This window comes from Primulina eburnea, chromosome 2 (genome assembly GCF_022965805.1).
Source record: "Primulina eburnea isolate SZY01 chromosome 2, ASM2296580v1, whole genome shotgun sequence".
NCBI classification, from domain to species: domain Eukaryota; kingdom Viridiplantae; phylum Streptophyta; class Magnoliopsida; order Lamiales; family Gesneriaceae; genus Primulina; species Primulina eburnea.
Window position 1 is genome coordinate 35,146,304 of NC_133102.1, and position 72,089 is coordinate 35,218,392.

Below are 72,089 nucleotides of genomic sequence, written 5' to 3' on the forward strand. Positions count from 1 at the left end.
GCACGCTTGGAACCAAGCCAACCCCCTGAAATCGCAAAACAATACCAAACGTGAAGCATGAAGGTAGCTGAAAAATCTGTGCAGAATTTTGTGAAATATTGCTGTCATAATTTCGGTTTTCACCTTTAAATCATGTACATGTGATGTTTAAAAATCAGTATATGACTTGATTGAAGATAAAGGAATAACATATACATGCCTTGAATTTGTTTTGAAAGAAAACAAACGATTACGACGAACACGGTGCGGCGGAGACGGGGTTCTCTTTTCTTTCTAGTTTTCTCTCTTATTTCTTCTTGGTGGCTCATGATTTTTCCTACTGGTTTTCTTCTGAATTTCGGTGGAATGGTGAGGGATAGACGGCTAGGAAATGAATGGGAAGGTTGCAAGATAATTGGAGATTTGAATGGCAAGATACAAACTTTTCTATCCTTAAGTTTGAGAGATAAGGAAATGATTTGATATTATTTGGTTTGATGGGTGAGATGGCCGAAAATTGCTTATCAAATGAGGGTAGAAATATTTCTTAATTATTAATTAGCGGGGAATTAAATTGATGGGATTATTCTACCTTGAAGGGTTAAGGAAAGAAATTAAAAATGGAGAGTTGCCAATCATTTTAAATTTCTAAAGGAGGTGGCCGAAATCTGGCTATTAAATTGATGGAAAAATTGCTTAATTATTGAATTTTATCTCTTTAAAGTTTTAAACACTAATTATGTATTTTAGTGAATTAATAAATTAATTTGAGATATTAATTTTCTTGCATGCATGGCTAACTCTTAAAATAAATTACTAACATGTTAAGTTACAATTTCTTAAATAAAATAAGCCTAAATTAACTTATCTCAATTGGTCACACATTTTAATTTAGACTTTTAATTAAATTATCGGGCATAAAGGAACTTATTTTCTACTTATCTCTAATTAATTAAATAAATCCTTAAACATTCTTTTACATTAAAATAATTTATTCTTTATCTTAAATTGAGTCTAGGAATATTTTCTTATTATTAAATTTTCTCAATACTCCGACTTCAGTCCGGCCTCGCTTATTTAACTGAAAAGACAAAACTAAACTTCTGCGATTTAAAATAAATAACCATGACTAAACAACTTTAAAATGCCTTAAATATAAAAGAAGTCATTTTCAATTTAAATACTAGTAATTATGCCTGGCTTATACGTAATCTGATTTATCGGGTTCTACATGTATCAATCGCACAATACTATAAATTTAGATAACCATGCGACTGTGCTTCATATCGCATCCTCGCGAAACTGCATTTCATCATTTGGTCGAATTAGATCCACTTTCTCCAACAAGACCTTATCAACCCAAACTTTCTAACAAGATCTACCAAGAACAACGTGATGCACTTTTGTGTTTGGATCTATGGATGCAATTCGACCTTCTGCAACAACTAATTCATCAGCACACCAATGAAGCAGCTTACATTAGGTATTAACACGAATATCTCCAGAACTCACATTCCTCAAATTTGACTGTAGATAAACAATGAAAAGTTGTTGATTCAACCGTGTCTATTTTTGTAACAATTTTGCGGTTTAAAATTACATAATTTAAAGTTAATTACCTGAGAAACATGATCAAAATCACCATTTTTCTTGGCACCAATATCGATATCACCATTTCTACAAACTTCATTCCCGATACCACTACCAATACCACCACTGGAAACCTAATTTTACAATCAAATCGTGTCAAGCGATGTAATCATGATAATTCAGAAGCATTTAAGTGTGTATATATACCAAATACATTTTTTATATGTTTTTACTAACCTTTTCTTCCTCATTTTGTTTATTCATATTTTGTAAAAACATGGACCTCATTTCTTGCATTTCTAGTTGATTTTGTTGCATTTGTTGTTGAAGGCTTTATACCATAGTTTGAAGTTGTTGAACAGTTCCATTTTGTTTCACAGAAGCTCTAACTTTCGATGGTGTAACTCCGAAGCCCATTCTGCGCGCTCTACCTTGAGTTTCCTTGCCAAACACAAGGCTAATTGCATCATCAACAATGTTAGTTGCGTTTTGAGAATCAGCTGGACATTCTTGTATTTATTTCTGTAAAAAAAAAAGGTTAAAAAAATTATGAGAATGGAAACCAATAACCAAATATGTAAATCTACTTTTAGAACAAAAAATGCACATGTTAATTCCATTTTCCCAATTACACATTACCTTATACAAGAAAAATGATGCAAAGTTAATGTAATTATTACCATTTTCTCTCCAACAGCTTGAGTACTAGGCTCTCCATTTTTTTTCTTGTGACCTTCAATCCAAACTTGCGATCTCGTAATTTTTGTATCTGTCGGGCTTCTCTTTTCTTTTAATATAGAAATATATACAAAATCGTTAGAACATAATTCAAAAGATGTATGTATCACTAATTACATAAATTATAAAAAATAAAAAAAATTATCATAATGTAAGTCAAACGAGCATAACCTCTCCGGCTCATTGTGTGAATGTGATCTTGTTTCTTTCTATCGCTCTAAATCTTTCACTCTTTTCCTGAGATTAGTTAAAATCGCACAATCAAACTGTTCAAAAGATTAAAACTTAGCAGTCACTTGCCCAACCAAAGCAACACACCAAAATGTAGCACAACCATCAACATAACTTAATTTTGAAAACATGGAGAATAAAAAATCAAGCAATAGATCTTTTAATATCACTTATACTAAATTATTTTTCCCTCCAAATTGAAGCAAAGAAGTTTTGAGATAATGTCATCCAAACTCAAACATTGATAAAAATCAGCACGGCAATAAACTAATGGTGCATCTCAAGTAACCAACCGTCAGCAAAAAGAAAATCCAAAATCCAGTGGCATGTCAAATTAAAAGGTTTCTGACAAAGATTTCTCATTTTTTACCAGTTTAGAGCAAAATTATTCATAAATTAAGATTAAAAAAAAACAGAAAATTATCTTGGTCTAAATATTGGAAAATATTTGTGCATAATTCATAAAAGACATAATTCCCTCAGGACTACTTCCAATTACAAGATTAATTGGAAAATTATTATAAAAATATTTCCAGGCAGGAACACCGTCCATTATGGTGAACCCAACTCTTAAATCATTGTATGGCAAATTCATTCCTGCTACGAGAAGTTGAACCCAACTCTTAAGGTGAGACCAAATGATATCTGTTCAGGGCTGAGGAGAACTATCAGGAAGTAAAAGTACAATACATTAACACATGCCTCCAAATTCTCGAAGTTCATAACAAAACAATGCAGAAAATCATGGTATGGCAAATTCATTCATGTCGTACCCCAGTTGATCCACAACAAAGGGAAATTATACGTATATAAATGAGAAAATCTATGTCCTAAATGGACCAAGTCTAGTTGATCAACCCTTAACAACCATTCAGTACCCCGAAAGATCCTCTATTCAACACTGTAGAAACACATTTATACTCGGTTTCAATTTACATTCCCATATTTGGAAGTAAATGGAGAAGAAAAGATTTGGAAACTTTTTATCAATATGACTCTAATCCCAGTGCTTTCAGACCAGCTGGTCTCTGTCCTTTTTAATTAAGACTCTGGCTTTAGCACGCTTCATGTTATGATAACAAATTGGAACTTTCCACCATCAGATAGGGAATTCTCAAAAACCTCATTTTCCACAATCTAAGATGCCAAAGACAAAATCTGAGAACTAAGATACTTATCTAAGCTCCATGGTCCATAATGTCCAGTAAATATCTTAAGATTTGGATAACAACTGAAACCTAAATTACATATTTAAATAGCAAATAACAAGGTTTGTTTTAGCCCTAGTATCAAATGAGACAGGATGAACATTAAAATAATAGTCAACGAAACACGAACAAAAACGTTGGAAAAACTTTCTTAATAAATGTGCCGTCTCAGGACACAAAGATTCCTGTTTTGATTTGGTATCTGAAGAATATCAAGAAGAAACAATATTTAATGCCGATCCAATCGTAAAAATGATGCTAACAAGAAACAAATGAAAATATATAATGCAAATTTTTTCAGGGCGTTACTGATCCAACTCGTACAAATTACCAGGATGCAAAATTAGGTAATTTCCAAAAATAAAAACCAATCTTCGAACAACTACATACAAGGAGCACTATACAAACTATAGAACCGCAAGAATAACAATTATTTAAGATCATAAACAGCATTTTCATGAAGTAAACCTCAACACATGGTACACACATAAATACACATATATATGTTTATCCATATTCCATACTGGGTTTGAACTATACTTCTTAAAGCCAATCAATTCAGAGTAAAAATACTTTTGAAAGAGCACAATAGTTGTCAACAATATAAACTAGCATACACGGCACGTTACAACAACCTAAACTTTTGACAAGGGATAACAACACAATACATTAACCACAAAGATCTAAATAGCACAACAAATTGAAAGGTAAAGCAAATGTATTAAGTGACCATAAAAGAGTCCAGAAAATTTCTCACTTGAAAGTTAGGTGATAATGTACTGTACAAACAATTCCCACTGATTTTGGTCCATAAATTCAGGCTTCAAAGATTGAGATCTCGTGAAGTCAGTCGACTTGTATTAGTTTCTCGTACAAGTATTTGCAATTTGGATTTCCTATAACGCCACAATTTAGCCAACTTTCGAAAAATTGATTTCTTTTCACAATCCTCAACTTTGTAAGTCAGATGTACATTAAATAACAAGAAAATATGTCTACATTTTGTTATGAAAATGGAAATGAAAATTTTAGTAACTAAATAAATTACCTGAAGATAGCTCCACATCCTATCCTTCATTTCTTCGCTTATGTAATCACATCCATCTAATGTGTAAGGCACAAATTCTTTTATCATGCACCCTAGGAAAGAAGCGTACTTCACTGAATTATCTCCAACCGGCTGTCCAAACTCATTACGCTCCAACTCTTTACACTTGTCTTGGCCACTAACCATTTTCAACTTTGATGCACCACGTCCTTTTTTCTTATCTGTTTTCTCATCATCAATTGGTTTTACCATGCAAATCATTACATGAATTAGCTGAATTGTTAGAATCCATTCTCGATAACCTATTAGATATATTTTCCTGTAAAATGGAAAAAAGATACATTGAAATGTACTAGTGTGCTTTAGTAAAATAAAACAAGATTTAAAATAGAAACAATATCACCTAAATTTCATCTACAGATCCTTTGCTATGTTTTTTGACCATTTTGCTCATCTTTTGAATGTTATTTAATAACCTGATAAACATGTAATATGACATGATGTATCACTGAAAATAAACAAGCAAACAAATATATTAAACACTAAATAAATAGTTACGTAACTTTATAAAAAATGTATCAATCAAAATAAACAATTATAAATCTATCCCTGAAAATTTCCGTCATGTCTCAATCACATCGATTCCCTCACACTCATTCCTTGAGTATGGTTCTTTCTCAGTAATGTTAATATCAAGTAGGCACACATCAAGAGGTGTTGATGACGTATAAGCATCTTCTTCAAGCACATTCATGTTATTAATACCCCGAAGCAGCGCTTTTAGCAACACATACCAATTTGTTTCATCATTGTCCCTGGAATAGAATACTTGCTTTGCTTGTGATGCTAAAATGAAAGGATCACTTTCAAAAGTTTTTAGTCCTTGGTGTAAGTTGACCAGTGTAAAACCATCTTCAATTTTGATACCAGTTCCAGGATTGGCCCAATCACACCTAAAAACAGGCACTTTGAAAAAATAGTAGTCTAGCAAAAAAATATCCCGTATAACCCCATTGTATGATAGTCTTCCTACTGTATGTGAATTGTCATTAGCATTAGATTGACAAACATTATTGGCTTCAATTGAAACACCACTATCTTGTGTCGACCTTTCAACATCAATTGTGTGGAACCGATGTCCATTTACAATATATCCCATATAAGATGTAACGTGCTTTCTTGGACCATGTGCTAGCCATTGAATTCGGTCTGAAGAGTTAACATTATCCTGTTTTGATAACCATTCAGCAAATGTTTCCATATGCTGCTTTTGTAACAATGTTTCGTTACTTAAGAAAAGATGATCTATTTGTTTAAGCTCGTCAATGTTCATCCTAATTAAAAAAATTGAATGGAGATGTTAGAATACACAAGATATGTAATAGATCAAGACTAACAGTATGAAACTAAATACACTCACTGTAAGTAAGGTTCAACTTCTGCAGTATTGAACAACACATATTGATGTGCATCTTGTAACACATGATCCTCTAAAATCTTTTCTTTCCTCATAGAAATTGGACAACCTTCTGATAATCCATATTCCAAATCATCATTCCACTACAATTTAACTGGTTTTTTGCGGCATGACGTTAACGGCGTGCATTAAAAGCACGCCGTTAATATAATTTTTAAAGGCGTGCTTTAAAATGCACGCCGTTAATTTGGTTGCACCTTACACCAACCACGACGTGCAGGACAAAAACGCTGTAAATATATTTATCAACGACGTACCGGAAAGTGTGTTGTTAAAGTATTTTGTTTCCCCGGCGTGCATTTAGCAAGCTGTTAAAAATTATATTCACAGCGCACAATGCATGCTGTGAATATTGACAATAAAATTAATACTTTACAATTGAGGAGCCAAATCCCCAAATAATCGCGGTTTTCTTTTTTCCCCCGATCAAAACCCTCCAATCTCCTTCTCTTTTTCCCATCGTTCATCGCCAAGATTAATTATGTGTTTCTCTTTTGTTAAAATTCTAATTTCATCTTCAGAATTTTAACAAATTTCTTCGTAAATTTTCATCGCTCCTCTACCTAGCTTCAGTCATCGTCGGCTCCTTCTACCACCGCCGTCTCACCGTCCGCCTACGGCCAGCCTCTTTGCCTTCTGTTTGGAACCCATCCAAACTCCGTCGCTGCTCCATCTGCTATCCCATCAGACGCCTCCCAAGCTGCAACCGCGAGCCACTCGCCGCGACCCTCCACGGACGTGTGTTTGCCCTGGTTACGCCTTTCCAAGCACTTTGCTTCTTACAATCATTCAGCTGTGTGGCGTTTCTGTTTATTTTTTTTCACAATTAATCATATCGATTTCACTCAGAATCTCGCTCAGAATCTCGCTTTCTCTCAGGTTCTTTAGCCGTTTCCCAGAAAATATTTATTTTTCTCTTGAATCCTTGTTTGCAAGATTGTTGTCTTTGGTTTAGAAGATTTTATTTTCAGATGTGGTCGAAAATCATAGATCCTTCAGTTTTATGTTCAAACATGGTTGAACATGCTAAGTGGATTAGTTTTTACGTTTAAGTTCTGTTAGTTAGTAATGCTAAGTGGATTAGTTTTTAGGTTTAAGTTCTGTTAGTTAGTAATGCTAGAAGCCATTGCCCGTGGCGATTGTTCAGTGGATATGAATTCATCCGTTTGTGTTGTGATGAATCACACTAAAAGTTTAATGCTACATTAGATGACAGCGCTGCGCTAGTACTTTGACGTTCATCTTACAAACTTTTATACTCCTTAAAAAAATATTTTGCACTGTAATCCCTTTAGTTGTAGATTGTGATCATATTTTAGTAGAATGGCTCTAATTTCAGCAAGTGTGCTTTCAATTCTCGAGAGAATACAAGTTTTCTAATGCATATTGCCCCCATTAAAATGTTGAGCTGACTGTAGTTTGTTATATTTTCACCTAATCAATCCCAATAACTCGACTGTGTTGAAATCTTTTTCCTGTTAGTCTGTACATGAAGGGCGAATATACCAGTTGAAGCTCTTTTGCGACAAGGAATATCCAGGATTGGCCAGTGATCTTTACCTGGGGCTCTATTGTTATTTGCATCGCTTGTGTGTCACGTAGATAATTTCATATCATTATATGTTTTTGTCCCCTCCCATTTTAATGTAATCCTCATAAAAATCTTTGCCAGCCAATCTAGTCTCCTTTCCACTGCCACATATTTGCAGCACTTGTGTGTCAAGTAGATATTTTACATGATAATAATTGGGAAAATTTTTAAATTTCATCTTTAAAAGTGGTTGTTGGGGTTGTTGAATAGGGGTGAAATATAACTATGAAAAATGATTAATTATTGCCTAGATTCATTGATGTAGTTACATTAGTATGAGTTGTTAGTTCATTCGATCAAGAAAATTCTTAATTCTTGATCATAATAGTATCCTCCCACGATAATATTTAACATTACTTTTTACATCAAAGATGTATTTTATGAAATTTATTATAGTAAAAGAGAAAAAATGTTTCGGGCAACACTAAATTCCTAGATTTGGTTTTACTGTTAAAATTGGATGCATTCTTTTCACGTAAGTTAATGAAGTTGAAAAAAATAGACTTCCTAATCATAAAAAAATGCACTTCCCATCCCCTGCCTCCACAACCTATAGACCAATTAATGATGCATGTTATTGAAAGAATTTATTTTTCTTATCATAAAAAAAATAAAAATAAAGACAAATAAAAAATAAGCATTCCTTTCATTTTTTTGATTCGCAATATTAATTGTCCTTTTGAAAAATCATATTTCTTGGTGTTGGTGCTATTCCTTTTTCCATATATTAAGTGTATTGCTTGATGAATCTTTAGGTTCTAAATTTTGCATTATTGGTCTTGAAGTTATGTGGCTAATATTAGAGCTAGATGACAAGTAAATTTTTTTTGGATTTGAATTAAATCTACTTTAACAATTTTATGGCTAGTTTTTAATATTTATGGCAAAAGTTGAGGTTCTATTTTTATTCATTTTCTCATTTTATTTATGAAGTAATGAAAATTATTTGAACTCATATATTAATTTGAATGTTAAGGTTTGGGTCAATTACGAAATGGATAAAGAATGGATTCATTTGCCTTCAAGACTTCTACCCGAGTATGAAGAAGGGGTTCAAAAATTTCTTGCACAAGCCAAGGACTACGCCAAAACACGTGACGTAATATTATGTCCTTGTATACGTTGTAAAAATAAGAAGTATATGACATTTGCCAAAGTGTATGAGCACTTAATATTCAAGGGGTTCGATCCTTCTTACACGATTTGGTTCTTCCATGGTGAAACTGATACCTCACCATTTGAAGGTGGAGGTAGTTTAGGAGGAGTTCAAGAAGCGGATGACGAAAGTAAAGAGGCATTTCACTTATATAGGGATGCATTTGTCTCAGGTGAAGAGGTTGGACACACTACGTTTGACGCAAGAGATTATGAGTTTACTGATTTATTAGAAGATGCAGAAACTCCTCTCTTCCCCGGATGTACGACTTATACAAAGTTGTCAGCATCTGTCACATTATACAATTACAAGTCTACCAATGGTCACACTGACAGTAGTTTCAATGAGCTCCTTAAGATCTTAGGTTACATGCTTCCAGAAAAAACCACACTTCCACAAAGTGTTTACTCGATGAAAAGTTGTTGAAACCATTTGATTTAAGATATGACAAGATTCATGCTTGCCCAAACGATTGTTGTCTATTTAGAAAGGAGCTCAAAGAATTAGACTCATGTCCAAAGTGTGGTTCCTCAAGATGGAAGGTGGACAAAGTTACCTTCAAAGTTCGTAAAAGAGTTCCGGAAAAGGTGCTAAGGTATTTTCCTCAGTGTTTTAAATGGCGGTCGAGGCGGCCGCCTAGGCACCGCCTAGGCGGTAGGCGGCCCTCGACCGCACCGCCTACGCTTGAGGCGGGTGTTTTAGGCGGCCAAAGCTATACGGCGTTGCTTTAGTATTCGATAACAGGGCTTGCGTATTCAATAGTGGGGAGGCGGGTCGAAGCGGTGAGCAGACGGGCGACGCGGCCAAGACAGGCGGTCAAGATTTTTAAGTTGTAGTCAACAATTTCAAAAACCTAATCAAAGCCAACTAGTTTTAACTTTCAAAACTCTAGCACACCCAACTTTTTTTTTTTTACTTTTGGTTTTCACTCTCAAGTCTCAACCACTAAGCCCACCACACACTGTCTGTCACCCGCCGCCCGCATATGTAGATGTAGTAGATGGTGCATATGTAGATGATTTGGAAGATTATTTATGTTTAGTCTAGTATATGTTCTAATAATGTATATTTATTTGCACATTATGTAGAAGATATTATATTGTATAAAACTTCTTTGTACTAAAAAATTATTTAATTACACATCTTACATAAAAAATGATGACTATTTGTGATTATATATGTTTATCGATAAAAATTATTTAAAAAAATTCAACCGTCTAGGCACCGCCTAGGCACCGCTTAGGCGGTCGAGGCGGTAGGCGGTCACCGACCGCCCCGCCACCGCCTCCCGCCATTTACAACCTTGATTTTCCTGTGATACCAAGATTTAAAAGGATGTTTAAATCAGAAGAAATGGTTGAAGATTTGATTTGGCACTCCAATCACAAAAGTCAAGATCATATGATGCGTCATCCAGTTGATTCAGTAGCTTGGGATACAATAAATCACAAGTGGCCTGCTTTTGCATCAGATCCTAGAAATCTGCGTCTTGGTCTTGCAACAGATGGATTCAACCCTTTTGGTGGCCTTAGTTCCAGATATAGTTGTTGGCCGGTTATCTTGGTCAATTACAATCTTCCTCCATTGAAGTGCATGTCGAAGGAAAATCTTATGTTAACATTACTAATACCAGGTCCAAAGCAACTGGGAAATGATATAGATGTGTACTTGGAACCTCTTGTGGAAGATTTGAAGGAGTTGTGGGACATAGGTGTGGAGGCATTTGATGCATTTAGCAAGTCAATGTTCAATCTGAAGGCTATCTTGATGTGGACAATCAATGATTTTCCAGCTTATGGAAACCTAGTTGGATGTGCCATAAAAAAAATTTGGTTGCCCAGTATGTGATGAAGATGTATGTTCTATGTGGCTTAAGTACAGTAGAAAGTTTTCATACTTAGGCCACCGAAGATTTCTTGCTCCCGATCATCCATTTCGTGATAAAAAGAAGTGGTTTAATGGGAAAAAAGAGAGAAAAAGAAAACCAAGGACTGGTTTAGAAATTCTCAATGTGGTAAAAGTCATTGAAAATAACTGGGGAAAAAAAAGAGTCAGAATATCAATAATGCAAAGAGAAAGAGAAAGACGCATGATAGTTTAAAAAATGCACAAAAATCAGATCAAATGTGGAAGAAGAAGTCAATTTTTTTCAGTTTGCCATACTGGAGTGTGAGTTATTTTGCACTATATTCATCAAGTTTTATAAATTTGTTTTTTTGTTCATAAATTTTTATGAATCATGAACTAGTACTATGAAATGTGTTGATTGTTACGTGCAGGGAATGCTGCTACGTCATAACTTAGATGTGATGCATGTTGAAAAGAATATCTGCAAAAATATCATAGGCACATTGTTAAACGTGAAGAAAAAATCCAAAGATGGTGTGAATGCTCGCAAAGATTTGATGCACTTAAACATTAGAAAAGAATTACATCCTCAAGAGAAAGGGGAAACTATGTATCACTTTCCTGCTGCACCTTACACATTGTCTAAAAAAGAGATGAATGTATTTTACTCTAGATTGAAGAAAATAAAGTTACCCGATGGCTATAGCTCAAATATTGGTAACTGTGTTTCTTTACAAGATCATAAGCTTATTGGGCTGAAATCTCATGATTGCCATGTTCTAATGCAACAATTGCTATCAGTAGCATTGAGAAGTCTTTTACCTAAAGGTCCACGTAGTGCTCTATTTCTATTGTGTGCATTTTAAAATGAATTATGTCAAAGAGTGTTAGACAGGAACCGTTTAGAACAACTCGAGGAGAATATTGCTGAAACTCTATGCATGTTGGAAAGATACTTTCCACCCGCTTTCTTCACTATCTCGGTTCATTTGACAATTCATTTAGCAAGAGAGGCTCGCTTGTGAGGGCCTGTCAAATTCCGTTAAATGTATCCATTTGAAAGGTAATAGATATTAATTTATTTTTAGACCAATATTATGTTATACAAATAATTTAAATTTGCTACAAACACTAGTTTCATGTGAAATTTGTTTTTTTCTTTAGATTTATGAAAACACTTAAAGAGTATGTGAAGAACCGAGCAAGGCCACCTTGCAGAAGAACGAATGCGATTTTGTAGTACCTATATAGAAAAAGCGGCTGGTATTGGTATCCGTTCTAATCGGAATCAGGATTTGGAGAATGGATTAGTGGAAGGTCGCCCAATTTCTCAAGGAAAAGAAAAAATTTTAAAGGACCATGTGTTGCAAGCTGCACATCGATATGTGTTGTTCAATACTGCTGAAGTTGAGCCATACTTACAGTGAGTATAGTTAATTACATATCATATTAGCCTTTGTCTATTACGTAATTCATATATTCAAATAATCACCCTTTAATGATTTAAATAGGATGCACATTGAGGAGCTGAAACAAACAGATCGTCGTTTCTTAATTAATGAAACATTGTTACAGAAGCGACATATGGAAACATTCTCAATGGTCATCAAAACATGTTTGTGATAACTCATCAGAAAGAATTCAATGGCTAGCACATGGTCCAAGAAAACATGTCATATCTTATATGGGTTATATTATAAATGGATATCGATTCCACACAATTGATGTTGAAAGGTCGACACAAGATAGTGGTGTTTCGATTGAAGCAGATATTGTTTGTCAGTCTAGTGCGAATGATTATTCACATACTGTTGGAAGAGTATTATACTATGGAATTATACGAGATATTATTTTACTAGACTACTATTCTTTCAAAGTTCCTGTTTTTAAGTGTGATTGGGCAAATCATGAAAATGGAATCAAAATGGAAGATGCTTTTACACTGGTCAACTTACACCAAGGTCTAAGAACTTTTGAAGGTGATCCTTTCATTTTAGAATCACAAGCAAAATAAGTATTTTATTCTAGAGACACTGACGAATCAAACTGGTATGTGTTGCTATAAGCGCCGCCTCGGGGTATGCATAACATGAATTTCCTTGAAGAGGAAGCCTATACATCATCCACACCTCTTGATGTGTCCACACTTGAGATTAACATCACTGAGAAAGAACCGTATGCGAGAAATTAGTATGAGGGCATTGATGTGACTGACCCGTGATTGAAATTTTCGGTTGTAGATTTTATAGTTAATTTAAAAGGTTCCATTACACTTTATTTACTGTTGCAATATATTTGTCTGTTTTTTTTATTTTCACTGAATTATCATGTTATATTACATGTTTGACTCTATCTTCATATACAGCATTAAAAAATGAGCAGATTGGGCCAAAAACGCAGCAAGGTATCTGTAGATGAAGTTCAGGTGATATTTTGTTAATTTTGGTTTATTTTAATATTAACGAAGTCTCAATTTTACATGATAATATCTCTTTATTCTATTTTGTAGGAAAATATAGCTAATAAGCTATCGAGAGTGGACTCCAACACTCCACCTAATTCATCAGAATATTTGCGTGATAAAGAGCTAGTTGATGACGCCAAAACTAATAAGAAAAAAGGACGAGGTCCATCAAAGTTTCATTTGGTTAGTGGCCAACAACAGCCCAAAGATCTGGAACGTAATGAGTTTGGACAGGCAATTGGAGATAATTCGGTCACGTACGCCACTTTTCTAGGTTGCATGGTAAAAGAATTTGTGCCACACACATTAGCTCGATGGGATGACTTAGACGAGGAAATGAAGAATAATATGTGGTGTTGTCTTCAGGTAATACTTATCACTGTTTTTTTATTCCTATATTATGACAAAATGTATAAATATTTTTATGCTTGTTAATGTGTAGTTGAACTATAAAGTTGAGGAGTGGGAGAAACATTCAATTTTTCAAAAGTTAGGTAAATTGTGGCGTGATAGAAAGTCCAAACTCCAAATACTTGTACGAGAAGTTGATGATGGTCGAGTGACTTCACGAGATCTCTGTCTTTTGAAGCCCGAATTTATGGATCAAAACCAATGGGTCTTGTTTGTAAAGAAGACACGATCATCACCATTTCAAATAAGTATCAATTCATTGTTATGGATTTTTTGACTATTTATGGATCAAACCCAGTGGGACTTGTTTATAAAAATAAGGGCCTTCATTTTTCATTTATACCCATTATGTGGCATTCGTGCATTAGATCAATTCTTTAATTTTTAGCGATCATGTGACTAATAAATTATATATGAATATGTTATATGTTTTTTTATTTTTAGGAGAAGAGTGAAAAATTTAAGGCAATGAGGGGAAAGCAAATACACAACCACACAATGAGCAGGAGAGGTTATGCCCATTTGGCTAACATTATGGTAATTATTATTATTTGAAATACATTATGAAAGTTCTTCTCAAAGTTTTTTTATTTTTAATTGTAATGATACATTTTTTGAATTATGTTCCTAATGAATTTTTCATATATTTCTCTATGCCTCTTACTCAAGGAAAAAACAAGTTCTGCTGATATACCAATTACAAGAACAAAAGTATGGGTGGAAGGCCATAAGAAGAAAAATGGACAACCTCGTGGTGAAGCTGTAGGAGAAAAAATGGTAATAAAATTATTTCTGTAAAAAAAAATGGTCAACTTAAATTCATTATTTTCTCAAAAATTATTTGTTTGTTATTTGCAGAAAGAAATAGAAGAATGTGCACCTGAAACTCAAAACACTACTAACATTGCTGAGGATGCGATTAGCCTTGTATTTGAGAAGGAAATTCGAGGTAGAGTGCGTGGACTGGGCTTCGGAGTTACACCTTCAAAAGTTGGAGCATCTTTGCAACAAAATGGAACTATTAAAAAACTTCAAAGTATGATGCACAACCTTCAACAAGAAGTGCAACAAATGAGGTCCATTGTTTTCCAAAATATGAGGCAACAAAATGAGCAAGAACAGGTTAGTAATTAAACAACAACAGATAAAATAATTTGTATTGATGCTGTTGAGAATTTTGGTTTAGTGACCTATGATTTTGTTTTATTAATTTTTTTTGTTGGGAAGAAAAATGGTATAAGTTTCACTAGTCTTATTTAGTTTACTTTGTAGCTTTAATGTATTTTTATTTTGCACTTGAATTTTTATGTTTAATTTGGTTGATGTGGTCATAATAATTTGTATATTGGCTTCCTTACTAAATAATGAAATTATAATGTATCCATATCAAGGTAAACCTAGAAGTAATCTAATGAAGCTTCTTACATTGGAGATTTGTCGTTTGACATATTTTCATTATAATAGGACTCATGGATGTGGATATGCGAATTGAAACAATTTCCCCATTTTTTTCCAGCCTTCATTGCTTGGAATTTAATCTGAAGTCCTGTTTTGAATTATAATTAATCATCAGCAAGTGAAACTAAAGTAATATATGCTTAAACTTGAATTGGCTGAACCATGTACATATTTGAGTCTTGCTTCTCTTCAATTTTTCTTTTTTGGAAAGCCTCTTTTTCAAGCTTACCATCATTCTGTTGTAAGTTGGTGTTTATTAGCAACTGCATGGAGGGTTACCATAGATTTTGGCTGCCAGTCCGTGCCTTTTCCCACCCATAACTTACTGTTAAGAATATCTGAAATGAGTTCAATGTTAGTCCAGATTTGTAATATCTGCAGTTGAGAATGCTGTCATTTTCGAATGGAAAAAATAACTTTGAATTGATGTGTGATTATTTCAAAGTACAAGTTTTCATATTCAATAGATGTGTGATTATTTTAAAGTACTAGTTTTCATATTTTCACATACCAGCGGTTGACTGATCCTTGATGTGCTCAATGTCAAAATTCCCTCTAGAGGCTGCATCAGGTTGCTTGTTTATGTAGGTTGTTTGACATATTTTTTGTTGTTTGACATATTTTTTGCTTTATCTCAATATGTAGGTTGGTAGTGGTGGTAGCATTCGGATTGAGAATGATATTGGTAGTGGCTGTGATATCAATCGTCTCAAAAAAAGTGGTACTGTTGATAATGTCAACCAACATCTCGGGTAACTATCTTAAAAGTTTGTGTTATCTAAACCACATTTGTTATAAAAATAGATATGGCATAATTAACACTTTGTATTGTTTATATGCAGTCAAATGTAAAGAATGTGAGTCATGGAGATATCCCTGAAAATACTAAATATAAGTTGCTTCATTGGTGTGGTGATGGAGTTGTTGCTGAAGGTCGAATTGCATCCACAGATCCAGCGGTAAAAGTGCATCACGTTCCTCTTGGTGCATCTTGTTGGAAAGTTTGGGTTGATAGAGTTCTTGTAGAGCAGGTAGACTTAATTCGACCGAATTCTGAAATGATTTTTCTGGATGATGCACTTGAAAGCACAATAGCATGGTTTTCTAAATTTATCGTTTTGTGTGACTGATACAGATCCTATTGGTTTAGGGTTAGAGACACTGTTGCATCAAACCATTATATTACTGAGTATTTTGTTTAGTTTATAAAATATTTTGTCTTATTGGATAAAGGAGAATTGACTTTAATTACTTAGTTTTTATGTTATCTTATTATTTTGCTTTAATTCCGGTGATTGGTTGGATGTGATGTGATAAATCATTTGAGTTTAGATATTATTGTTTAAATTTTGGTTCATAATGATATAAATAACGTTAGTGTGCTGCACGTTGCTGATAAACCAAATCGACAGCGTACAATATATCAATTACAGCTTGCATTGCACCCTACAAACATATCACTAATTTTAATTGCAGCGTGTTGCTCGCTGTCAATAGCTCACCTTATCAACAGCATATTGCGCATGCCATGGTTACTTTTAACCGTAGCGTGCAGTACACGCGGCCAATGAATCATCAACAGCATATTTCGCACGCCATGGATACTTTTAACCGCAGCGTGCATTGTTTAACATATCAACAGCATGTTTTGTGCACGCCATGGATACTTTTAACCACAGCGTGCAATGCACGCTGCCAATTGTTCAACATATCAACATCATATTTTGCGCACGCCATGGATACTTTTAACCACAGCGTGAACATATCAACAACATGTTTTGCACGACATTGAAACTTTTAACCATAGCGTGCGGGTCACGCTGCCGAAAGATAACTTCAATAGCACACTCCGCACGCCGTTATTAGAGTAAACCGCAGCGTAAACCACACGCTGCCAATAGTTTCAAACTTAACACGGCTTTCAACTTTACAGCTTGCGTTGCCGCATGCCATGCACGCCGCAGATATCTTTCCGCGGCGCATATTGCACGCCGCGGAAACCCACTTTTCTTGTAGTGTTCGTATTAGAACGAACACCAATACTAGAAGCATATTTTATATAAGCACTACAAAATGCCATTCGTTCTTCTGCGAGGTAACACTCAGCTATGCAACCTTCTGGTCTCGCCGGTTCTTCACATACCCTTTTAGTATTTTCATAAATCTAAATCACAAAGTAAAATTCACATTAAAGAAGTGTTGATAGCATACTCTAAATATTTATATAATATAAAATTTGTCAAAAAGATTAATGATTATTTTATACCTTTCAAATGGATACATCCAACGAAATTGGACTGGCCCACACAAGCGAGCCTCTCTTGCTAAATGAATTGTCAAGTGAACCGAGATGGTAAAGAAAGCGAGTGGAAAATACCTTTCCAACATGCATAGAATTTCAGCAATATTCTCCTCAAGTTGTTCTAAACAGTTTCTGTCTAATACTCTTTGACATAATTCATTGTAAAATACACACAACAGAAGTATAGCATTGCGTGGACCTTTCGGTAGAAGATTTCTCAATGCTACTGATAGCAATTGTTGCATCAGAACATGGCAATCATGAGATTTCAGCCCAATAAGCTTGCGCTCTTCTACAGAAACACAGTTACCAATATTTGAGCCATATCCATCGGGTAACTTTAATTTCTTCGACCTAGAGCAAAATACATTCATTTCTTTTTTGGACAGTGTGTACGGGACAGCAGGCAAATGATATTTATTTTCTCTTTTTTCTTGAGGATGTAATTCGTGTCTAATTTTTAAGTGTACCAAATCTTTGCGAGCATTCACACCATCTTTAAATTTTGTCTTCAGGTTTAATAATATGCCTATGATATTCTCGCATACATTCTTTTCAACATGCATCACATCTAAGTTATGACGTAGCAGGAGCACCTAAAGGTAACCATCAACAAGCTTCATAGTGTTAGTTCAGAATATTTCTAACGTTTTAGGAACAAAAAATAAAAAAAATTGCCAAATCTAATGAATAGAGTGCACAATAATTTACACTCCAATATGGAAACTCGAAAAAAATTGACTTTTTCTTCCACCTTTGAACTGGTTTTTGTACCTCTTTTGAACTATCCTGCTTCTTCCTCTTTTTCCTCAAAGTGTTGATAGTCTCACCCTTTTGCTTTTTACCCTGTCATTTTCAATACCTTTCAATGCATCGGCAATTTCTAACCCATTCAAAGGTCTAGGTTTTCCTTTACTCTCTTTTTTTCCCATTAAACCACTTTTTTTTCTGACGAAATAGATGATTAGGAGCAAGAAATCTCTTGTGGCCTAAGTATGCAAACTTTCTACTATACTTAAGCCACATAGAAAATATGTCTTCACCACATATTGGGCAACCGGGTTTCCCTTTTGTGACACATCCAGCTAGGTTTCCATAAGCTGGAAAATCATTCATTGTCCACATTCAAATAGTCTTTAAATTGAACATTTACTTGCTAAATGCATCATATGCCTCCACACCGGTGTCCCACAACTCCTTCAAATCCTCCACAAAGGGTTCCAAGTATACATCTATATCATTTCCCAGTTGCTTCGGACCTGGAATCAGTAATGTCAACATAAGATTTTCCTTTGTCATGCACAACAATGGAGGAAGGTTATAATTTACCAAAATAACTGGCCAGCAACTATATCTGGAACTAAGGTCACCAAAAGGGTTGAATCCATCTGTTGCAAGACCAAGGCGGAGATTTCTAGGATCTCATGCAAAATCAGGCCATTTATGATCTATCGTATCCCAAGCTACTGAATCAACTGGATGACGCATCATATGATCTTGACTTTTGTGTTTGGAGTGCCAAATCAACTCTTTAGCATTTTGTTTTGATTTAAACATCCTTTTCAGTCTTGGTATCTGTAATGCCCGAGAATTTATAACATGCTAATCTGCGATTATTGATTTTGAATTGATATAATCATGAAGGATCGTTTTGAGGCTTGAAATGTGATTGCATGTGTTATCGAATGTGCGAGGACAGTACCTCTCGCGCACATGCGCGATGTGATGCGCGCACATGCGCGAGGTGGGCAGAAGACCTCGTACATATGCGCGGCGTGAAGGCGCGCATATGCGCGAGATGTGCAAGGAGCCAAGTCCATGTCCAGAGAACCTCGTGCATATACGCGGAAGTGGTGCGCGCATATGCGCGAGTCATGCAAGATGTTAAACTGAATTCGAGTGGACCTCGCGCATATGCGCGAGCTGCCGAGAGGCTTATCGCGGAGACCAGTAGGTCTCGTGCATATGCGCCAGTTGAGGTCGCGCATATGCGCGAGACGTGTTTTGCAAAGAAGCGAGCTACCTAGCTTTGGGCATGCTATATATATACATAAACAAGCTTTTATTCTCAGATAACAAGGAAAAAAGAAACGGGAGCTTCCGGGAGAAAGTTTAGCTTCTTGTGCTTCAAGTTTAAATCGTGCAAAAAATCCGTCCGTTTGAATTGTAATTTGACTTCAATACTGTGATCCTATCGTTGACAGCTACTACAGGCCGTAAGTTTGATTAATTTCTGATATCATTTGAAATTATGCTATTGTCAGAATTGAATAGGATTCATATATGATGTTCTTGACATTTTAGACATCGTAGAATCGAAGTCAGATTGAGAAACAGATCGATTATGGAATTGTTATGATTTTTCAGAATATATCGATTGATATTGGACTGATTTGGATTGTGGATTGATTACCGATTGCATTGGATATTAGTTATGGATTGTAATTAATATCTGTTGAGATTGTAATGACCGGGATATCAGGATTGTGCAATTATGCCGTTGGTTTTGAGTTGAATCCAGATTGATCAGATTTGGTATTAATTTGAGCAGTATATTGATATGATATTATTGATATTGCCATTGCCAGATTGAGGATTGACAGACTTTGAATTCCACACGGGAACGGCGTCAGAATTGCAATAAAAGAAAGGTATAAGTCAATGTGGTATTGGGAGATCGACTCGAGTAGGATATACTCGAGGTTCCCTAAATCACATACTTATTATTATTATTGTATTCATTGATTTGATTTGATATGCTTGTTCTATTGATTTATAGGAAGCATGCATTAGATGAGTATTAGACGAGTGATCTTGTGACATAAGTGCCGATAGTGATGGAATCGTCACGGGCACATTGCACATTGTCACAAGATAGTGAATTGGCGATAGTGCCACAGTCTGTGACGGATAGGTCAAGACACCGGATGTTTGGTTATATCGAAGTGGATAGAATTGGATTTTCTTTTATTACTGATGTTCGATATAGGAATACCAACATCTGAAAACCGGGATCCCTTGACTAGGATTGAGTCTAGTCTGAGATGTGGAGTCACGAGTCTGATTGACAGTTTTATATTGATTATGCTTTCAGATTTGATATATATTACAGATATGTGTTACATGTTTTTACATTGTTTATATGATTGCATGTTTCATTGATTTATACTGGGATTTTATTCTCACCGGAGTTATCCGGCTATTGTTGTGTTTGTATGTGAGCATGACAACAGGTGGGACAGGTTCAGGGTCGAGGAGAAGAAGATGGATCGTGATTAGAGTGGAGACTACGGACTTGGATTAGAGATAGGGTTGACCACTTGACATTTAGTTGTTAAACCTTAGATGAATGATTGTATATATAGTACAAGACTTGTACTTTAATACTGTTATGTATATAAGATTGAATCCCATTACATTCCGCATTTTTTAAAAAAAAATTAGACCCTGTTTATTATAATTGATTAAATTGTCCTAATGATGATTAAGAATATGATTAGTGTCCGGGTCCCCACAACAGGTGGTATCATAGCGATAGATTTTTTAGATTGAGATAGGAGCTAGTGAGCGGGGTAGAATGTGTTTTCTTTCCTACTTTTGATTGCTAGAATGATTTACTGCTTTATAATGCATGTTTATCTGTTTATCTGATTTGATTTGAAAACATGTGTTATTGAGAATGAATCAGAGTCGATTCTGGATCAGCAGTAAGATGATCGGAGGAGGACTGAAACAGATTTGTTATATTTGGTTGCTAACCCTTTTGATAATCAGGTATGCATCCACGAAGAGTACCGGAACAGGGCAATACTTCGAATCCTCCAATGGATGTGACAGCAACACCAATGGAGACATTGCTGAAGAGATTTCAGTCGTTCCATCCACCTACATTGAAGGCTACTGAGACAGCAGTGAATTGTGAGAGTTGGCTGGACGATATTGAGATGTTGTTCGAGTCTTTAGATTACACAGATGAGCGGAGAGTAAAGCTGATAGGGCATCAGTTGCATGATGTTGCAAAGAACTGGTGGATTACAACCAAGCGGGCATTGGAGCATCGAGGTACTGTTATTACCTGGAATGTGTTTAGAACTGAATTTTATCAGAGGTTCTTTCCAGTGTCGTACAGGAAGGATAAGGGAACAGAGTTTGCGAACTTGAGACAAGGTCAACTAAACATTGAAGAATATGTGGCCAAGTTCTCTACATTGCTACGATTTGGTCCACATGTGGCCGAAATTGACGAAGCCGTTGCTGATCAGTTCATTAATGGCCTGAATCCGGAAATCTTTACCTTGGTGAATACCGGGAGACCGAACAACTTTACTGATGCTTTGAATAGAGCCAAGGGCGCCGAAGCCGGTCTGATGAGACAGAGAGGAGCTTCGTTTGTGCCTCCAGCACCGAGACCACAGCAACCACCTCCCCGGTTTGAGAGTGGCAGCAGCAGTGGCGGAAAGAAGGACTTCTTCAAGGCTAGAGGGAAGCAGTTCTTCTAGCTTTGGGAGTACTCGACAGAGCCAGAGCTATACAGGACCTTATTGTAGCACTTGTGGAGGGAAGCATTCCACTGAGCAGTGCCGAGGAGTGTTCGGCAGTTGCCATATCTGTAGGTAGCAGGGACACTATGCTAGAATTTGTCCCCAGAGAGATACTCAGAGGTCACAGGGTTCTGAATCATCTGGATCAGTAGCTCAGACTGGTAGACGACCACCAGCTGCATTTCATTCATTTCAGCCAGCACCATCTCAGTCACAGCAGAGGCCAGGAGGTAGCCAGACGGTGAGCCAACCTCCTAGACAGCAGGCCAGAGTGTTCGCTTTGACTGAGGAGCAGGCTCAGGAAGCACTAGATGACGTTGTTGCAGGTAACTTTTTTTTATGTGGTTACCCTGCATATGTATTGATTGATACCGGTGCTTCACATACTTTTATTTCTGAACGATTTGCATTGAGTCATGCTTTGCCTGTTGAGTCATTGTCTGCGGTAGTGTCTGTCTCTTCTCCGTTAGGGACAGGTTTGATATCAATGAAGTCTATTAGATCTTGTATACTGCAGTATGATGGATATGAAATTGAATTAGACTGTATTGTGCTTGGGTTGTCCGATTTTGATTGTATTATTGGTATTGATACGTTAACCAAGTACAGAGCTACTGTAGATTGTTTCCACAAGATTGTAAGATTCAGACCTGAAATGGCTGAGGAGTGGAAATTTTATGGTAAGGGTTCTCGAGCCAGAATTCCTTTGATATCTGCTATAAATATGACTCGATTATTGCAGAAAAGAGCGGATGGATTCCTTGTCTATTCAGTTGATATACTGAAATCGAGTCCATCATTGGCGGATTTGCCAGTGGTGTGTGAGTTTGCTGCTGTCTTTCCAGATGAGATTCCTAGTTTGCCTCCGATTCAAGAGATAGACTTCAGCATTGAGTTAATACCAGGTACAGTTCCGATTTCGAGAGCTCCGTACAGAATGGCACCGATAGAATTGAAAGAGCTAAAAGAATAGTTGGAGGATTTACTGGCCAAGGGGTATATCAGACCGAGTGTGTCTTCTTGGGTGCTCTTGTACTGTTTGTGAGGAAAAAGGACGGTTCAATGAGACTCTGTATCGACTACCGGCAACTGAATAAAGCAACGGTAAAGAATAAATATCCCTTGCCTCGCATTGATGATTTGTTTGATCAGTTGCAGGGTTCATCTGTATATTCCAATATCGATATGAGATCTGGATACCATCAGCTCAGAGTCAGGGATTCTGATATCTCGAAGACAGCATTCCAAACCAGGTATGGACACTATGATTTTATTGTCATGCCATTTGGTTTGACGAATGCACCGGCTGTATTTATGGGGTTGATGAACCGTGTCTTTCAGAGATATTTGGATGATTTTGTTATCATATTCATTGATGATATATTGATTTATTCAAAGAATATGATTGAGCACGCAGAGCATTTAAGAACTGTGTTAGAGAATTCTGAGGGCTGAGAAATTATATGCTAAACTGTCGAAGTGCGAATTTTGGTTGAGACAGGTTGTATTTCTGGGGCATATTATATCCGGAGATGGTATATCAGTTGATCCCAGTAAGGTGAGGCATTGATTTCTTGGCCGAGACCGACATCAGTGCCCGAAATTCGCAGTTTTATAGGTTTGACCGGATATTATCGTCGATTTATTAAAGATTTCTCGAGTATTTCCAAGCCTATTACCTAGTTGACTCAGAAAAATGCTCCATTTGTCTGGTCTGAAGACTGTGAGACCAGCTTTCTTGAATTGAAGAAAAGACTGACCAGTGCCCCGATCTTGACGATTCCGTCAGGTACAGGTGATTTTGTGGTTTATTGTGATGCATCTCACCGAGGATTGGGTTGTGTTTTGATGCAGCGAGGACATGTTATTGCTTATGCCTCAAGACAGCTGAAGCCCCATGAGACTCGTTATCCAATTCATGATCTTGAATTGGCGGCCATTGTCTTTGCTTTGAAGATATGGCGACATTATCTGTATGGTGAAAAGTTTGAAATCTATTCTGATCACAAAAGCCTGAAGTACCTGTTTTCGCAATCCGAGCTGAATATGAGGCAACGAAGATGGCTTCATTTACTAAAGGATTTCGATTGTGAAATCAAGTACCATCCAGGGAAATTCAATGCAGTAGCAGATGCACTAAGTCGAAAGGTATGTTCTTTATCCTTGTCGACAATTGGTGTTTCCAATTTGGTAGAAAATTGTTGTTTGTCTGGATTAGCCTTTGAAACAGATCGTCAGCATCTGAGATTGTGTGCTATTCGAGCTGAACCAGAACTGATATTCAGAATCAAAGAGGCACAGAAAGTTGATCAGAATGTACAGAATTCGATTGCCATGGTCAGAGCTGGACATCAATCGGAATATAAAGTTCGTGACAATGTTTTGTATGTGAATAATCGCATTGTTGTGCCGAATGTTTCAGAATTGAGACAAAGGATACTAGCTGAAGCGCACAACAGTCGTTTTAGCATTCATCATGGTGGCAGAAAAATGTATAATGATTTGAAGACACAGTATTGGTGGAAACAGATGAAATCTGATGTTACTAAATTTGTATCCAAGTGTCTGAATTGCCAACAGGTGAAAGCAGAAAGAAAGAAACCAGGAGGTCTACTGCACAGTTTATCTATTCCTGAATGGAAATGGGATCACATTTCCATGGATTTTGTGACGCAATTATCACGTTCCTCCAAAGGTTGTGATGCGATTTGGGTTGTGATTGATCGATTGACCAAATCTGCATGTTTTATTCCATACAAAATGACGTACAGATATGACCAGATGGTCGATATTTATGTCAGAGAGGTGGTCAGATTGCACGGAGTGCCGAAGTCAATTGTTTCAGACCGTGATCCTCGGTTTACTTCGCACTTCTGGCAGAGTTTGCAGCAGGCTCTCGGTACGAAGTTACATCTGAGTACCGCATATCATCCCCAGACTGACGGACAGTCAGAACGGACGATTCAGACATTGGAGGATATGCTGAGAGCTGTAGTGCTCGACTTTAGCACTAATTGGCAGGATGCCATGCCTCTTTGCGAGTTTTCGTACAACAATAGCTATCAGACGAGTATTGAGATGGCTCCATTCGAAGCGTTGTACGGAAAGAAATGCAGATCCCCTCTGTATTGGGATGATATCTCTGAAGTTCCTGAAACTGGACCTGACATGATAAGAGATATGACTGAGAAAGTGAAGCTGATTCAGAAGAAAATGAAGGCAGCTCAGGACCGACAGACCAAATATGCCAACATCAGACGACGACCGTTGGTATTTGAGACTGGAGATCGAGTATTTTTGAAGATTTCACCTTTCCGAGGAGTTGTCAGATTTGGCAAGAAAGGAAAGTTGTCTCCACGATACGTTGGTCCATATGAAATTCTCGAGAAGATAGGAGACCGTGCCTGTCAACTAGCATTACCGCCTTTATTATTGGGGATACATGATGTCTTTCATGTATCTATGCTGCGGAAATATCCTCCTGATGATTCTCACATTATTCAGCCAAACGAGGCAGAACTTGATGAAAGTCTAAGTTATGTCGAAAAACCGATCCAGATTATCGATCGCAAGGAAAAGCAACTTAGAACAAAGACTATTCCTCTTGTGAAAGTTCAATGGACTCGTCATGACATTGAAAAAGCCACCTGGGAGACTGAATCAGATATGAGACAGGAGTTCCCAAGACTTATTTCGATGATGTGTCTTTTATTGCAGCTTCGCTATTTTAGTTGCTATTGTTCCGTTTATTGCATCTGTTTACTGTCTATGATATGATTGTCTGAGATTTCGGGGACGAACTCATATCTTAGGAGGGGAGAAATGTAATGCCCGAAAATTTAAAACATGCTAATCTGCGATTATTGATTTTGAATTGATATAATTATGAAGGATCGTTTCGAGGCTTGAAATGTGATTGCATGTGTTATCGAATGTGCGAGGACAGTACCTCTCGCGCACATGCGCGATGTGATGCGCGCACATGCGCGAGGTGGGTAGAAGACCTCGCGCATATGGGCGGCGTGAAGGCGCGCATATGCGCGAGATGTGCGAGGAGCCAAGTCCATGTCCAGAGAACCTCGCGCATATGCGCGAGTCATGCGAGAAGTTAAACTGAATTCCAGTGGACCTCGAGCATATGCGCGAGTCGTGCGCTTCAAGTTTCAATCGTGCAAAAAATCCGTCCGTCCGAATCGTAATCTGACTTCAAAACTGTGATCCTATCGTTGACAGTACTACAGGCCGTAAGTTTGATTGACTTCTGATATCATTTGAAATTATGCTATTGTCAGAATTGAATAGGATTCATATATGATGTTCTTGACATGTTAGACATCGTAGAATCGAAGTCAGATTGAGAAACAGATCGATTACGGAATTGTTATGATTTTTCAGAATATATCGATTGATATTGGACAGATTTGGATTGTGGATTGATTACCGATTGCATTGGATATTAGTTATGGATTGTAATTAATATCTGTTGAGATTGTAATGACCGGGATATCAGGATTGTGCAATTATGCCGTTGGTTTTGAGTTGAATCCAGATTGATCAGATTTGGTATTAATTTGAGCAGTATATTAATATGATATTATTGATATTGTCATTGCCAGATTGAGGATTGACAGAATTTGAATTCCACACGGGAACGGCGTCAGAACTGCAATAAAAGAAAGGTATAAGTCAATGTGGTATTGGGAGATCGATTTGAGTAGGATATACTTGAGGTTCCCTAAATCACATACTTATTATTATTATTGTGTTCATTAATTTGATTTGATATGTTTGTTCTATTGATTTATAGGAATCATGCATTAGATGAGTATTAGACGAGTGATCTTGTGACATAAGTGCCGATAGTGATGGAATCGTCACGGGCACATTGCACATTGTCACAAGATAGTGAATTGGCGATAGTGCCACAGTCTGTGACGGATAGGTCAAGACACCGGATGTTTGGTTATATCGAAGTGGTTAGAATTGCATTTTCTTCTATTTCTGATGTTCGATATAGAAATACCAACATCTGGAAACCGGGATCCCTAGACTAGGATTGAGTCTAGTCTGAGATGTGGAGTCACGAGTCTGATTGACAGTTTTATATTGATTATGCTTTCAGATTTGATATATATTACCGATATGTGTTACATGTTTTTACATTGTTTATATGATTGCATGTTTCATTGATTTATACTGGGATTTTATTCTCACCGGAGTTATCCGGCTGTTGCCGTGTTTGTATGTGTGCATGACAACAGATGGGACAAGTTCAGGGTCGAGGAGATGAAGATGGATCGTGATTAGAGTGGAGACTACGGACTTGGATTAGAGATAAGGTTGGACACTTGACATTTAGTTGTTAAACCTTAGTTGAATGATTATATATACAGTACAAGACTTGTACTTTAATACTAATATGTATATTAGATTGAATCCCATTACATTCCGCATTTTTAAAAAAAAAAAATTAGACCCTATTTATTATAATTGATTAAATTGTCCTAATGATGATTAAGAGTATGATTAGTGTCCGGGTCCCCACAGTATCAATTGAAAATACCGTAGGACCTTTTCAGGAACTCCTTTACAAACTTTGGTGGTAACTTTGTCTATCTTCCATCTTGAGGATCCACACTTTGGACACGAGTCCAGATCTTGAAGCTCCTTTCTAAATAGACAACAATCATTTGGGCAAGCATGAATCTTCTCATATTATAAATCAAATGGTTTCAACAACTTTCTCATCGTGTAAACAGTTTCTGGAAGTGTGTTGTTTTCTGAAAGCATGTCACATAAAATCTTAAGGAGGTCATTGAAACTATTGTATGTGTGACCATTAGTAGACTTGTAATTGAATAGTGTGACGACTGCTGACAACTTTGTGTAATATGTACAACCAGGGAAGAGAGGAGTTTCCGCATCTTTTAATAAATCATCAAACTCATAATCTTTTGCCTCAGACATAGTGTGTCCAATCTCTTCTTCAGGAAAAAAAAAACATCCTTATATAAGTGATATGCCTCTCTACTTTCATCCTGTTTCTGAACTCCTCCTGAACTACCTTCAGCTTGAGATTGTGAGTTATAAGTTTCACCATGGAAGACCCAAATAGTGTAAGAAGGATCGAACCCCTTAATAATTAAGTGGTCGTACACTTGGTCAAATTTCATATACTTCTTATTTTTACAACGCTTGCAAGGACATAAGATTACTTCACGTGTTTCTGCATAGTTCCGAGCTTGTTCTATAAATTATTTTACCCCTTCTTCATACTCGGGTACAAGCCTAGAGAGCAGATACATCTATTCATTATCCATCTCGTAAACAAACCTTTTTCATTTATATAAATCATCAAACTCATAATTTTTTGCCTCAGACATAGCAGCTTGAGATTGTGAGTTATAAGTTTCACCATGGAAGACCCAAATAGTGTAAGAAGGATCGAACCCCTTAATAATTAAGTGGTCATACACTTGGTCAAATTTCATATACTTCTTATTTTTACAACGCTTGCAAGGACATAAGATTACTTCACGTGTTTATGCATAGTTCCGAGCTTGTTCTATAAATTATTTTACCCCTTCTTCATACTCGGGTACAAGCCTAGAGAGCAGATACATCCATTCCTTATCCATCTCGTAAACAAACCTTTTTCATTTATATGAAATAATTATGAGATTTTATCAATACACACACGCACATATATACACAATGATAATTTAATTTATATGATATAATTACTTAGGTGTCAGATCTTATCCCAAATTTTCTTTCCCAAAATATTCCAAACATTTTTATAAGAGAACACCACATAATAAATAAAAAAAAAATTTAAATATAAAAAAACTTATTCATACATCATTGTATTTTAAAAAAATAAAAATCATGTGTCAAAGTAGTATTTACCAGCTGTCAAAATAATACACACAATTAATATTTATACCTGCACACAGATTGAGCACACTTCAGAACTCCAGCAGTGTTAGCTAATCCAAGCAATATCCCCTGTATAAGTAAGTGTTCATAGTATTACAAGAATGGCAACTCACTGACTATGAATAGTATTGTTCAAGTTAGATCTAGGAATATATTAAAGAAAGATAAAGACAATGAAAACTACTTAAACATATAATATCAAGTTCACTATTTGCACAATAAAAATTGGTGGATTCACACGTCATTGCCACATAAAATTGGCCGAAAAACAGCTTGTATTTTCCTAAAATCCATTTAAATTAATGTTCAAGAAACATGACAGAAAGAGGAAACAGTTGAGAATTTGATTAATCGAAATAGAACAAGAAATCAATATTCACCAACTTTACAAATACATTGCAGAAACTTGAAGGTGTGAGAAGGATCATTTGGCTTACCCAATAGGTACAAGTAAACAAGGTGCCATTAATAAAACTTGTGACATAATAGGTGTAAAGTAAAAAAGACTGCATTCTAAAAATGTTTGCAGAGACTCTAAATAGAACAGCACAATATAAAATGTTCTCTTTAAAAAACACTTCTTTTAATACAGAATTCGGCACATTAACATTCTCGCCCCATTTTATAAATTATTCTATGTTGGTTACCTAGATATGTATATTAGGAAATAAGGTGAACAAAAAGCTCAACTCTGATGTTCACATTAGCATTTAGCACAACAATACCTTCCACTTCTCTGTTCTCTCACAGTAGTCTACTACATCACCAGAAGGGAAATTAAAAAAAGCTTGGTTCTTTTTGTAGAATCAAAATCTTTTTTCTACTTGATAAAAAAAAAGTCAACATAATTTGAGGCGTAAGTAGACTACTGTGAGAGGCAAACACAACCATCAAACCCTGATGCTTATAATTAGAAGCACACACAAATGAAGTGTTTTTAGTCTGTTGGCTTCTCCAACCAATCGCATAAATATCAGATGAAAATTTCATTAAAATTCATATGATCCATACTTCACAGCAATTGAATCATAAAAAAATTCACCTCAAATTCACCATCAATACATATTTGAGGCGTGCTAAAAATGAGTAATGAGCATTCAAAAACACAATGAGGCCCTAATCAGAAACAACTAAAATAATCTCTTTAATTCATTTTATTTCCTTGAAATCCGCTAAGAGATCATATTTCAACCTACTCTCTAACAGAATGGATATGCCAACAACCGATTTGTTAAGTAACATACACTACTGTTTGTACTACTCGCAGTGCTTATTCTGGATAAATACATTAACTCGATATAAAGCCAAACTTTGGTCAAGGAATTAATAAATGGACTTGTCCGGATTATGTTGACAACTTTAGGCATTTCATTCTAGAAAATTGCATTATTTCCACGTCTTAGAATAAGAGCAGTGCCAATAAGCAACTAATAGATGCACAAGTCATATAGAAAAGCATTTCATAAACTTGTTCGATCCAATGGAAGTTACCACTATGTACTGACCATACTACAGATTATGGTAATCAAGTTTTACATTAATAAAGATTAAAATTATAGCAAAAGAGAAGCAGGAATACAGAAACCAAAAAAACCTTTGTCGTACTTTCATGTTCTGCACCAATCTTGTAATGTCTGATCCGACAAAGAAAACAATGATAAATGTTAAAAAAATGCTATTGAATTAAGAAGAGCAAATAGAAAGAAACATTTGCACTTAACCACGACACTTGAACGAGGTAGTGTCATATTCCTATCACACGCTAAATCAAATGCAGCAAAAAGTAACGTATTCAACCCATCCAATAACAAAAAAAAAAACAAGAACTCAAGCACATGATAGAGGGACGAGGAAAGGAATGCAATGAAACAATTCCCGAAATACACTCACTGAATGAAAAGAAATCCACAGTTGAATTGAAACCATAAAAATATAGAGGAAAAAATCACGAGTAAGCAATTCGCAGAAATACGCATAAGCAATTCGCAGAAATACAATCCGATTAACTGCCCAAATAGATGAGCACCTACTTCAATGAGTAATTTCAATGAAACCAAAAATACATCAAAATCAAGACCTACATTTACAGAGCAACCATAACTCAATTACCGGATTATTTATCAAAACCAGTGATTGTTCCTAAATATTACAGAATCGTGCGAAGCTCCCTTACCTTTCAGATTAGGGAATCTGATGATTGAAATCAACAATAACGACACAGGCGGCGCGGGTAAGGAGCACGTGGCGGCGAAGATGGCGGATATGTAGAGGCGGCGACAAGGATTCTGCAAAGAAGAAATCATCGCACAAGAAAGAAAGAAAAGAAATTGGGGCTTCCACGAATGAAAATTAAGCGCGCTTAGAAAATAACGTGCGCACTTTTTTATTCCACAGCGTGTTAAACACGATTTTTTTAAAAAAAAAAAAATTTAATATTATTAACAGCGTGCATTTTAATGCGTGCTGTTAACATATAGACATGATTTTTTTAAAAAAAATTTAATACTATTAACAGCGTGCTTTTTACGTGCGCTTTTAATAGTGCACATGAATTTTTTTAAAAAAAATTAATATTATTAACAACGCACATTAACATGCACGCTGTTAATAATAATATTAACGACGTGATTTTAATGTGCGCTGTTAATAGTGTGCCGCAAAAAACCATTTTTGTTGTAGTGATCTCAGGCCCACCCCCTCTCATAATCATACAGGGACTCTCTCTCCCCCTCACCACACACACACACACGAAATTTTGATCAAGGGAAGCCACAGTTTTGAAGGGAATTCAACATAAGGTTTCTACGTCGTCGTTTTTCGCATCGCCGACTCATTTTTGTGCGGTATATATGCAAAGGCATGCCTTAAATTTCTTTCGAACATCTTTCACACCATATTATGTATTTTTGTTTAACTTTTCATGAAAAATATGTTGCACAAGTTGTATTTTCGTTTTATTGAGTATACATGCATATAACTTGTGTTTTGGTGACATGGAACTCTTCCTAATGTTGCATAAAGGGCTGTCATGGTAGGGTAACATGGAGGGACGTTCTTCCAACACAATAAATGTAATGCCAGAAATTTTGATTATTGTAATCTGAAATGATTTATTGATAATCGATGTGATTATAGGCGGAAAGGATCAGACCGGGAAAGATGAGAGAAGACACGAGATATATGTGAGGACAGAACCCCTTGCGCATATGCGCGACCAGGACGCGCATATGCACGAGATGGGCAGAGAACCTCGCTCATATGCGCGAAGGGTGTGCGCACATATGCACGAGCATGTGCAGCCTAGACAGTAGGTCTCGCGCAGATGCGCGGCAATGGTGCGCGCATATGCGCGAGCTGCCGAGACTACACGCGCCGAGACAGAATGTCTCGCACATATGCGCCGAGGACGGTCGCGCATATGCATGAGACGTGCTGCACAAGGACTTAGCCACATGGCTTGGACATGCACGAGATATATATATATAACCTCTTCATTCCCTTCATTTCCTTAGCAAGAAACCGAAAGTGCCTCAAAAAGAATTTCTCAAAACCATCGTCGCTTGAAATTGTTATTTTGAAGAATCCGACCTTCCGATTTTGAATCTGAGTTCAGTACCGGACTCCTCTCGACACATGCTTCGACAAGACGTAAGTTTTATTGATTTTCTTTACGATTTGAAAATATGATATTGAAGGAATTGGATATGATTCATATATGGTGTTCTTGATATAGTAGACATCATATAATCGAAACCAGATTGAAGAACAGATACCGTATGAAATTATTATGAATTTTTAGAATTGATTTGATTGAGATTATACAGATTTGATATCAGATTATGTTCGTCGATCGATTATGAGTTGAGATTGATATTGGTTGAGATTTGTATTGTAGGATATATTGTGATTGCGCAGTTATGCCGTTGAAAAACAGAATTATATTGAGTTCTGATTATTTCCAGTATTGATTTGAGTGGTATATTGATATTTTACTACTCGATATTGTCATTGCCAGATTGACAGGCTTTGAATTCGAGACTTCGACTTCATCACATGGACAAGAGAAAGGTATAAATCAATATTAACCTGGAGATTGACTCGAGTTAGATTTGACTTGAGTTTCCCTAAATCACATACTTGTTTGTTTTTGTTTTAATACTGTTGTATTATTTGAATGTATATGTCTATTCTATTGACTTGTAGCATAGCAGAGAATAAAAGATAGATTACGAAAACGAGTCATTGGCTGAGGTGCCAAGTCTTGGGCGGAGGTGCCTAGACATTGGATGTTTGGTTATATCGATGTTGCTTAGGAGTAGATCGACTTCTATTGCTGAGATTCGATATATTATACCAACGTCCGGGAACCAGGATCCCTAGACTAGACTAGATCAGAGTCGAGTCAGAGATATGAGTTTGAGTTACAGATTTGTGTCATTTCATGTTTCTATTTGATACATGTTATTGATGATTGTTATGGTTTCTTATATGCTTTTATATGATTGTATGTATACATTGTTTATACTGGAATATTATTCTCACTGGAGTTATCTGGCTGTTTTTGTGTTTGTATGTGTGCATAACAACAGGTGGGACAGGATCATGGTCAAGACGAGGATGAGATATTGTACTTTAGCGTGAAGATTCGGACCCAGAAGTAGAATAGGTTTCAGCACTTGATGTTTAGTAGTTGAACCCGAGTTTGATTTTAATGTAATGGTACAAGACTTGTACTTTTATTTCGACATGTATATCAGACTGATGTTATAAAATTCCGCACTTGTATTTTAAAAAAAATTAGACCCATTGTAATTGATCCATTTATTCCAAAAAATGATTAAGACATGAATTAGCGTCCGGGTCCACACAATAAGGGTCCATAAGTGCCAAACCAAATGCTGCACAAGATTGGAATAGGGCTTGAAAGAAAATTGCATTCTTTGGTGTACAAGGGTTCGGTTAAGAGGAACCACGGCTTGCGGCTGGACCAGGGCTCGGGCTGGACGTGGTTGGGTGTGAGGAAGAGTCCTAGCCATGCTAGGCCTCAAGCACAGCTGTAGAACCCGATTTCAGTACACGTATAACCCATGCATCTATTTAAATTATTAAAACATTCAATTTATTTTAAAGGAGTTTAGTCATGCATAATTTATTTAAATGCACTATTTTAAATTAAGTTATGTTACGTCATGCACGTTAAAATGTCTTTTGAGTTTCATGTTTCAGGCGATTATTCGAAGCGGGATTGAGGAAAAGACTCGGTGACGATTTTTGGCAATTTTAAAGATGGTATTTTATTTTAAGTTGAGTTTGTGGGCATTTTTAAATAATTTAGTGAGTTTTAGCATTTTTGAGCCTAAATCATTATTTAGCAATTTTAAGAGTTTAAAACTTTTAAAATTAGTATTTTATGAGATGTTAGTATTTTAATGTATAAGATAATTATTTAGTAATTGTAAGACGTTTAAACTTTTAAGTTTAGCACTTGCACTATTTATTTTTATTAGAGTTGTGTTAAAGTAAGGGAAAGTTAGTATATTTTTATTAAGTTGTCAATTAGTCATTAGCAACTTTTAATTATTAACACTCACACACACATTAGTGCTCAAAACACACTCCAACACACTTTTACACGCAGTAATCACACGCACAAAACACACACTCTTCAATCCATTCTAGTTTGTATTATTTTTGAGAGTAAAAGCTTAGGGTTCTTTGCAAAACAGCAGCCGCCCCTTTTATTCAATATTCCCAGCGATTTTCGTTGGTTATTTTCAAGGAAAAACGGTGCCACGTTCGTCCCGGATCAACCTCGCTCCTATCTCCGCTTCGGTGTCGTCGTTCGGTAACGTTTATCGTTAAAAAGGCACGTATATTCTGTTCTTGCTGTGTCGATCAAGTCATATATCGAATTGCGTTGTTTTTATGCGTAAAAGTTATGTATGATGATAGTAGTTTGAGCGGATCATGGATTGGATCAATCTCGAAGGAAAATTTTTAGATCTAAAACTCGTTTTTACTGTTCATGTCAAAACTGCGATTTTTCTGTTCATATTTTGGGAAAACTTTCAACGGAAAAAATGTAGAACTTTTCGATACCTTCGATTTGACATAAAATTCAAGATTTTTGGACGAAAAATGAGAGAGTTATGATATTTTTCGTGTGACTGCTCAAACTGAAATTTTAAGAAAAGTTTGGTACCATTGTATTTTTGAAGTTTTATGTTGCAGGCTTCGTTGGAAATCGACGGGCGATCGTCGCTGCATATGAGTATGTTAGTATTGAGGTTTGTTGTAGGTTTCAAGGTTTTGTTGGACGTCGTTAGGTGTTTGAATTAGTTTAAAGTCGTAGGAACTCGGTTGATGTCAATTACCAATTAGCGCTGTATTGGGTAGCATGGTGGACGTCGTATCTTGAAGTGTTTATATAAGTTTTATGCATTGTTATGGTGTCCTTAAGGTGTTGAATCATCGTGTTCAAGTGTCAATTTGGGTGTGTAGGCATGTGCATAAGTTTTCTCGCAGGTTTCTTCGTACAGTGTGCAGACGGACCCCCACACGGACCCAAGCACGGGGTCCGTGTCTTTGTTTTCCCTTGGTGCGTCTTTACAGTAGGTACACGGACCTGGTTCCGGACCCATACACGGGGTCCGTGCCCCTTCCCTTCCCGAGTAGTCCTTTTACAGTACCTACACGGACCCTCACCCGGACCCTGACACGGGGTCCGTGCCTTTGTTTTCCTTCGGTGTCAATGTCCAGAGCCTACACGGACCCCTACACGGATGTAGGTATGGGGTCCGTGTCCTTCATTTTTGGGGAAAAATAATTTAGTATGCTTTGAGGTTAGACGTCATGGGTTAGCACAATGATTTACAAAGTCGAGTCATGGGAATTGTAGAACGTCCTAAGGAATTGAATGAACTCGAAAGTGAGCATGATTACCTACGTCTAAGTATGCAAGTTAAGCATGTCAATTCATGATCAGTATGTGCAGCAATGGCCCCGATCGAAGTCCAACGAATCTCTCAACGCCAAGTAAATATGTTTGACGTGCAAAGAAAATATGTTTAAGTTTTTGAGGTATGCTAATTGACTTGTGACCAAATTATGAATGGGTTTGGAAGTCGGTGAACGTGGCCGAGGACCTCTCCGCCCCGTTAAATTATGAACGGGTTAGATCGTGGTTGGAAAGCGTTAAATTATGAATGGGGACCAACCAGCCCGTTAAATTATGAACGGGGATCTCATGTATGCGACAGTGGATACGTCCCTGTCAGCCCAGTACTGTGGTGTGTCTGATCAGGCGTTTATTATGTATGGGTCACTTTCTTTGAAACATCCTCTACGAAAAATGATGAAGTTATGTATGTTTACGTATGCAGTATGTTTATGAAAGTTTATGATGATGGCACGTCTAGTTTTGTATGTATGTATGTTCAAGTTCAAGTTTATTTCAAGTTGAAGTTTATGCAAGTTCAATTTAAAGTATGTATGTCCTATTTTAAAGATGCATGCGCTTTTATTATGTAATACTCGTTATTTCCAGTTTATACGTGTTGAGTCTTTAGACTCACTAGACTTGATCGATGCAGGTGAGTACGATGAGCAGGATTTAGGAGGTGGCGACCAAGGGGCAGGCTTGGGCTGAGCGGCAGGCTAAACCCGAGGACCGCAAGTTTATGTTTATGCAAACTTTAAAAATACTCTGATGTTATGATTTGAATGTGAGACGTTTTGAGACAGCGTTCTTTTAGCAAACTTTTATTTGATGATGGATTATTTTAAAGATATTTTATGAATGTTGGGTGACTACCGTACGGATGTTTTATTTGAATGAAATTTTTATTTTTCCGCAAATTTCAAGTAGTAAAAGTACGGTACGTTACAACAGCGGCTAGGGAAGAGTCCACGCGAGATAGGACTCTTCCCAAGCCAGCCAAGAATAGCAGTTGTGTGCAGGAGGGTTGCAGTTTGGCCAGGGGGTCCAAGCTATGTCTGACAGGGTCAGTGAGGGTCCAGAGGGTGAGGGATCGGTTGTGGCTTGAGGGTAGGAGCCCTAGCTAAGTTACGAAGAGTCCTAGGTTTTTAGCTCGGGTCGCGTGGCTCTTGTTGCATCGTGCAAGAGGCTGCAGCAGGTTAGGTTGAGTCCAGTGGGTCCATTAGGGTTCCTAGGTGGGCTGGTCAGGGATTGGCTCAAGGTGGCTCGTGTGTGGTCTGACTAAATAGTGAGGTGGCTCGAGGGATACAAGTTAGGCTTCGAATTAGGATAATAATGGCTAAGGGATTTGAACCTTGGTCCACGGGAGTCGAATCATTGTTCACCTAGGTATAAAAAGTTTATTTCTAAAATTTGGAAAGAAAATATTAAAGTTTGAAATAATTCGGGATTAAAACGCTTCACGAATTAAATAATATGAAATTAAATCGAAAGCCTCGTATTTAAGGTAAATAAAAATAGTATAAATTTAAATTAAGCTTAAATAATTATTCGAGACGGTCTAGAGTTAAAAAAAGTAAGAAAAAGTAAAAAATCGAAAAATTCTAAGTCCAGGGGTAAAATGATCATTTTACTCCTAAATATAGTAGACGTCCCGGAAGTACCCTGAATGCTTGAAATAATGATAACATGCTTATTTTGATAGTTTATGGAATTTTTCGATGGAACGATAATGCTAAAAGACATATTGCATGTTTGGTTTAAAAGAAAAATGCATAATATATGTTTTAAATTTTATAAGTGATGAAAATATGAAAAGTTGAAGGAGGTAAAGTGATTGTGACTAATACGATGATTATGATGATACGATGATATGTAAGGCCAATGCTCGGTTGACGGGTGAGAGTGTCGCTGATGTCCCCCCCCCCCCCCCCGCCTAGTACTGTGGTTATATGTAGATAGATCCATCGAATTTCAGCTGATAAGAAAGTCACAATTAACGATCTGAATTAAATAAAAAAAGTAAAGTGCATACGTATATGATGAAAAAGAAAATTTTTATGATAAAAGGAAAAATGTTTATGTTTATGTGTGTCCATGAAAAGTTATTTTAAGTAAAGTATTTTCATTGTTGCATGTGATTTTTATATGTATTATTTATTATCAAGATCAACACTAATTTCCGCAATCTAAATTAAGTTTATGATTTAAGTTTACGTTAAAGATTTTACAACCTTTATGATGATTTTTAGTGGTTTTTGAGAGGATGTTAAAGTTAGTTTTATTTTGAAATACTGCTAAGTTTAGTATTGGTGAACGATTGACAATTTATGCTTGAATTTCTTTTTTTTGGATTTTAAAATAATAGTTGGTTTGTTTATTTTTAAATGGTACAAAATTATTTTTAAAATATATTTATGTATTTGTATATTTTCGGCCGAAGGTAGCATAAGAGGGAAAAAAATTAGTATTTTTTAAAGAAAAATGAGTAGTGGACGTTTCAATTTTTGTGGACAAAATTTTTGTGTAAAGTTATGTTATTTGATATAACGCTAAATGAAATATTTATAAGTTTTATTTTCTGATCAAATCAGGAATCCTTCCTGAATAAGGATACTATAATTCCACTATTTAAAATATCTCATGTATGTATTTTCTACTCTTGAAAATACTTGTTGAAGGATCGTGTGCTGGTGCCTTTGAAGGCATCTCAAACACAATATTCTCCAATGAACTGCAATAGCTCGTGTTCTAAGAATGTTAACACCGATGAATTAAATTGAGTTTGGTTAAAAACCAAGCGGAAGAAACTCGAAGTAATCCTTCGTGAAGAAGACTGTTAATAGAAAATATTTTAACTTATGTAAACTGAATAACTGAAAAGAAGGGGATCATTTGTCGTATATATCAGTTCAGTTATGGCAAGAACTTAATCGACATATGCTCTAACTGATCAAGACAGTTTGAAAACAACAGTTCATCAGTTAAATACACAAGATATTTTTATGGATATTCGAAGACTTCAACTGCTCCTACGTCACACTTTCTACCACCTCGAGTAGGATCCACTAGAAGAATTTGATTTATACAATTACTTGTACAAACCCACTCAGCTTAGAACTTACACTACTGCCTCAACTGAACTCCTAGCCTAGACTGAAGACAACACCTTTCAGCCAAAACTTCTTTAACATCTGTGTGTCAAAGACTACATACACAAGTTAAATGTTTTTGTCCAGGACTGTATATGGGTGGTGGTGGTGAATGTGTGTGTAGGAACTGAACAAGGAATACACTGGAAAGGTGTTCCCACACACTGAGGGAATTATACTTCTAATCTAAGCTAATAACACGTTGAAGTGTCCCTCCGGGCTGATTGCTTCTTGTAAGATAATATGCAATATGCGAGCCTTTTTTTTTGTATCTTCACACACTCCAATTTATTGGTCTTCACTGATATTCTATTTATAGGCGGGAAACTGATCGTATAGTGAGACTCAATTATTGTATCCGTTGCATCTTGAATTTGTTCCTCGAACTCTGTGTCTCGATTTTTCGACTGCCCTTCTGAAACGTTTGTCTTTAATGCTCCGATGCAACGTTCATTATTGTCCTTTGACTGGACAATTGCTTTGTACTTTTGTGCATAGCTGGAATCCACTGAATGAGTTTGTCTTCACCTACAACTGAAAGATTCTTAACTAATGCTCCGAACTAGTCAGCGGAACTGATCTTCAGTTCGGCTGGTGAAATCAATTGACTCGTCAGTTGAACTAATTTCACTCTCATTCAGTTGAACTGATCAGGTTTCTTCATCAGTTGAACACTCTTTCGGCTGGCCGGGCTTCTGAGGTTCTCATGCTGAGCTACCTATCAACTGAACATTCAGCTGAACTACTCATTCGACGTATCAATTCTCCTGATTCAGTTTGTGCGATCAGTTGGGTCTTCAGTTTGCGATGTAAACAACTCGTAACTGATCCTAACTTCTGCCCACTAAGATAAAACATTAGTAACACAAAATAACATGTTTTGTTAATATCAAAATTAAGGTTGCGAACTTGAAAAGTTCCAACACTTGTATACATATACAAGAATATATATATATATATATATATATATATATATATATATATGTATATATATATATACCCTAGGTTCAATGGGGTAAATGCATTCAAAAAGGACAATTATAGCAAATGGTGCTACTAGATGGAGAATTTGCTTTGGAGAAAAACATAATAGTAGCTTATATGCCAAGGGAAGATTACAATTCTGAAGATGCAGCACTCATTAGTGAGTGTGTAGTATATGAAGATTGTAAAGTCGACGAAATTCCAACTATTTAACCCTGACTGCATGTGTTAGGATCGGTGGATTGGTTGAGATGTGTTTAGAAGGGGGGTTGAATAAACACTAACGATTATAGAATCTTTTTGATTGAAGTGTCAGTTTTGTGACAAACTGAAACTAGGAATCTTGTTAGTCAATGACAATCGGTTTAACTGATAAGAGTTGCGGAAATAAACTGACTGAAAGATAGAATAAATAACTGAAGAATAACACAAAGATTTATGGATGTTCGGAGATTTTAATTAATCCTATGTCACCCATTCTATCACAAGGATATGATATGCACTAAAAGACTTTGATCTATACAAAACCTGTACAGACCCACTTCAGTTTGGACTTAACAATGCCAAAGCTGAAACTCTTAGTTTACTAAATATCTCACAGTTCTTCGACTGAACTTAGCACCAATGATTTAGTTAAAGATCAAATAAACAATAAAATTGAAACGTCTGCTATTCGTTTTCTTAAAACGTGCTAGAATTCTTTTTTTAAACCTTACTTAGCATCGGCCGAACCATAAAATAGTTTTGTCACCATTTTAAAAATAAACATCCACTGCCATTTAAAAATCCAAAGGAAAATATTTTAAAGCATAAAATCGTCAAACATTTTACCAACCTAAAAACATTATTTGAAAAGTATAGCCCATACTATAACCTCTCAAAAATCTCTCAAAAAGCATAAAATAAAATGTCGTAAAAATCTTTAACTTAAAGTCGTAACTTAAATGCGGAAATAGAAGCGCTGGTCCTGGGGTTATGTGCACCGACAGTCCAGTCAGATCAACCATCAAGACCTCCAAAAACATAACCATCATAATCACCTGCATCAATCACACCTAGTGAGTCTAAAGACTCAACACGTCATATCCTTGATAACAAGTAATACATATACAGATCACATACAACAGTGAAAAATACTTATACTTAAAATATCATTTTCATGAATGTGCATAAACTTCAAAACATAAACATTTTCATAAACTTTTCATGATGCATAAACTTTAAAAACAATTTCATGATCCTTTTTCATAAACATATTCATGTCATCCTCAACATATTCGTATTCATATTATCATCAACATATACGTATTCTTTTTTATTTTCCTTTCGTTGAATCCAGATCGTTAATTGTGACTTTCGCGTTCATCTACATCTACGTCTACGTGTTGGGCGATGGATCCATCTACATGTAACCACAGTACTGGGCGGCGGGGACACCTGCAACACTCTCACCGGTCAACTGGGCCTTGGCCTTACGTATTAACATATCATCGTATACATCTACATGTACGTATCCAAGGAAACACGATCGTCGGGCTCCCACTGGGACCATAACCCTCACGAAATTTCCAACATATCATCGTATTAGTCACAATTACTTCACTTCCTTCAACATTTCATATTCTCATCACTTTATAAAATTTAAACATGCATATAACGTTTTTCTTTTAAACCAAGCATGCAACATGTCTTTTAAATGTTCATAATTAAACCATAAAATCCATAAACGTTTTAAAAATAACATTTTAACATATAAAAATTCAATCAACATCCATAACCATTGAAAGTAATCATATTAGCACATAAAACAGTATTCAGGGCACTTCCATGACGTTTACTAATTTCTAGGTATAAAAAGACTGTTTTACCCCTAGACGTAAAATTCCACGTTTTTGAAATTTTCTTAATTTCATGGACTCTAACATGTCTCAAATAATTATTTAAGCCTACATGAATTTTTCATATTTTTATTTAGCCTAATTCGATAACTTTTAAATTAATCTTTAAATGTGACGTATTAATGCGTTTTAATCCCGAATTAAACCAAACCTTAATATAAAATTCCCAAATTGAAAACTTAGACTTATAGTAATTATTTAAGCTTAATCCTAATTTTTCACAATTTTATAAAGCTTAAAACTAGGCGTTTCAATTAATTCGTTAATGAGCGTTTCGTGCGGCGATTAAATCCCGAATAAATCCAAAACTCATTATTTTGATCCCAAATTTTCAACATAACCTTTTTATGATTTAATCTACCCTTAAAATTCATGAGCCACCCCCGTGGACCCTTGGATTCGTTTTTAGTTCTTTAATTTCGAAATATGACACCTAAGCGAACCACCCGAGCCATCTCCCAAAATACTCGAGCCGCGCCCGAGCCACCATGAACCAAAACCTAGACAACCCATCTAGGGACCTTACTGACAAAGCCCAGCAGAAAAACCAGCCCCTCAGAACTCCTTAAATGCTCCTACCCGTGAGCCATACACCTTCGGCCCCTATTCTAAGTTTTGTTGGAGTCCTACCTAGACTAGGACTCTCCTATTCCCTTAACCAACGATCGCACACCCTCATGGACAACACTGGACCCTTGCCTACCTATTCTAGACCAGCACCGAGCCCCTAACTTGCACGACAGGCCACACAACAGCCCCCCAACGCAAGCTGCAGACTTGCGCTAGCTTCCCTCATGCACGATCCCACGTTTCTGCTTATGGCTCGAGCCACGTGGAGCCCAACCACTCCAGACCCTGGCCTGACCCCTGCCCATCATCCTAGGACCCTGAAGGACCAGCCTGGCTCGTGCCCAGGCCAGTCGCAACCCCTCTTCTCAGACCCTCCCTCTTGCACGCTCGGGAAGAGTCCTTGCTCAAGTGGACTCTTCCCAGGCCCATCCCCTTGAGCCCTAGCCATGCTAGGACCCTACCTGTGTCTATCCCAGACCCTAGCCCGAGCCCTGGCCAACCCATGAGGCCCCATGCAAAGAAACGAGCCTTGACCCTTAACAAGCACACAAACCTCCACGTAACTTATGGTTCTTAGTTTCTGTAATTTCCTACTGTTCCTAGCTTGTTTTGGTTCATGCTTGTAGCGTTTTTGTGTGTGTTAATAGGACCTAAACTTGTGTAAAACCATCCCCTAACAAATCCTAATCATGGCAGCCCTTTTTCCATCAAATAAACATGATTTTGAAACAATTACCAAGCTTTAAAAATCCATGATCATGTAAAAACGAAAATAAATAAAAAGTTACTTGTTTTTCATGCAAAATTCAATTAAATAAAATACCATGGTGTGATGATGAGTAAATGAAGAATATGGCGTGCCTTTGCGTTATATACGCACGGATATACGTTGACGACGAAGAACGGGACTCAAAATGTTGGCTTGTTCTCCACTAAAACCCCTTCGAAAATCCTTGCCAAAGTGTATGTGCCGTGTGTGTGTGTATAAGGGATGGGTGGGGAGAGTTTTAACAATTTGAAAGAGAGTGGCCGGTTGTTGTTGTTGCTAGAATAGGGTTTAATATATTATATACTACATAATTCAACTAATTAAGGCTTAGGCCTATTAAGCCTTCTAATTAAGCCCATTAGTTTAATTAGGATTTAAATAAAATATTAACAATGTTTTTGTTAAATAAATTTGTGAATTTATTAGTCGGGTATGCCAAAAAGCTCGCATTTTGTTGAAAAATCAACACCAATAAAATTTACGTCCCGGCGTATAAAATCACCTCAAAACCCCTTATTTTTAAAATTAATAAACATCATCACCCATATTTTAAATAATTAAAAACATTTATTTAATAAAATCATTTTCCATTTTTCGCCATCGGTCTCCGTTCCTCGATCGCAACTCGGATACCTTTAAAAATACATTTTAATGCAACAATGTAGAAAAATATATTTTAAACATGCACATATGCACAACATAATTAATTTAATGCAATTAAAACATTTAATTAAAATACAAAAGAATTTAATAATTGCATGCATGTGGTTTGCGTGGACCTTTAAATTTTCGGAGCGTTACAAAAATAGTTTGTGTTTATATGCTAGAAAAATAGCCTCAAATGCTACAAATAAATATGATAAGTGTGAGATTTTTTATTCTTGAGTAAGAGCGATAATTTCAGCAGGGTAACAGCAAGCTTAAGAGATTAGATAGATTGATTGTTTCCTCAACTGCTCTTCTCACCTATTTATAGGCTTCTCTTCAATGGTAACATTAAATATAATTTGAATCTTTATACCTGTTGATTGCCACATCAATATTCCTCTGACATTTGAACACTGTAAGCTCTGAAGTGCGGCGTTCCACTATGAGTTGCAGTCTGCTTTGTACTGTTGTCGGTTGAATGCCTTTTTCAACTGATGACATGTACAGCTAAATGATCAGCTAATAAGCAATCACTGGTAAGCTCACAACTGAATATATTAACTGATCAGTTTCCAACAGATCAGTCAGTTGTCTTCGTAGTTTCAGTTCAGCTTGTTTCAGTTGCCTTCGATAAACTGCGCAGTAATCTTCAGTTAGGCAACTGTCAGCTGATATATGCAGTTCATTTACTTCAAGCTACTTGATCAGTTAGTCCAATTAAACACTTAGTTTTTCAAACAACAAAAATTAAGTTTCCAACAATTTCCTCCTTTTTGGAGTTTAACAAACTTGTAAAGTATGAACTAATCAACTGAACTCAAAAATATTCTTCGAATTCATTGTAGATAAAATAATTCTTCCGATGTACAAATTCGTACAAAGAATAAAATCAGGAACTAATCTATGTACAGATTCGTACAAAGAATAAAAGAACAAATATTTCCTGCCACAGTCTTCAAACAATAACTGAAGTCAGTTGATCTTCATCTCTTCTTCTTTCTTTTGTCTTCTCCTTTCTGATCTTTTAACTCTTCTATTTCCCCCTTTCTTGTCAAGAACATGCTTTCTTGGATAGAATTTGAACATCCGCTGCGATATGTGACACAGCATTCATCACAATGTTTTACAGCATATCAATCATTTTGGTGATTATATTCTCCAGAAAATCAAAGCGTCTGCCAACTAATGTTTGAGTTTGGAAATGAGATTCATTCGACAGTCTATCTTTTTTTTTTATTTCTTCCATCTGGAGAAATAGAGAAGTCACACTCTGATTGATTTGTTGTAGTTTGTTCGAGGTAAACTCATTGTTAGAGTTAAGCTTCAATGAGTGTGCAAGCTGGGTGGACTGTATTTCAGAAATACCATTCATCATACTGACGAGGTTGGACTAAACAGTCTGAATTTCTTCAAATAGGGCATCAATATCTGAAATACCAGGAGACATGGCTCCGGAAGTTTCTGGAATCTGCACTTGTTCCTGTTGAGTAAAAACAACCATAGTGCCGTTAGTTGCTTCTGTTTCATTCGTCACCATTCCTGAAATATGTTCAGTTGTATGTTCCTGTTGAGGCTGGGGAGGAGAAGAGACAATTGGAAGAATAAAAGTAGTAGAAGGTTCTTCAGTTGATTCCAAATCTGGTTTTTCAGTTGGTTGATTAACTGGCATTTCTTCAGTTGTAACTGAGTGCAGCTGAGCCTCTTCAGTTTGTTCAAAAACTTCATGTTCAGTCATAACAACTGACTGAACTGGCTCTTCAGTTTCTCCAAAAATAGCCTTCTCGGCCGTTTCTTCAAATATAACAGCTTGATCAGCTGTTTTTTCAATAGGATCTACTGGTTCTTCAGTATCAATGGCTGATCTGCTGGTTCCTTAGTCAAGACAACATCTTCAACCGATTTTGATGATTCCGGCTGAATATCTGCAATAAAACTGATTTGATGACCTCATCAAGATTCGCCAATGATAGTTCAGCTTCAAAATAAAGCTTCGGATCAGCACTTGAAGAGCGAGGTGCTGAAGATGATGTTGGTTGAGCAACTGATGTAACTGATGTAGAAGGCTCTTGAACTGATTCTTCAGCTGGCTCTTCTGATGAAAAATCTTGGGAGGCTGCTGGAATGATCAGTTCTTGATCCATTTCCCAATTTTTGATCTCCATTTGCAACGAGAGAAGACCTGTATCCAGTTGGTCATGCACAGCTTTGTCATTGTATGCAGTTGGACTGGTTGGATCGTAGTTCAGTTGCAGTTGAGAAGCTATCTACTGTAGCTTCTTTGCTCTTAGTTGATTGAAGAAATAGTTCTTTCGCTCCAGAGCTTGAACAATGGTAGATGGCCTTGACTACCTTCATAACAACATTCTCCAAATCAACAAATTTCTTCAGTTTTGACTTCTTCTGAAGCTGCTTGGCAAATACTTCTGTTCTGAATCTGACCCATTCATCATAAGACTTAAGCTTGTTTTCTGAAAATTCATTGATCTCTTGCCAAATGAGATCAATGTGCGTTTGAATTGCATTTGTTGGTCTGGGATCTTCTTGCACTTTGCCCTTGCCTTTTGAGTCATTCAGGGAATGACGAATGCTCAACCCTGAAGTAGTCGCATCAATTTGTTCTCTGATCACTAGCCCTTTTGGTATGGCAAGAGGTAGGGAGGTGTTTCCAGCGATGGTGATCAATGGAGCCTTAACTCCAGAAAGTTTCTTATTTTCACAAGATTCGGTGACCTTCTTTTTTGGTAGAACAGCTGACAGAGGTACCTGATCCTCAGTTGAGGTTTCAGTTGGAATAGCTTTCAGAGGGATAGCCTTGATAGGCTGTTGAGCCACCGACTATACCAATCTTTCAGTTTGGATGGTCCCAACTGCAACAGCAGGTTTTGTCTTCAAAGTTCTTGGCTTCTTGATGTCCTTGGGAGATGGAGTCTTCTCAGAGTCAGTTTCACTGACAATAAACTTGCGCTTGATTGTCTTCTTCTGAAGAGTCTTCTTTTTCTGAACTGACTTGGAAGCCTCCTGTGTTGCAATCTCCTTCTTTACCTTCAAGAACTGCTCAGGAGGCATGTTCAGTTTCTGCTTTGTTGGCTGGACATTCTTAACATTGAATATTTTCAGTTTTGATAATTTTTCAGATCATCAGTCACCAGCTTTTTTACTTTCGGCAAATAACTGAGCTGCACCATATAAACCTTTGATTGCTTGGACGAGTGAAACATATTCCTCAGGATGTGGAGATTATATTCTTCCAGTTCAATTTCCGTCCAGCCATAATAGCAGTCATGGCTTGAAATTTTTCAAGAGTAACTGCAGCAAAAGATCCATCCTTTGCTAAAAGCCCTTTGGCTACAATATCTGCCAGCAGTTTTACCTCTGGCTTCAGCTTCTTCTTGGGATCGGAAACTTTGATTTTCCGACCATCAACAGATAGAAAGGTTTGAATCTCCTCAACATCAGATGCCTTTACTTCAGAGAGATTAACTAGCCCATCAGTAGGCAGTTGAAATAGGTTGCATAAGAACTCGTCGTCAATGATCAGCAACTGACCATTTATAGTAGATGCGATACTGTCTGTTGTAGTGACATATCCGTTTGCATAGAGTTCCTGAATCTTTTTAATATATATTTCTTGGAAGATAATCCCAAAAATTGTTTCAGTCCAGCTGCTTCCAGTTTGATGAAGATGTTCTTCACAGCTTCATCTGATACAGTCATAACTGAGTCAAAGTCGATTGCCATTGCGTTCAGGACATGAGCTGGAATCTGATTTGCCATTTGATCAAATGTTTTTCTGCGAGAAATAAAACTTGAATTTGTTTTTGCTCTGTAAATTTGAAGTAAGCGTAAGGAGAAGAACTGAATTGGAGCGGGTATAGTACTGATGTAAGTGACTCTTCAAATTTTTGGACATGTGTTAGTCCAGGAAAATTTGAATTAAAAAAATGTGTGTACGTGTGGTAAAAACGTGTGTAGAGCATTAATGGATTACGTGGGTCCACATTCCAAAATACTATTCGTTGAAAGAAAGCAATTAATGTTTCGACAAACAGTCACATCATTTAATATAGAATACTATTTGATTTATCAGTTAACTTATAGGAGAAGATCAGTTAGATCAGCAGCTGAATGACCAGTTGAAAACTTAGTCAGTTTAGTTGAAGACCAACTGATTATTGTCTACTCAGTTAACTTCTCAAATTGATAACAATAAATGCATATAATTAAAAAAAATGGTAATAAAAACTCAATCTGAGTAAGTCAAAAGGCGTTTCAATTGACTTGAGTCTCTTCATCTTCTTCAATATTAAATGTAACATGTCTATGAGTAAGAAAAAAAATGTTAGATACCAACAGTTCAATATGTCTAGTTCAAGCAATTCGGATGCCTGCAGCAGTACGCATAACTTAGTTACACCAAGGACACTTCCTCAACTGGAAGCTTTTAAGAAAACCATTGAAGAACGTGTCTGGATGAAGGTCATGTCTTCTTGGGTTAAAGTTCAAGATCTTCAGTCTATTCGAAGACACAGTTCAGTTCCTACTACCAAGCAGAGAGCTGTAGCAAGAAAGTACTTCAGGCGTTTTGATGTCACATTTCACAGCTTGCCACTGATCTAGTTCTGATCCATGTGTTGTTGTGGAAAGAGTGGCATCAGCTAGAGAAGATCTCTACTTCAGAGTCCTTGAGAGAATTTCATTGCCATGAACTGATTAATTGGTTAACTATTTGGCAAGATGCTGTAGGAAGTAAACTGAATGAAGTTGTATGGTGTCGACTCCATTCTTAATGAAATCTTGTTTTGTATCATTGCTGATGTCTCTTTATCTTTCTACAAAACTTAACCTTCATCAATTGATAAATAGTTAACGAACTGAATATAATAAATGATAAATGACTAACTGGCATCAGTTGACAAACAGTTAACTAACTGAATATCATAAATGTCTAACTGACATCAGTTGACAAGCATTTAAATAATAATAAATGACAAACTGAATGAACAGCAATTGACAAAAGAGCAATAAAACTGTTATAATTAAGATAATTGAGAAAAGTTAGTCTCTGGTAATGTTTGGTGAAGATGTCAACAGCTTGTTGTTCAGTTGACACATATTCCAGTCTATTAGCTTTCTCCAGAGCATGATCTCTGATGAAGTGATGCCTGACATCAATGTTCTTGGTCCTTGAGTGAAGAAATGGACTGTAAGTTATTGCAATCTTGCTTGTATTATCACAAATATGAGAGATTATTTAGTATCAACTCCATAATCTTTCAGTTTTTGCTGAATCCAGAGCAGTTGGGCACAGCAGCTTCCAGCAGCAAGGTATTCTGCTTCAGTTGTGGAAGTAGCTATGGATGTTTGCTTCTTGCTGAACCATGAGATCAGTCTGTCTCCTAGAAACTGACAAGATGCACTGGTGCTTTTACAATCCAGCTTACATCCTGCATAATCTGCATCTGAATATCCAACTAAATTGAAAGTAGAGTCTATATCGTACCATAATCCCACATTTTGAGTGCCTTTTAGATATTTTAAAATTCTTTTGGCAACTGAAAAATGCGATTGCTTAGGATTTGCTTGAAATCTAGCACACATGCAAACAACAATACAATATCAGGACAACTAGCAGTTAGGTATAATAATGAACCTATTAAACCTCTGTAGAGTGTCGTCTCAACTGATATTCCCCCTTGATCATTGTACAGTTTGACTGATGAACTCATGGGAGTACTTGCAGCTGAACATGTTTCCATGCCAAATTTCTTGATCAATTCCTTCGTGTATTTGGTCTGATTGATAAAAATATCATTGTCCAGTTTCTTCACTTGTAGTCCGAGAAAGAATGTCAGTTCACCCATCATACTCATCTCAAATTTGTCCTGCATTAACTTAGCAAAATTCTCACAGAATTTGGGGTTAGTTGACCCAAATATAATATCATCAACATATATTTGCACAAGTAAAATGTGATCATTCTTAGAAAATTTGAACAAGGTCTTTTCAACTGATCCAACAGTAAAATCATGATTAATTAAGAATTTTGACAGTGTCTCATACGAAGCTCTTGGAGCTTGTTTAAGAACATATAACGCTTTGTTCAAATGATAGACATAATCAGGAAAAGAGTGATTGATAAAACTTGGTGGTTGTTCAACATAAAATTTTTCTTGCAACTAACAATTCATAAATGCACTTTTTACATCCATTTTGTAGAATTTAAAGTTCTTGAATGATGCATAGGCAAGAAACATTCTGATTGCTTTCACTCTTGCAACTGATGCATACGTTTCATCATAGTCATTTCCTTCTACCTGCCTATATCCCTTTGCTACAAGTCTTGTTTTGTTGCGTGCAACTGAAGCATCTTCGTTCAGTTTATTTCTGAATAACCATTTTGTACCTATAATTGTTTTACAAACTGGTCTTAGAACTAAGTTCCAGACATTGTTATGGGTAAACTGATTTAGCTCCTCTTGCATTGCATTTATCCAGTTAGGATCAACAAGAGCTTCATCAATTTTCTTTGGTTCCAGTTGTGAGACAAAAGCAGAATGAATGAACAAATTAAGCATTTGATTTCTTGTTCTTACCGAGTCAGATGGATTACCTATCACCAATTATGGAGGATGTGATTTCTTCCATCTGCTCAATATTTGATGTTTCCATATCAGCAACTGCTTATGTTGGAAACTGAATGTTTTCAGTTTCAGTTGGAGCTGTATCAGTTGGTAACTGAATATCATCGATTTGCTCCACCAACTGATTATCAGGAGCAGGTTCCTGTTCGATTGATTGATCTAGTATTTCTAGTTCAGGTGTTTGAAAGATATTTCTATTGATATGATTTTCTTCTTCATTATCATCCTCCAAATTGATCTCTGTAAAAGGATCAACTAGCTCAACTGGATCAGTTGGCTTATCAGTTAGCACATTTTCATCAAAAAACATGAATAGATTCTTCAACATTTAAATAGTTTTTATTAAAAACTCTATATGCTTTGCCAACAGAAGAATATCCAAGAAATATTCCCTCTGCATATTTAGCATCAAAGGCTTTTAAATGATTTTTAGCATTATCAAGAATAAAACATCTGCAGCCAAAATATTTTGAAATAAGAAACCACATTTTTTTTCTATTCCAGATCTCATATGGTGTTTTCATATGATTCTTATTAATTATTGATCTGTTCTTAGTAACATGCAGTGTTTAATGCTTTAGCCCAAAACATTGAGAAATACTGAAATGATCGGTGAATCGGGTGAAGAGTGTTTAGAAGGGGGAGGGGTTGAATAAACACTGCTCAATTAAAATTATTCTTCGACAAACTGATTTCAGTTGTGTTACAAACTGAATCTAAATATCCCGTCGGTCAATGACAATCAGTTAAACTGAATAAACAGTTGTGGAAAACTAACTGACTGAAAGATAGAGTATCTAACTGAAAATGATAACTGAAAGTAATAACACCGCAATTTGTTTCTGGATGTTCGGAGACTTGAATAACTCCTACGTCACCCCTTCTATCACGAGGATAGGATATTCACAAAAAGACTTTGATCAAATATAAAAAGGTGTACTGACCCACTTCAGTTTGGACTTATCACTTTGCCAATACTGAAACTCTTAGTATACAACACTTTTACAGATCGTAACTGATCTTAGCACAACTTGGAAAATCTATCAATCGATTACAAAGTGCTATATAAGCTCAAGAGCGTAGTCTAGAATACTACTGATATAACTGATAAGCGTGAGCTTTGATTTCTGAATGTAAGTGGATATTTTTGCAGCGTAACAACAAGTAAGATAAGATAACTGAGAGTCGGATGTTCTTCAGCTGCTGTCTTCGACTATTTATAGGCTTCCCTCTCAACGGTAACATTAAAGATATTTGAATATTCTAACCGTTGATTGCCACGTCGATATATTCTGACAATCGTACACTGTTCATTCTGAAATTCGGCGAGCCACTACCAGTTGCAGATAGCTGTACTATTTGTCGGTTGTCTCTTTCAACTGATGACGTGTACAGCTGAGAGATCAGCTGGTAAAGATCAGTTGACGATGGAATAGACTTCAGTTGTAGCGATCAGTTGACTGATGACGTGTTCAGTTACGTCGATCAGTTAGTAAAATTCAGTTGCTGGATTCAGTTGGTAAATCTTTTGTCAAACGCCGGAATTTCGTTTCCAACAATTTTCCCCTTTATCGTGTTTGACAAAACTATAGTGAAAGATACTTGATTGAATTCAAAGTAGATAAAATACGATGTCGATTAACTTCTTCAAATAAATACAATAGATACTGCTCTTATTGTTTCTTCTGCTGTTCTAAGATCTCCTTGATCTCTTCCCCCTTTTTGTCAAACAGCTCCATCTTGAGAGATAGCTTCCGAACGTCAGTAGAAAGGAGCTTGACAGAGGATGAAATGTTATCGATAGCAGTAGACATAGTGACTTGTAGCAGTTCGATTTTTCTTGATACAAGTGACTCCACACTGTCGACCCGTTTGTTGATAGAGTCTTGAGTGGCAGTCAGACTTGAAAAAATTCCTCTATTTTTCTGAATATCTTTAACTGCAAATGAAAGAGCGGTAACAGCAGAATGTATATCCTTCAGTTTTTGTAAAGACTGCTGATTATCGTCCAACTTCAGAGTATGCGATAATTGCGTATTTTGAATCTTGGAGATGGCAGTAATCATTTGATTCATACTGTCCTGCATATTCTGAACTTCTTCAAAAATAATATCAAAATCTGATGAAGATGGAGGATGAGACTGTCGAGAAGTGCTTGGTTCACTTGTAGTAAGTTCAGAAATGATCAAGGCTTGATCAGTTGAGATTGTTTCAGCAGCATCTCGAACTGAAGTATCAGCAGCAGTGATTTCTTCTTGATCCCGAGGTGGTAAAGGAGGATTTGGTTCAGCAGATGGTGACAAAACTGAAACTGGTGCCTCTAAAGGATGATCGATTGAATCAACTGGCACATCAGTTGGGATAACCTGATCAGTAGATGGATCTGGCTGAACAGGTTCTTCTGAAGGAAAAGTGACATCTGGATTGATTTGATCAGCAGAGTGATCAAATTTGTCAGAAACGGGTGCACTAATCTGGGATTCTTCCACAACGGCCTGAATAACTTCATCAATGTGTGCGAAAGAGAGCTCAGCTTCAGTATACAGTTGTTGTTCACCAGGAGGTGAAAGAGGCTTATCATGAACTGGCTCTTCAGTTGGAACAATGACTAAAGCTGATGATGGTTCTGTTTTGTCAGAGGATGCTTTTTCAAATATTTCCTCGTCATCATCATCTGAATCTCCTTGATGGAGAACCAATTCTTGATCCAATTCCCAAAACTTGATTTGAGATAGTAGCCCTATAAGATCAGTGTCTAGCTGAGTAATTACAGCTTGATCAGCGTAGGCAGTAGGGCTTGTAGGTAAGTAGTTGGTCTTCAGCTTGGCAACAATTTGAGCCAACTTCTTCGCTCTCATTTGATCAAATAGATAACTCTTCCTCTCCATAGCTTGAGCAATTGAGGCAGCTTTGACTGTCCTGAGGACAAAGGCCTCCAGTTTGATGAATTTGCTCAGCTCGGACTTCTTCTTCAATTGCTTGGCAAAAACTTCAGTGCGATAGGCTGTCCAAGCATCATAGGAATTAATTTTTGAAGCAGAAAAACTGTTAAACTTTGCCCATACAAGGTCAATATGAGTCTGAATTGGGTTGGAGGGTCTGGGCTCTTCAATCAACTTCCCTTTCCCTTTATCAGTACTCATTATGTGAGGAATTTCCAATCCTGTTCGAGTAGATTCCACCTGCTCTACAAATTTTATGCCTTCAGGTCTAGCAGGTGCCACACCAGTAGCACGAGAGATCTGAATCAGAGGAGCTTTGGTCCTAACTGATTCCTTTTTGGTACCAATTGAAGCTTCTCGTGGAATGATCTGCAGAGGAACTGCTTCTATAGGCTGCTGATCAGTTGTAGAAATCATTGCATCAGTAGGAATGGATACCTCCGAAGTTGTTTTAACCCTTTGGGTTCTTGGTTTCTTCGCAATCTGAGGGATGGAGTCTTCTCTGACTCAGATGCACTCAACACTAATTTTCTTTTGGCGACCTTCAGTTGAGCCAACGTTTTGTCCTTCTTAACTGATTTAGGAGCTGCTAACTGAGTCCCAATCTCCTGTTTGATTTGCACTAACTGAGCAGGAGTTATGTCCATTTTGGTTTTGAGTGGCATCGTGTTCTTTGCATTGAACACCTTAAATTTCGATGACCTTTCAGAATCATCAGCCACTAATCCTTTCACTTTCAACAGATAACTGATTAGTACAGCAAAACCCTTGGACTGTTTTGAAGACAGAAACATATTTTTCAGAGTGTTAAAGATAAGGTGCTTCCAGTTGAGTTTGCGATCAGCCATAATAACAGAAATGGCTTGAAACTTCTCCAAGGTGAGGGCAGAAAATGATCCAGCTTTTGCCAAAAGCCCTTTAGCAACTACATCAGCAAGCAACTGAACTTCATGCTTCAGTTCCTTCTTAGGATCGGAAACCTTAATCTTCCGTCCATCAGCAGAGAGAAGGGTTTGCATCTCTTCAATATCAGATGCTTTAACATCCGAAAGTTGTGCCAAACCATCAGAGGGTAAAGAAAATAATTCCCCAAGAGAGTCTTCAGAGATGGTCAGCAACTGACCATTGACAGTAGAATTAATGTTACCCTCAGAATCAACCATGCCGGTGGAGTAGAAATCCTGAAGTTCTTTGGGATATATGTCCTGTGAGGATTGTCCCAAAAATGTTCTCAGTCCAGCAGTTTCAAGTTTCTGAAATACCTTCTTGACTTCAGCATCGCCGAAGGATAAGATGGATCCAAAGTTGATAGCCATAGGATTCAGCATAAAAGCGGGAATTTGGGTTGCCATTGATAAGTGAGTGAGTTCCTGAAACGAAATTGAAGAATAGAATAGTTCTTGCTCTAAAAAATTTGTGGATAATTGTAAGGTGAAACTGAAATGAAGCGGGTAATGGTACATATGTACGTGACTATTCAAATTCTGGACACGTGTCAGTCTGTAGAAATTTTGAAAAAGCAAAGTGTGTACGTGTGCTATAAGCGTGTGTACAATTTTGAGCGGTTAAAAATGTGTCCACATTATAAACTGAAATTCATCATAAGTTAGCAGACAGTCACGTCATTTGATTTGGAATATAATAGGTTTAATTAGTTAAGTTATATGAGAAGATTAGTGGAATATTCAACTGAACGATCAGTTAGTAGAACTGAGTTCTTTCAGTTGAGAATTCACTAACAACTTTCTTCTCAGTTAACCTCTTAAACCACCATTCCCCCTAAATAGATGCATTAAAGAAAATGACAATAAAATAAGCCAGATTAATTAAGAAAATCCTGAGGCTTGGTAGAGTAATCGTCACTTAAGGAAGTGTCCTTTCATTTTCCTCGACTTGGCCTATAAATAAGAGTGGAGGAGTTAGTCACAAGTATCAGCAGACAATATTCAAAAAGAAATGGAAGGAGCAAGTAGTTCAAACGTCTCTCCACTTTCTTTTGAAGCCCAAAAAGCTGCTATAGAGGACAAGGTCTTCTATGCCAGTCTTCCCTATTGGGAAGAGTTACAGGGGCTGGAGCTCCTGTACAACTCTGGGAGGGTTACCACCTTCAGGCGGATGGCCCAGCTGAGAGAAGTGCGAAAGCACTTAAACATTTCTGCAGAGGTGGATGCCTTCAAGGAGGGCCATCTCTATCAGCTGATGCTTCGCAAGGAGCTGGAGACTCTTAATAGTATCGCCTCTTCGCACAACTTCTGCAAGACCTCTTCCTCAGCTCTAGCTGTTTGGATGAGGATGTGGATAGCTAGTGTAGAAGAGACTTATGAAAATGTAGTCCTCTCCAACATTTATGGATAAATAAAATGTTTATTTTGATTAAGCGTCGTTTTTCTTTGTTTCTGCATGCAATGATCTGTATGAGATACAAACACGTGAACTAATGAAACGCTAACTGTCATCAGTTAAAACTCATATGGATAAACAACTCACTTTAAATAATCAGTAAGAAAACAGTACAACTGACATATGAATTACGAGCAATAACAATTAATTAGGACAAATCAATTAATCCAAGTATATTGCGAAAATGAGAAAACTTAGTCTCAGCCAGTGGTTTGGTGAAGATGTCAGCCGCTTGCTGTTCAGTTGATACGTATTCCAATCTGATGTTCTTATTTAAAGCATGATCTCTGATGAAGTGATGTCTGACATCTATGTGCTTAGTCCTGGAGTGAAGAACTGGATTATACGTAATAGCAATTGTACTTGTGTTGTCACAGAATATTGGCGATTCCTTTGCATCAACACCATAATCTTTCAGTTGTTGCTGAATCCAGAGCAGTTGGGCACAGCAGCTTCCAGCAGCAAGATATTCTGCTTCAGTTGTGGAAGTTGCTATGGATGTTTGCTTCTTACTGAACCAAGAAATCAGTCTGTCTCCTAGAAACTGACATGATCCACTTGTACTTTTTCGATCAAGCTTGCATCCTGCATAGTCTGCATCTGAATATCCAACTAAATTGAAAGATGAGTCTTTAGAGTACCATAATCCAACATTTTGCGTGCCTTTAAGATATTTCAAGATACGTTTGGCAGCAGAGAAATGTGATTGCTTAGGATTAGCTTGAAATCTTGCACACATACATACAGCAAACACAATATCAGGACGACTAGCAGTTAGGTATAATAATGAACCTATTAAACCTCTGTAAAGCGTCGTCTCAACTGATATTCCCCTTTGATCAGTGTCTAATTTAGCTGATGAGCTCATAGGGGTGCTTGCAGCTGAACATGATTCCATGCCAAATTTCTTCAGCAATTCCTTAGTGTATTTGGTTTGACTGATAAAAGTTCCTGAATCCAGTTGTTTCACTTGTAGACCAAGGAAGAATGTCAGTTCACCCATCATACTCATCTCGAATTTCTCCTGCATTAACTTGGAAAACTTCTCGCATAATTTGGGGTTAGTTGACCGAAAAATAATATCATCAACATAAATTTGAACAAGTAGAATATGATCATTCTCGGAGAATTTGAACAATGTCTTATCAACTGATCCAACAGAAAAGTCATGATCAGTTAGAAATTTTGAAAGGGTTTCGTACCAAGCTCTTGGAGCTTGTTTAAGACCGTATAAAGCTTTGTTCAAATGATAGACATGATCAGGAAGGTGATGATTGACAAAACCTGGGGGTTGTTCAACGTAGACTTCTTCCTGCAACTGGCCGTTCAGAAATGCACTCTTTACGTCCATTTGATAGACTTTGAAGTTATTCTGATTGCCTCTAGTCTTGCAAGTGGTGCATATGTCTCATCGTAATCAATTCCTTCTTCCTGCCTATATCCATGTGCTACTAGCCTTGCTTTGTTGCGCACAACTGAACCATCTTCGTTTAGCTTGTTCCTGTACACCCACTTTGTACCTATCACATTTTTTGAGAGTGGTCTTGGAACTAAGTTCCAGACATTGTTATGGGTAAACTGATTTAGCTCTTCTTGCATTGCATTTATCCAGTTCGGATAAGCAAGAGCTTCATCAGTTTTATTTGGCTCCAGTTGAGATACAAAAGCTGAATGAATAAATAAGTTAAGCATTTGATTTCTTGTTCTTACTGGATCAGATGGATTACCTATCACCAATTCTGGAGGATGTGATTTCTTCCATCTAAGTTCAGCATTTGTTTATTCTGTATTAGCAATTTCCTCAGTAGGTAACTGAATGTCTTCAGTTTCAGTTGGAGCTAATTCAGTTGGCAACTGATTCTCATTTGTATGCTCCACTAACTGATTGTCAAGATTTGCTTCCAATTCAGCTGATTGATCCAATATGTCAGGTTCAGGTGATTGGAGGTTGTTTTGATTAAGATGGATATCTTCTTCATCATCATCATCCAAGCTTATATCTGTAAATCTATCAGCTAGCTCAACTGTATCAGTTGGCTTAGAAGTTAGTGTAGACTCATCAAACACAACATGAATAGATTCCTCAACATTCAAAGTATTTTTGTTGAAGACTCTATGGGCTTTACTCACTGAAGAATAACCAAGAAATATTCCTTCTGCAGATTTAGCGTCAAAAGCTTTTAAATGGGTTTTACCATTGACAAGTATAAAACATCTGCAGCCGAATATTTTGAAGTAGGAAACCACACTTTTTCTTCCATGCCAGATCTCATAATGTGTTTTCATATGATTCTTATTAATCATTGATCTGTTTTGAGTGTAACACGCAGTGTTCACTGCCTCTGCCCAAAACCTTTGAGAGATAGAAGAATCAGCAAGCATTGTTCTAGCAGCCTCTTTGAGGGTCCGATTTTTCCTTTCAGCTACACCATTTTGCTTAGGAGTTCTGGCTGCTGAGAGCTCATGCTTGATTCCGGTATTCTCTAAATAATTTGAAAGAATTTGATTGATAAATTCGGTTCCTCGATCGGATCTGATTCTATCAATTCCAACTGATTTTTCATTTAATAATCTTTTGAAAAGCTTAATCAGTTGAGCAGCAGTTTGGCCTTTGGACTTGAGAAATATAACCCAAGTGAATCTTGAAAAATCGTCTACAACCACCAAGGTGTATTTCATTCCCCCTAAGCTCATGACTGGTATAGGACCAAATAGATCCATATGTAACAGTTCTAAGCATCGGGAAGAAGATTTACGACCCTTGTTCTTAAAAGAGGATTTGATTTGTTTACCAAACTGACATGCTGAGCAAATTTTGTCTTTGATAAAATCCATTTTGGGCAATCCAGTAACAAGATCGTGGTTACTCAAATATGCAATAGATTTGAAATTTAGGTGGTTCAATCTCTTATGCCACAACCAGTTTTTAGAAGATTTTGAGGCAATAAAACATACTGGTGCATAAGGTTGATCATTCCAGCTGACTTTGTAAGTGTTTCCACACCTTTTGCTAGTTAGGATGATCTCTTCAGTTGAGTTTTTGACTGAACAAGAATGTTTGTCAAACTGAACTGAGAATCCATTATCGCATAACTGACTGATACTGATCAGATTATACTTGAGATTCTCAACTAATAAAACATCATTAATGGTGAAGTTACCATGGATAAGCTTACCCTTACCCACAGTTTTACCTTTAGAATTATCTCCAAAACTGATGTTTGGTCCAGTGTACTTGATCAGTTAAGATAATAAATTTGAATCTCCTGTCATGTGGCGTGAACATCCACTGTCCAAATACCATATAGATCCAATGCTTGTACCTATTACCTGTAATCAAACACAAGATAATATTGTGGTACCCTTTTCTATTTGGGTCCGAAGTTGATTAGTCCTTTAGGAATCCAAACTTGGATCAGTCTAACTGACCATCCAGTTGTTGTATTCCAAATTGTCTTTCCCGGTCTGTGTGTGTGTGGTGAATGGTGTGCAGAAGATACAACATGTGATTTGCCCTTTTTCGACTGATTGTTCAGCCAGTATCTTTTCTGAACTGGCTTGCTGTTATAGTAGTTTGAATAGCCATTTGAATAGTTTTTGCTGAAAAATTTTGGTGGCTGACTTCGTGAGTCAGTCACAACTCTTGGGCTATAACCAATACCACATCTTTTGCCCTTGCTCATATTGTGAGTTGGCTGTTCAATCAGTTTACTCGGCTCAGCTTGTTCTTGTACCATAACTGATTTGACAAAGTGAATATATTTCCCTTTATCCATATTCAGTTTTGGTTGAATATATTTGGAAGGTATTTCATCCTGGTTACTGAACCCTAAGGCAGTTTTATCAGTAAATGAATTTTGAGAGTTCTGTATATCAGTCAATGCAACGGATTATTTATTCCAAGCCTGAATGAGCTCTGTTTGCTATGAGTTTTCAAGCATTAACTTTTGAATCATTAATTGATCCTTGCTCATTTCAGTATTGAGTTCGGCAATCTCCCTTTTTAGACTCAACATCTCAACTGATATATCAGTTGTTGTCTTATTGTCAATAGGATCAGTTTGCTCTACTCTGGCCTTTTCAAATGATAATGCAAGCTTTTGATACTTACTAACCATGTCATGAAGAGTCGAAATAAGTTCCTCTCTTGTGAAATCAGTTGAACTAAAGTCAAATACCTGTTGGCTGCTTGATTGAACTTCTGTGTCATCAGCCATCAAGCACTTTACTTCTTCCTCATCTTCACTAGAGCTGCAAGAGGTTTCTGGTTCTGACTCTTCGCTGTCAGTATCTGCTCATTTGGCTTTGCTATCCTCAGCTAGGAGTACTCTGTAAGGCTTCTTATCGTCCTTAGATCTCCTCTTATGCTCATACACTTTCTTCTTTCTTTCAGTTGAAACTTGACTGTCTTTTTAGGCATGGGACAGTCAGCAATAAAATGACCAGGTTTGCCACAGTTGTAGCATGCATTGGACTCTTCTCTGGAATTGTTTCTTTGGTACTGCTTCTGAAAATTCCCTTGATTCTTCCTCACGAATCTTCCGAATTTCCTGATGAACAATGACATGACGTCATTGCTTAGTTGATCTGCAGCTTTCTCAACTGAACCAGTTGGTTCTGATCTTACAGCAGCTAAGGCAGTAGTTGTTGCTGGGGTAGATGGTTCTCCTTCTCGAGTTTGCAGTTCAAATTCATATGCTTTTAAGTCAGCGAACAGGTCATGGAGTTCAACTTTGTTCAGATCTTTAGACTCCCTCATAGCCATGGTTTTCACATCCCATTCTTTGGGAAGACCTCTGATAACCTTCAATGCTAGTTCTTTATTGGTATACACTTTTCCAAGTGCATTCAGTTCGTTGATGATGCAGCTGGTTCTTTCATCATCTTCAAGCATTGTTTTTCCAACTTTCATTCTGATGTTATCGAACTTTTGTACAGCAACAGATAACTTGTTTTCTTTGGTTTTTTCATTGCCTTCGCAAAGCTGGATTAATTTCTCCCAAATTTCTTTGGCTGTCTTGCACATCTTGATTTTACTGAACGTCACTTTGTCCAGTGTTTTGTACAATATGTCTTTTGCTACATTATCCAAATTAGCTTTTCTCTTGTCTTCAGCAGTCCACTCATCTCTGGGCTTTTCAATACGGTGAGGTGCCCCATCTGTGATTGCAACTGCTGTGTTGGCTTTCAAGATCTTCATGGGTCCGTCAGTTATAACGTACCACATGTCATCATCCTGTGCAGCTAAATGAGCCTGCATCCTGATCTTCCAATCGTCGAAATCTTCTCTGGAGAACATAGGAATCTTGTTGAATGAAGACATAGTGAGCGATTTGAGTATAGATAATCTTTGAAAGGATATGACTCGCTCTGATACCACTTGAAATGATCGGTGAATCGGGTGAAGAGTGTTTAGAAGGGGGATTGAATAAACACTGCTCAATTAAAATTATTCTTCGACAAACTGATTTCAGTTGTGTTACAAACTGAATCTAAATATCCCGTCGGTCAATGACAATCAGTTAAACTGAATAAACAGTTGTGGAAAACTAACTGACTGAAAGATAGAGTATCTAACTGAAAATGATAACTGAAAGTAATAACACCGCAATTTGTTTCTGGATGTTCGGAGACTTGAATAACTCCTACGTCACCCCTTCTATCACGAGGATAGGATATTCACAAAAAGACTTTGATCAAATATAAAAAGGTGTACTGACCCACTTCAGTTTGGACTTATCACTTTGCCAATACTGAAACTCTTAGTATACAACACTTTTACAGATCGTAACTGATCTTAGCACAACTTGGAAAATCTATCAATCGATTACAAAGTGCTATATAAGCTCAAGAGCGTAGTCTAGAATACTACTGATATAACTGATAAGCGTGAGCTTTGATTTCTGAATGTAAGTGGATATTTTTGTAGCGTAACAGCAAGTAAGATAAGATAATTGAGAGTCGGATGTTCTTCAGCTGCTGTCTTCGACTATTTATAGGCTTCCCTCTTAACGGTATCATTAAAGATATTTGAATATTCTAACCGTTGATTGCCACGTCGATATATTCTGACAATCGTACACTGTTCATTGTGAAATGCGGCGAGCCACTACCAGTTGCAGATAGCTCTACTATTTGTCGGTTGTCGCTTTCAACTGATGACGTGTACAGCTGAGAGATCAGCTGGTAAAGATTAGTTGACGATGGAATAGACTTCAGTTGTAGCGATCAGTTGACTGATGACGTGTTCAGTTACGTCGATCAGTTAGTCAAATTCAGTTGCTGGATTCAGTTGGTAAATCTTTTGTCAAACGCCGGAATTTCGTTTCCAACAAATACTAGAATCAGCAATCATTGTTCTAGCAACTTCTTTAAGGGTCCAATTTCTTCTCTCAGCTACACCATTTTGCTGAGGTGTTCTAGCTGCTGAGAGCTCATGCTTGATTCCAGTATTTTCTAAAAAGTTGAATGATTTTGATTGATGAATTCAGTCCCTCTGTCAGACCTTATTCGATCAATCCCAACTGATTTTTCATTTAAAAGTCTTTTGAAGAGCTTAATCAGTTGTGCAGCAGTTTGGTCTTTGGATTTGAGAAAAATAACCCAAGTAAATCTTGAAAAATCATGCACAACTACTAAGGTGTATTTCATTCCCCCTAAACTCATGACTAGTTTTGGACCAAAAAGATCCATATGTAACAGTTCTAAGCATCGGGAAGATGCTTTACAACATCTGTTTTTGAATGAAGATCTTACTTGTTTACCAAACTGATATGCTGAACAAATTTTATCTTTGGAAAAATCTATTTTGGGCAAACCAGTTACAAGATCATGGTTACTCAGATAGGCAATATATTTAAAGTTCAAATGGTTCAACCTCTTATGCCACAACCAGTTTTTAGAAGACTTGGAAGTAATGAAGCAAATTGGTGCATAAGGTTGTTCAGTCCAACTGACTTTGTAAGTGTTTCACAATGATTTCCAGTTAGGATGACCTCATCAGTTGAGTCTCTAACTGAACAAGTGTGTCTGTCAAATTGAACTGAGAAATTATTGTCGCATAACTGAATGATGCTTATCAAGTTATACTTAATATTCTCAACTCGCAAAAAATCTTTAATTGTAAAGTTACCATGGATAAGCTTACCCTTACCCACAGTTTTACCTTTGGAGTTGTCTCCAAAACTATTGTTTGGTCCAGTATATTTGATCAGTTGAGATAGCAAATTTTCATCTCCTGTCATATGCCGCGAATAGCCACTATCTAGAGACCAAGTTGATTCTTTATTTGTTCCTGATACCTGCAATCACACACAGTATATAATTTTGGTACCCATATTCATTTGGGTCCTAAACTGATTAGTCTTTTAGGAACCCAGATTTGGACCAGTCTAACTGACTTCCCAGTTGTCGTGTTCCAAATGGTTTTTCTCGTATTCTTGGCAATACGTGTGTGATGTGAGAATGAAACAGTATGATTTGTATCCTTTTTCAACTGACTATTCTTTTGATATCGTTTCTGAACTGGCTTACATTTGTAGTAATTGTAATAGTCATTCCTTGAGTACTGATTTTTTTAATTGAATAGTTTAGGTGTATAGTTTCTTGAATCAGTTGAACTTTCAGAGCTATATCCAATTCGATATTGTTTGCCTTTGTTCTTACTTTCAGGCAATTGAACAGCTGGTGTACTAGGTTCTGAGAATTCATTTACCATGGTTGATTTTACAAAGGTAATGTACTTTCCTTTGTTTTCATTCAACATTGGCTTTGTATCACTTGAAGAATATTTATCATGACTGTTAAAGCCTAAACCAGTTTTATCAGCAACTGATTTTTGCGAGTTCTGCATTTCAGTCAAAGCAACTGATGACTTGTTCCAAGCTTGAATTAGTTCAGTATGTTTTGAAATTTTTGTTTTTAACTGACATATCAAAACTTGATTTTCAATCATTTCAGCTTTTTTGCTGTGAAATCTCTCTTTTTAGACTCAACAGTTCAACTAACTCACCCTTCTGTTTTGTTGTCATTGTGATCAGTTTGCTCAGTTATAACCTTCTCAAATGATCGAGCAAGTTTGTGATACTCATTAACCATGTCATGCAATGTGGTAATGAGTTCCTCACGAGTGAAATCAGTAGAGCTGCAGTCAAATACATGTTCACTTGCTGACTCCAGTTCAGCATCATCTGCCATTAATCACTCGACCTTCTTTTCATCTTCACTTGAACTGATAAGGCTTTCTGGTTCTGACTTGTCACTGTCAGTTTCTGACCACTTAGATTGGCTTTCTTCAGCCAAAAGCACTTCATGTTTCTTTCTGGATGATTTCTTGTCATCCTTGGTCCTTATTATGTGCTCATAGGACATCTTTCCCTTTTCAGTTGATCCTCGACTGTCCTTCTTTGGCTTAGGACAGTCTGCAATGAAATGACCAAATTTGCCACAGTTGTAGCAAGCATAGAATTCATCTTTGGATTGGTTTTTCTGATATTGCTTCTGGAAGTTTCCTTGATTCTTCCTCATAAACCTTCCAAATTTCTTGACAAAAAATGACATAGCATCATTGCTCAGTTGATCAGCAGATTTGTCAAGTGAACCAGTTGTTCCAGTTTGACAGTAGTTAAAGCAGTTGTGGCAGCTGGTGTAGAAGGTTCTCCTTCTCTGGTTTGTAGTTCAAACTTGCAAGCCTTTAGATCAGCAAACAAGCCATGAAGTTCGACCTTGGTAAGATCCTTTGACTCTCTCATTGCCATCTTCTTGACATCCCATTCTTTGGGAAGACCTCTGACCACCTTCAGTGCCACTTCTTTGTTTGAATACATTTTTCCAAGTGCATTCAGCTAATTGATAATACCATTTATCCTCTCATCATATTCGTGCATGGATTCTCCAGCCTTCATCTTGATGTTATCAAATTTTTGAACAACAACTGATAGTTGTTTTCTTTTGTTTTCTCGTTTCCTTCACACATCTGGATCAGTTTCTCCCATATCTCTTTGCCAGTTTTTCACATCTTAATTTTGCTGAAAGTGACTTTATCTAGCGTTTTATATAAGATATCCTTAGCCACATTGTCTAGGTTGGCTTTCCTTTTATCCTTATTTGTCCATTCCTCTCTGGGCTTCTCTATGCGATGAGGTGCCCATCAATAATGGCAGCTACTGTATTTGTTTTTAGGATCTTCATGGGACCTTCAGTAATGACATACCTCATGTCGTCTTCTTGTGCAGCTAAATGAGCCTGCATTTTGATTTTCCAGTCGTCAAAATATTCTCTGGAAAACATCGGTATTTTATTGAAAGAAGACATCTTGATCAGTTTGTAAATAAGAGTATTCTGAGACAAGATTCAACTTCTCTAATACCACTTGTTAGGATCGGCTGATTGGTTGAGATGTGTTTGGAAGGGGGGATTGAATAAACACTCATGATTATAGAATCTTTTCGAATGAAGTGTCAGTTTTGTGACAAACTAAGACTAGGAATCTTGTTAGTCAATGACAATCAGTTTAACTGATAACAGTTGCAGAATTAAACTGACTGAAAGATAGAATAAATAACTGAAGCAATAACACAATGATTTTTATGGATGTTCGAAGATTTTAATTACTCCTACATCACCCCTTCTATCACAAGGATAGGATATGCACTAAAATACTTTGATCGATACAAAATTTTTACAGACCCACTTCAGTTTGGACTCAACAATGCCAAAGCTGAAACTCTTAGTTTACTAAATATCTCACAGCTCTTTGACTGAACTTAGCACAAATGATCTAGTTAAAGATCAAATAAACAATAAAGCAGTTTGTGCTTATATGCTCGAAAAGTAGCCTCAAATGCTACAAATAAATCTGATAAGTGTGAGCTTTTTGATTCTTGAGTAAGAGCGATAATTTCAGCAGGGTAACAGCAAGCTTAAGATATTAGATAGATCGATTGTTTCCTCAACTTCTCTTCTCACCTATTTATAGGCTTTTTCTCTTCAACAATAACATTAAATATAATTTGAATCTTTATACACGTTGATTGCCACGTCAATATTCCTGTGACATTCGTACACTGTAAGCTCTGAAATGCGGCGCTCCACTATGAGTTGCAGTCTGCTTTGTACTGTTGTCGGTTGAATGTCCTTTTGAACTGATGATGTGTACAGCTGAATGATCAGCTAATAGGCAATCGCTGGTAAGCTCACAACTGAATATATCAACTCATCAGTCAGTTGTCTTCGTAAGTTCAGTTCAGCTGGTTTCAGTTGCCTTCGATAAACTGCCCATTAATCTTCAGTTAGGCAACTGTCAGTTGATTTATGTAGTTCAGTTACTTTAAGCTACTTGATCAGTTAGTCCAATTAAACATTTAGTTTGTCAAACAACCGAAATTAAGTTCCAACAGCATGCAATATAAGGTTTTATTTAAAATGTGTGTTTAATGCTTTTTATGCATTTAATGCATGATTATTGCACGGTTAGGGTTATTTCATGATTATTGTTAAGTTTTATGCATTAGGGTTTTAAGTTGCATTTCGCGCTCGAACGAGTAATGGAGTTCGGGGATAATCAGGAAAAATATTTTTATAGAATAATTATTTTTAATTATTGAATATAAGGTGTATTTAAGGGAGAATTTTGAAAATGGGCTTTTGTTAGATATTTTTACTCGTCGGGCCGTATTTTAGCTGGTGCGCAAATTTTATCGAATCGGTGGAATTTTTTAGGGTTCAGACAATATTTTCAAAAACATATCAAAACGAAATATTTTTCGGTATTGTGTTTGGGCTTGATGGGTTTATTTTAGTTCTTACTGGGCCCAAAACTCTTTTTAAATTCATTTAATTTGACTAGGGCCCATTTATGCATGTATTTTCTATTTAAAACCTACACCCTCAAACCCTGACCATAACCCTAGAGCACGGCCGCCCCCTCCCCTCCATCAGCAACCTCCCCTTGATTTTTCAGCAGCAAAACCGTAGCAAACCTTTGGCCCCTTCATTTTTCAAAGAAAGCATCCTCTCCGCTTCTCCGATTCACATCCCGCGCGTAGTTCTTCAAGTTTTTTATCACATAATATCTAAGGCATGCATGTATCTTTTCTTTCTCTTCATTCGCGCCAAAATTATGCTGAAATATATGTATATGCATGAGAATTTATTTATATATCTTGAGGTTTCGTTTTATGCAAGGTTATGACATGAAAGTGCATCATTTGGCTTCATTCTTACGTTTTCTTGCTTTGTTCAAGGGGCTGCCGGTTTTTATGTTGCTAAGGGGTTGTACACGTTTAGTAAGAGGAGCACTTAAGGCTGGATTCAAAAATTGGTTGATTTAGGTTAGGACCGATTGGTACTTTGTGTAGGTTGGCTCGGTTTTGGCAAGATCGAAGGCTTTGGTGTGTGCCGCCTTGCATGGATAGATTTCCAGCCAAGAAGCTAACCCCCTTGGGTCTGTGAGAGGGCTGGGAGAGGGCCATGTACAGCTGGTCATGTTCTAGGATTTGGTCGGAGGGCTAGGTTAATGTGTAGCTCTGTTGTCTTTTGCGACGTGATTTTGAGGGTATCGAAAGGGGCTGGTGTTTTGGGCAGTAGGGTTAGCTAGGTTTGGTCAAATAGAGCCTCTTGGGTTCGAAAATGGTCCCAGTGTAGTTGGTTAGGTGCTGGTCCGCTTGGTCTTGGGCTAGGATCAAAAATATGGAAAGTTAGTGCACTAGGGTTTCGAGTATGCAATTTCCACCAACTTTCGATTACCCTGTGAGGGTCATAAGGAGTCTAAAATAATGGGTTTAGAGGCTGGTCATGTAAGTTCGAGTCTTGGTTCGATTTGTGGAAAATTTGGTTTCGTTTTGGGTTGATTCGGGTTAAAACCGGGACCCCGGTCCAAGTTTTAGAACGAATCGTGTAAGTTCTGAAACGGGCTCAAGTTTACGTCTAAAGAATGCTTATAAATATGTTTTAGGATGTTTTAAGGAGTTTGATTATCTTTGGGTCGAAATTTAGAGGTCCAGGGGTAAAAATTTTATTGGGTCGAGATTTTAGTCCTGGAAACCCTCTAAACACGATTTTAAATGTTTTTAAATGTTTATATACCATCTATATGATTTTTTATGAAATTGTGAAAAATATGTTGCATGCTTGATTTTAAGGAAAATTACGTATATACATGATTTTGATTAGTGATGAAAATAATGATGTTTTTGAAGGATGAGAATTGGTTGTGACTGAGGATATATGTATACGATGAGCTGTATGGCCAAGGATCAGTGGATAAGTAATATTGTCGCTGATGTCCCCATCGACGGGTATCACGGTTATATGTAGATGGATCCATCGAATAGAGCTGATACGAAAGTCACAACTAATGAACATACTTCAGTTAAAATAAATGTATGAGTATATGATGATATGATGAGATGTTTTTGTCATGCTATGCCATGATTTGAAATGTTTAGATTCATGTATCTTTTCAAGTTCATGAGATGTATTTTTAGTACTGTAATTTTCACCGTTGCAAGTTACGTACATGTATTTGCTATTAACGTTACATGAGAGTTGAGTCTTTAGACTCACTAGGTATGCATGTTGCAGGTGAGTTTGTTGATGTGGAGGTTGGAGGTGCCGAAGTCTGAGTAGGCAGAGTTGGATGTTCGCATGCAAAACCGGGGAGCTTATTTTCTTCTGCACGTCATGTTTTGATTTAGGAGAGGACATGAATATTTTACACGATATGTTTTGATATGTTGTTGGTTGTGAGGATTTTTACTTATTTCATATCTGCAATGTTTTAAAACGTAGGTTGGGGTTCGACGATTTGTCTCTTTTTAAAACTGTACTATTTTTACCTTTTTGTTAATGTCTACTGTTTTATTAAACTAGTATTTAACTCGTGCGATGAACGGGGTGATATTAATAAAAATTAGTGAAAATGAATAGATATTTAAATTTAAAAATATATAATTATAAAAAATAAAATAAAAATTATTTTTCGCTAATTTTAAAAAAAATTCTTAATTACAATGCATGTCGATTAATTTTTTTGGCTAATAATAACTATCATATCTCAAAATTTTAGATTGTGTTAGGATAATGCAATGACATGATGCTTATCGTGCTCATTGTATTGATGTCGGCCACTAACCTTAATACATATTTAATTCTTTAATTTTCGAGAATCTATATATTATTATTTTTTAACATGTGATAAAAAAATATTTTTAAATCACATTCAATAAAATTAATGAGAAATACTTTTTTAAAAATTCAGTAATTTCGTCTAAATCCACATTCACAGACATATATATATATATAGATATATTTAAAATTTATTTATATACTTTGTAATAAAAATTAAATACGATTTATTTCACAGGTACCTCATGCATGTAGGTAGATACGATTTTCAAGTATTAGCTATCAAAAAAATAAATAAATAAATAAATAAATATTTAGTAGGATTTTAAACAATGGACGTTCATTTGGTATTAGAGCAAGGGTCCTGTATAGGATTGTTCCACCACCAGCTTTTGCAGCTCAACATTCAAGCCTCAAGTCTGTAAGCTTTTATGTTTTAAATAATTTATTGCTATCACCTGCATGATTGCATGATATACGTTTTACAGCGATTTACAGTACATGTTTAGATGCTTTCATGGTGTAAGGATTAAATGTTTCGAAAACTAGAATAAATTTTATGATGGGTTACGTTTAGAATTTGGACTATATTCAGATATCATGCCTTCCAGACGCGCCCCTAACACAGACTGTCATGACGATACTCTTGGAGGCGATAGAGGCTTTCCACCGCCGCCGCCACCATTGGATGCAGCTACTCGAGTTCTCGAGGGCATGGCTAGACTTCTGGAGAAGGCGCAACAGGCTCCTCGCCCTCAGGCAGACATTTATGATCAGTTTCGACGGCTCAACCTGAAGGTGTTCCGGGGTACTACTAACCCTTTTGTAGCGGAGGGTTGGATTTGGTCTTTGGAGCTACACTTCCAATTTTTGTAGATGACGGATGGTGATCGATTCAGGTGAGCCACTTATATGTTGAGAGATAATCCATCCCTTTGGTGGGAAGGAGCAGCGCATGGGCTGAACATGGCTACCCTTACATAGGATCAGTTCAAGGAGGTGTTCTATAGCAAGTATTTTCCAGCAGACGTCAGGGGTTGCCTGACGAAGGAGTTTACGAGTCTCCGCCAGGGGGAATCGACTGTGGCCGACTTTATCTGGAAGTTTGACAGGGGCTGCCATTTTGTGCCCCTAATTGCGAGAGATACCGCCCAGAAATTTAGGCATTTTATGGATGGCTTGTGACCCACGTTGTGCGAGACATTATGCTGATGAGACCAGCGAGCTATGATGAGGCCACCGCTTGTGACTTTCAGATGGAGCTGGCCCTGATGGACATTGATTTTGAGATGTAGAAGAAGATATCCCAAGTCCAGTACAGCTCCCAGCCATAGGAGAGACAGTTCATGGGGCCACCGAGACATCAGAGACAACAGAAGCCCCATGGACAGATTAAGAGGCCTGGTCAGCAGAGGCCACCACAGGTACCAGGGGCTCCGAATCTGCAGAAGGGTAGGCATGCAAGCAGTGCAACCTGTTTCACCTCGGAAAATGTTTATGGGGAACCGACAAATGTTTCATATGCGAGAAGGAGTGTCACAAGGTGGCAGATTGCCCTAGGAACAAGGGCCCCACTACTCGCAGAGCATATGTGATGCATGCCAATGAGGCAGAGGCTAAGCCCGACTCTACTTTGATCACCGGTAACTTTTATGCTTAAGTTTTATATATTTACAGCCTTGATTTCATTGAGTGATATGATTGTTGTGTGAATTATTTTGGGATTGTGAACTTAAAATAAATTAGGATGCATGCTCTACCTAGTTGGATTGAAGGGTTTGAATTACATGAATTGAGAAATTTAAGTACCTAATTGTAATAACAATAATATGAGGACCTAAGTGCAAAAATCAAAATTTTAAGAGTTGTTTTCAAATTTTTGGAATTTTAGGTACTGAATTGTTAATTTTTGAAAATTTAAGACAATTGGGGCAAAAATTCGTAAAATTATGTGGGACAAAATTGAAATTTCGAGATATTATATGGCCAAAATGTAATTATCAAAAACTTTAAGGGCCACATTGTAGTTTCTGAGAATTTTTTAGGATTAAATTCGAAAATTTTGAGGAACGCTTGGGTTAAATCAGTAAAAATTTTCGAGGATTTTGGGTTAATTTCTGATAGAAATTTCGTAAGTTTCAACAGGAACATATTTGATGGTATGTTTTGTCGCTGGAAAGATATATATTTCAGGTGTATCCACGCATGCATTGCTAGATTCTGAAGCTACACATTCGTTTATACCCGAATCTTTCGTCAAACGACAAGGAATCATACCAGAGGCTATGGATTTGGGATTCAGAGTATCGACTTCATCTAAGGGTCAGATGTTTATGTCTCAGATAGTGAAGAAATCGGATCTTCGGTTACAGAAAAATGCGGTGCAGGCGGACTTGATTGTGCTATCATTGCCGGAGTTTGATATTATTATGGGTATGGACTGGCTTTCTTATAATGGATGTGTCATAGATTTTCGACGGAAGTCAGTATCTGTCCGACCGCCCAGCGGTAAGCTGTTTATATTTGAGACAAACAGACATAATCTGTGCGAGGAAGCTCATGAGGAGAGGTTGCCAGTAATTTTTGGCCAGCATTGTGACAGTGTCAGAGCCAGCCAGCCAGAGGCTAGAGGCAGTCGAAGTAGCCAGAGATTTCCCAAGTGTTTTCCCTGACGATATTTTAGGCATTCCACCGGACAGGGAGGTTGAATTTTCTATTGAGCTCATGTTAGGTACCGTGCCTATATCTAAGGGACCCTATCGTCTAGCACCTATAGAACTGAAGGATAAGATACATGATTTGCTAGATAAGGGGTTCATTCACCCTAGATTTTCTCCATGGGGCGCACCGGTACTGTTTGTTCAGAAGAAGGATGGCAACATGCGACTTTGCATCGACTACTGGTAGCTGAACCGTGTCACAGTCAAGGACAAGTATCCACTCCCCAGGATCGAGGATCTATTTGATCAACTGAAGGGAGCATCAGTTTTTTCAAACATAGATCTCCGATCTGGATACCATCAGATGAAAGTAAGAGAGTCT

General features: G+C 36.8%; 3 protein-coding genes across 10 annotated transcripts; 1 reads left to right on the forward strand and 2 right to left on the reverse strand.

Annotated features, from left to right (window-relative positions):
• Positions 1 to 2,249: 2,249 nt before the first annotated feature.
• LOC140823056 (uncharacterized) lies at positions 2,250 to 31,324 on the reverse strand. 3 transcript variants are annotated; one of them, XR_012116134.1, is made up of 7 exons: positions 31,155 to 31,324; positions 30,587 to 30,615; positions 28,989 to 29,050; positions 4,795 to 5,113; positions 4,504 to 4,642; positions 2,479 to 2,544; positions 2,250 to 2,356 (listed from the first exon to the last, which is right to left on the reverse strand). XR_012116134.1 is itself a non-coding variant. In XM_073184155.1 (6 exons), exons 1-5 carry the CDS (start codon positions 31,282 to 31,284, stop codon positions 2,488 to 2,490), a joined length of 597 nt encoding a protein of 198 aa, XP_073040256.1. In that variant the 5' UTR covers positions 31,285 to 31,324; the 3' UTR covers positions 2,250 to 2,356; positions 2,478 to 2,487. The 3 variants fall into 3 exon arrangements, 1 of the variants encoding a protein (XP_073040256.1); XR_012116133.1 differs by having other exon boundaries at positions 2,479 to 4,642; XM_073184155.1 differs by lacking the exon at positions 4,504 to 4,642 and having other exon boundaries at positions 2,478 to 2,544.
• Positions 5,197 to 6,944, reverse strand: LOC140822995 (uncharacterized). Its single transcript, XM_073184043.1, has 3 exons — positions 6,879 to 6,944; positions 6,215 to 6,354; positions 5,197 to 6,128 (listed from the first exon to the last, which is right to left on the reverse strand). The coding sequence occupies exons 1-3, from the start codon at positions 6,942 to 6,944 to the stop codon at positions 5,417 to 5,419; spliced, it is 918 nt and encodes a 305-aa protein (XP_073040144.1). The 3' UTR covers positions 5,197 to 5,416.
• LOC140823053 (uncharacterized) lies at positions 12,076 to 16,939 on the forward strand. 6 transcript variants are annotated; one of them, XM_073184145.1, is made up of 7 exons: positions 12,076 to 12,289; positions 13,232 to 13,291; positions 13,376 to 13,696; positions 13,773 to 14,278; positions 14,411 to 14,518; positions 14,600 to 14,863; positions 16,042 to 16,938. In XM_073184145.1, exons 4-7 carry the CDS (start codon positions 14,210 to 14,212, stop codon positions 16,327 to 16,329), a joined length of 729 nt encoding a protein of 242 aa, XP_073040246.1. In that variant the 5' UTR covers positions 12,076 to 12,289; positions 13,232 to 13,291; positions 13,376 to 13,696; positions 13,773 to 14,209; the 3' UTR covers positions 16,330 to 16,938. The 6 variants fall into 6 exon arrangements, 5 of the variants coding, with proteins under 5 accessions (XP_073040246.1, XP_073040247.1, XP_073040244.1 ...); XM_073184146.1 differs by having other exon boundaries at positions 13,232 to 13,270; XM_073184143.1 differs by lacking the exon at positions 12,076 to 12,289 and adding an exon at positions 12,874 to 13,127.
• Positions 31,325 to 72,089: the final 40,765 nt, after the last annotated feature.

Bases quoted from the DNA above. Each gene is read 5' to 3' on its own strand.
- LOC140823053 (XM_073184145.1), top strand. From the start codon at position 14,210: ATGAGGGGAAAGCAAATACACAACCACACAATGAGCAGGAGAGGTTAT. The intron at 14,279-14,410 runs GTAATTATTATT...CTCTTACTCAAG, and splicing joins CCCATTTGGCTAACATTATG to GAAAAAACAAGTTCTGCTGA. The intron at 14,864-16,041 runs GTTAGTAATTAA...GTTTATATGCAG, and splicing joins AACAAAATGAGCAAGAACAG to TCAAATGTAAAGAATGTGAG.
- LOC140822995 (XM_073184043.1), bottom strand. From the start codon at position 6,944: ATGGAGCAGCGACGGAGTTTGGATGGGTTCCAAACAGAAGGCAAAGAG. The intron at 6,355-6,878 runs GTGAGACGGCGG...GTTAAATTGTAG, and splicing joins AGGCTGGCCGTAGGCGGACG to TGGAATGATGATTTGGAATA. The intron at 6,129-6,214 runs GTGAGTGTATTT...TTTTTTAATTAG, and splicing joins GAAGTTGAACCTTACTTACA to GATGAACATTGACGAGCTTA.
- LOC140823056 (XM_073184155.1), bottom strand. From the start codon at position 31,284: ATGATTTCTTCTTTGCAGAATCCTTGTCGCCGCCTCTACATATCCGCC. The intron at 30,616-31,154 runs GTAAGGGAGCTT...TTGTCGGATCAG, and splicing joins CAGATTCCCTAATCTGAAAG to ACATTACAAGATTGGTGCAG. The intron at 29,051-30,586 runs GTACGACAAAGG...TTACTTATACAG, and splicing joins GATTGGTGCAGAACATGAAA to GGGATATTGCTTGGATTAGC.